Source organism: Rutidosis leptorrhynchoides, chromosome 3 (assembly GCF_046630445.1).
Source record: "Rutidosis leptorrhynchoides isolate AG116_Rl617_1_P2 chromosome 3, CSIRO_AGI_Rlap_v1, whole genome shotgun sequence".
Classification (NCBI taxonomy): domain Eukaryota; kingdom Viridiplantae; phylum Streptophyta; class Magnoliopsida; order Asterales; family Asteraceae; genus Rutidosis; species Rutidosis leptorrhynchoides.
Window position 1 is genome coordinate 186,906,861 of NC_092335.1, and position 72,089 is coordinate 186,978,949.

Here is a 72,089-nt window from a genome sequence, read left to right on the forward strand (position 1 = left end):
GATAGCTACGAACCCATTTCCAATCCATCCAGAATAGATGATGGCTAATTGGTTGATTCATTTCGGTTACACTGCTTTCGGAGCTCAGGTGGATATCCATATCGGAATAGCTGTCGGAATAACTATCGGAATAGCTATCGGAATTTGAGGGACTCGAACTGGTTGAGGAATCCATCTCGTACGATCAGGGAATTGATTTTCGATATGAAATAGATTATAGGATTTAGATTGATATTCCAAAATCCCATACGTTACGGAGGATTCTTCGAAACTGTCAGGCAAAGTTTACAGTAGTAGATACGCTATGATATGAATTTGTCTATGCACTATCAATGCAGTAAGTGCAGTAAGGCTTGTCTAGACTTAAGAATGATAAGCAAGTAATTTTTGACGCGAAATGATAATCAATACTTTTAACATGCAGACACGGTCGAAGTCCAGACTCACTAATGTATCTTAACAACTTTTTGTTAGAAACACTAATGCAAGACCTGGTTCGCTAAGACCACCGCTCTGATACCACATGAAGCGACCCGTCCTAATCCATAAGGACGAATACAATAACATATGATTTCATCGCGAGGTATTTGACCTTTATATGATACATTTTACAAACATTGCATTCGTTTTTAAAAGATAAACTTTCATCACATTGAAAGTTGACGGCATGCATACCATTTCATAATATATCAAACTATCAATGACTTCTTATCAATCTTGATGAACTTAATGACTCGAATGCAACATCTTTTGAAATATGCCATGAATGACTCTAAGTAATATCATTAGAATGAGCAAATGCACAGCGGAAGATTTCTTTCAAACCTGAGAATAAACATGCTTTCGAGTGTCAACCATGTAACATCCCGCGTTTTTCCGTTAAATTTATTTTTAACACCGTATTTTTTTAGATAATATCTTTCGTTATCTAAATTCGTATCTTTCATTAACTAACGTTCTTAATATTCCCATTGTTTAATTATAACATCGCTCGTTAATTTGCATTTTTAAAATATTCGTTCGGTTAATTCACGCACCCGCTTTTAAACTTGAGGGACCGAAGTTGCCAAGTGGACAAAGTGGTGACTAGGTCAACTAGTCAACCATTCATCCCCACCACTCATTCAACCTCCTCATCTCTTCTCTCTTTTCTCTCTTCCATTTTGAACTCAAACACCCATTTCACTAAATCATCATCCAAATCCGAATCAAGAAGCAAACATCAAAACAAATTACATTTTCGTGATCCTCTCTTCATCCTCTACATTTTGGTACCAATTTCATCAAGTTTGGGTAACTTTCTAAAAACACTAGTTTTCTCTAAATTTGTTTTATATACTTGAAATGGTGTTAATTAGTGTCTATGGCTCAAGTATAACATGAATATATGTTTTGTTTGCCCGATTTGTTGTTTTTGGAGTAACTAGCATGAACATGAAATGGGTATGTTTAATCTTTGATTTTGGATGAGTTAATGTTGTTTAATTGTTAAAGTTCATGTATTAAAAGTGTTACTCACATCATCAGCTTCAATTTGATGTGTAGGTTGATTTGGAAAACATCATTAACATGATTATTGATTTTGTGCTTCTTGGTTAGGGTTTGATGGCCTTTAAAATGAACTTTTGATGCTTTGAATTCCATTAAATGTTATTAGTAAGTGTTTAGTTGTAATGTATGTTTCATTACCTTCAAAACGGCATATCATATGTGTTAGTTGGATTCCTGAATCTTAAAATGCGTTTCATGAACTTGAAACTTTGATAACGAGCTTTAAATGATCATTCAACGGGAACTTGGTTATTGAAAATGATGTTTTTGTTTAATGAAATGTGATTAGTTGTATTCCTTGTTAAAATACCTTTCCAACGATATAAGATACTTGATTTGGATGTTTACGGTTCGTTAATTGTGTTAAATTGAAGTTTGGTTGAGACTTGAACATTTGAGACAGACCAGGCACCAGGCCACGCCAATTGGCGCGGCGCGACCCCTATTGCTGCAGCGCGGCATTTGCCCTGTCCGGGGACTGATCAACTTTTCAAATTAACGAAAAATGTTTGCTATGCTACGCACCTCTGATTCACATGTAACTTGTTCTAACTTGCTTATATACGATTAAAAACCTCAGAAAAATAGTTCGGAACCTGGCTCCAACGTGTTAACTTTTTCATTGACTTTGACTTGACCGAGTTTGACTTCTAGTCAAACTTAACCAAACACTTATGAAATTGTTCTAATCTTCTTTTATAGTTTATTCTTGCATGAAACTTTAACAACGTGACTCACATGCTATGTATTCGAGTCATAACGAGCCATAGGACTAATTGAACACATTTCGCCTGACCTTGTGTCGTAACCGGTTAATTGATACAATTTACTTGTTTAGGTCAAGGCTAAACAACTTTCATGTACACGTTTACTTTATGAAGTACCTTTATACTCGTGCACTCGAGGTGAGATCATAGTCCCATCTTTTCAACAACTTTTATACTTTTAAATTATGGGATGAGAAACATATACAGTATTATACTACATACTTTTATACTTTGAACACAAGTACGGAAACAAACATTCCACAGCGAGTTAGAACAAAAATCCTCAATTCGATTATCATTAGTTACACTTGCAGGGTGTAAGCGAGAACTTATATTGTGTGGCCATACGGGTTTGACAAACCCTCATTCGGACGGTTCGCTACCGTTATGCGGATGAAATATATTTTTGAGAAACAGTGCATGTTCTAACACTATTGTAATGGGGTTCTATGGAAGGAAACGTTAAGTCTTGATAACTGGGTGCTCGAGAACAATACTTTTGGAATGCAAACGATTTAGATAATCAACGTTATGGAAATACAAAATCTTGTGGTTCAAAAACAACGTTTACAAATACACCTATGATTTCACCAACGTTTTTCGTTGACAGTTTTCTATATGTTTCTCAGGTTCATACTTGGCTACTTGATACATGCTTCCGCACACTTTGATTACTTGCTTGGGGTCAAGCATACATGCATACGCTAGTGATAGCACCTTTGGATTCAAACAAATGTTTACATACTTACGCTATTTATAGCAACCGTGATTTTAAACTAATTATGTCGCAAGTTATTTCATTTATCTTTATAACTCTTGTAAACTTAAACTTGTTGTCGAACCGTTTGGTAAACTAAACTTTGTAAGTCTTGTAAGTTTCAAATGAACGCGATAAAATTTTGGTCAAACGCGTCTCATATAGGGACTATGACCACGTAACGGGACCTAAGTTAACGGCGCCGTCAATGACGATTTTGTCGGGTCGTTACAGATGTTATCAGAGCGTTGGTTGTAGGGATCTAGGATGTGCATTAGTGTGTCTGACAAAGTCGTTAGGACGCATTAGTTAATCTAGACTACAACTGGATAGTTAATCATTGCATTCTGACTTGCATTTTCTATAGATAGCACTTACTTGACTACTTGTGCATTTATACTTGAATCTTTCATAGGTGAACTTCTTAATGGTACCAAATTTTCATCATACGAACTCGTACTCTACCACTTTCTGGTAACACACGTAAATTCAAGATTCAAACGCGTAAGGACGACGAAGACTTCATTAGTCATACTTATTCGGGAAGTCTGTCTCCCATATTGTTATTCGCCAACCTTTTCAACTTACTATCGGTGTCACACTGGTGCACCTTACTATCTACCACTTCTTGTTACAACCATCACTATTCTAGGTGATTATCGTCATCACTATTTATCACTACGGTTGCGTACTATTCATTATCATGATTCGTTACACTTCTCGTACTGAAATATATTATTGTTTGACTTGAACCGCATTGACGTGAACAATCATTTATACACTTCCCTCGGGGAAAGCTTCTTTAGAGTTTCACTAATTCTTTTGATTCAATACGAGTCATGTTAGAGACGTCGTTACACTTTGTTCATTTTAAATTTTCACGATTACACGAACTTGAATCTATGGAGTGATGTGGGAATGGAGGTATGAGTTAGCGTAATATAACGATACTCGATCAACGTGGTTATATTACGGTAAGTCATACCAAAGTTCTAATGACTCGTGATGGTGATTGGACTCGATCAAGCTAATCACCACCATGTGCCATGTACATGACTTCATTTTTGTTGTTGGACATCCGAAAACTCCGAGAATACTGATAACAACCATACCCGGGACACATCGTCGATTATTGTCAAACCATATTTATGCTTCCAAATGAATGACAAATTCTTGTAACTTCAAACGTATGTTACACGTGGATACTATCTCGTCTTTGCGCAGTTTTATCGACGAACTACGATATGCTGGTTATGCTCACATCGAGGCGGAAACTTCTCTCGCATCACACTTGTACTTCAGTTTAAGGAAATCTTTATTCTAAATTCTTAATGGAGATAGAGACTTTTCACGTTATGAAAGGACCCGTCCTAATCCATCAGGACGAATACATTACAATTGGTTACGTCGCAAGGTACTTGACCTCTATATGATACATTTTACAAACATTGCATTCGTTTTTAAAAGACAAACTTTCATTACATCGAAAGTTGACGGCATGCATACCATTTCATAATATATCCAACTATAATTGACTTAATAATAATCTTGATGAACTCAATGACTCGAATGCAACGTCTTTTGAAATATGTCAAGAATGACTCCAAGTAATATCTCTAAAATGAGCAAATGTGATAATGCTAAAAACGAACACATATTTCATAGCATTATCCCTCAAGAAAGACAAGATTTTAGTTGCAATTATTCTATTTACAAGTGATATTCGTTTAAATAATAAAATGTGAAGACAAAAGGCAGATTCGACGATTTGAAGATGCAAACGACCAAAAAGCTCAAATGTACAAAGTACAATCCAAGTGGTTCAATATATTGATGAGAAACGTCTAAAAATTACAAACGTACAAGCTGCAAAACGCAAAGTACAAGATATTAAATTATACGAAAAGGCGTTCGAAAATCCGGAACCGAGACATGAACCAACTTTCAACGCTCGACGCAACGGAGCTGAAAGTACAAGTCAACTATGCACAAGAATATAATATAATATTTAAATAATTCATAATAAGAATAATAATAAATAATAAAAAGTTATTAATTGAGCATAGTTAAGGGGTCATAAGTGAAAATTTCAAATCAACATTTGCCTATAAAACGAGACTACGAAAATGAAGAAAGAGACACCTTTTTCCAATCTTCTTTCTCTATATATGTAATTTATATATATTTATAATTATAATTTTAATTTAAGTTTAATAATAATTGAGTTATTGTAAGAAATGTTTTACGGGTTTTAAAGTCGGAACTCTGTCCGTGTAACGCTACGCGATTATTCACCACTGTAAGCTATGTTCTTCCTTTTTAAATTAATGTCTCGTAACTAAGTTATTATTATGCTTATTTGAGCCGAAGTAATCATGATGTTGGACCAAATATTAAAGATTGGGTTATTGGATTTTGTACCATAATTAGGGTATGGACAAAAGACCGACACTTGTGGACATTGGACCATGGACCATTAATAGATGGGGGATATTGTCTAATCGAATGACAACTCTTTGGAGTCTGTCGAACCTATCTTCAAATTAGTTAATCTAATAATTATTAAATGATTATGCATGTCCTATTTAGTGACGTTTATACGATATCTTTTACAATCATTTAATTAATCAATTGGGTTGGGTAATTTATTATTCATTCTGGCCAAGTGGGTAAATTAATAATCATGGACTAATTAAAACAGGGGTGGATTACATACAAGGGTAATTTGTGTAATTGTTAACAAAGTATTAAGACCTTGGATTACACACAGTCGATAACCTGGTGTAATTATTAACAAAGTATTAAGACCTTGTTACAGTTCGAATCCCCAATCAGTTGGAATATTTGACTTCGGGTATAAGGTTAATTTGACGATCATTTTATAATTATGACCGATGAACTATTATGGGCAAAAACCAGATAGGTATCAAATAAATCCAGGACAAAGGACAATTAACCCAGCATAATAAATTAAAATCAAAACGTCAAACATCATGATTACGGAAGTTTAAATAAGCATAATTCTTTTATTGTATTTCTCATCGTACTTTCATTTACTCGCAATTTTATTTATTGTCATTTTAATATTCTTATTTATTTTACACACTTTAATTATCGTCATTTATCTGTACGCTTAAAATATAAAATCGGCAAACCGGTCATTAAACGGTAAATCCCCCCAAAGTTACCTATAATTACTATATCTAGTTTAACTACTTAATTAACTAATTTGACCTAGTAAGACACCCAATAATAGTGTCCACGGATCGACCTCCCGGACTTTACCTTAGCTATATTATTACACGATAGGTATACTAACCTTTTGTGTTTTAGTTTAATTTAGGTGATTTCCTGTAGTAAATAAATATAAAACTGATAGCCGTTTCATACACACCCTCTAGAACACATCAAGTTTTTTGACGCCGCTGCCGGGGACACTTTTTGTGTCTTCACGGGGTATTTAAGTTTTTTTTTTGTTTTTGATTGATTAAAGATATATTAATTTAAATATAATAATTTAATAAATATAATAATATTATAATATTGAAATAAAATATAATAATATAATAATAATTTTGAATCAAATTTGAATCGTAAAGTTTTAAAAAGTCGTATTTATTAAATACTTCAGGGGTATATTATGTAACTTATAATTAATAATTTCTATCATGTCGCTTTCATGTGAATAGTAAATTAATTAATTTCGTTTCATTTACTATTCATGAATAGTAAATGAGTTAAAAAAAGTTTTTTTTAAAAAATAATAAAAAAAATTATTAATTTCGTGAAAAAAAAGAAAAAAAATGTATTTTTTAAAAAAAAATTAAAATTCTTAAAAAAAGAAATATTAAAATCGTTAAAAAAATATATATATAAAAATAAAAAAAAATTTAAAAAAAAATTTAAAATATATATATATATATATATATATATATATATATATATATATATATATATATATATATATATATATATATATATATATATATATATATATATATTTAAGATTTTGTCTATAAAATTAAAAAAAATATATATTTATTTTAAGTTTTATTACCTTTAGATTTTTAGACTCTAGTTACAACTTTTAGTATTAAGTTTAGTTTTGCCATAGTTATTTTTATACTTTTAGATTTTTAGGCTTTGCCGTAAAATCTCTTAAGTGCTTTTTCTTTAGACTAAGATTTAGGTGGTTTAAAATTTTGCGACGCCGTGTTAAAATTTTAGTATCGTTTTAAGAAATTGCCATTTTTCGTTTAGAATCTCTTTTAAGTTTCGACGAGCTACTTTCTTATTATTATTTTTCGACCTTTTATTTTTTTCTCGACGTTTTTTGACGCGCTTCTTTTTCTTTCTCATTTCTACGCTCTAGTTTTTAGGACATAGAATGTTCTATTTCTTCTCTAAAATTTCAAACGAAAAATTATTTTAAGCGATTAAATTGATAGACATCCAAATTTTCTGGTTCGTAGTAATAGTTAGATTTGTTAGTGGCGAGTTGTGGGCTTCCGATTTAAAGGGTCCTGGCTACCTGCTGCATCTATTGGCTATTTGAAACGTGGGCAAAATCAGAAAAGTCTATTAATTTGATAACTTAAATAATTTTTATATTTATAACTAATAGGATATTCAGTGAATGCACCGAGCAAAACGTTCACCAACTTTCATACGTTCACCACCTGTAACTCGATCAAGACATCTAGCCAATATTGTCGCCGTTGATTTTTCTTTAGAATCGTCATCAAGTCGACCAAGTACTCCAATTCAAATTTTCGATAATCCATTTTTTGAACCCGACCTCACAATTGAGAATCCGGAGGATATTCAGGGACAATTCAGAGATCATGAACCATTAATCTTTCCTCCGGAACCACCAATCATTCAAACAGAGATTGTCGAGGAACCAACTATTAAATCAGAATCCTCTAGTGATTCAGATTCAACAAATTCAATCATGGAAAATCTGGAACCTCTAAGTATGGAAGACCGAATGAGAACTAAACGCACTGGCCAAGGTCATGCAATTACTCAACCTGACATTAATGCACTAGATTATGAAATCAAAGGACAAATCCTACACATGGTAACTAATCAATGCCAATTTAGTGGTGCGCCGAAGGAAGATCCAAACGAACATCTGCGTACCTTTAATAGGATCTGTACTCTATTCAAAATCAGAGAAGTTGAGGATGAACAGATCTATCTCATGTTGTTTCCCTGGACTTTAAAGGGAGAAGCCAAATATTGGTTAAAATCGTTACCTGAAGGGGCGATTGATACATGGGATGTCTTAGTTGGAAAATTTCTTAAACAATTCTTTCCGGCATCTAAAGTCGTGAGACTTCAAGGAGAAATTGTTACGTTCACATAAAAGCCAAATGAAACTTTGTATGAGGCGTGGACAAGATTTGGAAAGTTATTAAGAGGATGTCCGCAACATGGTTTAGACACTTGTCAAATAGTACAAATATTCTACCAAGGATACGACATTACTACACGAAAAGACATCGACATAGCAGCTGGTGGTTCCATTATGAAGAAAACCGCAACCGAAGCTCACAAAATCATTGATAACACAGCCTCCCACTCACATGAGTTGCAGAAAGAAAAAGATATCTTTCGTTCATCTAAAGCGGCTAGAGCCGATTCTAGCCATGACTATGATTCCGTATCCGCAAAAATAGATGCTTTCGAAAGACGAATGGAAAAGATGACTAAAGATATTCACGCAATACGAATCAGTTGTGAGCAATGCAGTGGACCACACTTAACGAAAGATTGTAATGTTGAGCAAACGATGGAACAATGAGAGAATGTTTCCTACATAAACCAAAGGCCGGGAAATAATTATCAAAATAATTATCAACCGCCAAGGCCAAACTTTAATCGAAATCAAAACATTCTTTACAATCCAGATGGACCCAATAATAACTCATACAACCAACAAGGTCTGAATAACCAACCAACTCAAAACAACACTTTCAATCAACAAAGACCTGGCTTGTATAAACCACCACAACAAACCGAAGAGAAAAAGTCAAATCTGGAAGAAGTGGTATTTAAGCTAGTTAAATCTCAAACACAATTTATTGAAACTCAAACCCAAACGAATGATAGGTTTGATCAGTCATTTAGAACTCAACAAGCTTCCATTTTGAATCTAGAAAAACAAGTAGGTACTCTTGTTAGATTGATGAGTGAAAGGGAACAAGGAAAGCTACCGAGTAATAATGAAATAAATCCTCGGAATGAAAATGTTAACATGGTATCAACAAATTCTGAAAAACCAACACCATAAGATGGGAAAGTTTTAGATGTGAGTAACAATGAAGAAGTTACAACACCACCACCAGCCGAGTATGTAAAGCCAGTGGTGGCACCATACAAAACACCCATCCCATTTCCAAGAAAAGGAGTTGAGTATGAGCAAGTGATAGGTAATAAAGTTTGTGATACCTTTGGAAAAAAAGAAGAAGAAGAAGAATAAGAAAGTGCAAGAAACAAAAACCGTAGAAGTAAACCCGGTGAAGATAGTTCCACCAAAACCTCCACCTAGGGTAGGTGATCCGGGTGAATTTATTGTTCCTTGTCTACTTAGTGACTGTGTCATGTATGATGCACTAGCAGATTTAGGTGCAAGTGTGAGTGTTATGCCTCTTTCATTATATAAGAGATTAGGAGTAGGTGAGTTAAGTCCAACGGATATGAGTGTTCGACTCCTTGATCAAACCATTAAGCACCCAGTTGGAATTGCTGACAACCTACCCGTTCAAGTAGGTAATTTAACCTTTCTAGTCGAATTCATTGTCATTGACATAGAAGAGGACCCAAACATTCCTCTAATTTTAGGTCGACCATTCTTAGCGTCCATCGGGGCGTTATTTGATGTAAGAAAGGGTAGAATGACACTTAGTAATGATGAGAAATCGATCACCTTTATGATTGGAAAGTCTAAATCTCCACCAACCAAAACCGTTGAACCAGTAAAAACGATTGGTAAGAACCATGTTGTTTTACCAACTCCAACGGTAGTGCTCAACAATAATAAAACACCTAAGTGTGGGGAAAATGAAGTAACACCTAATGATGACCTGATAACAAAGAACCCCGTTGTTGATACGAAATTAAATGATCCCGTTATTAATAGTTCAATGAAGAAACTTATTAAACGAATTCGCGATGCTAGAACCAAGGGGAACTTTAAGTTATGTAACCGGTTCGTATCCAATCTGTCGCCTAAAGAAAAGGTGAAATTAGTTGAATTTGTGGATATTACACAAGAATTCGACCAATGGCTTAAAGTAAAAGTCACAGATATGCAAGTTGATTATGGTCCAAGAAAATTGACGATGAAGTTAATCACAATTTTGACACCACAGCTACCTAAGTGTGGGGAGATTCAAAATGTTCTAAAAAGAAAATGCTGTCTAGAGTTAGTTGTTCTGTTCTCATGTAGTTTCGAGAATGGAATCCGATTGGTCTTTTCCACTAGCAGACACTAAAGAACTAGTTTTCTCCCCCCATTCTGAATTTTTTTTTTGTTTTGTAGGTTTTATATGAAATTAATATGCTTTTTAAATTTAAGTTTTGTGTGATTTTAAAAACAAAAATTTACTTTATTTAATTAAGTTTTAAAAAAATGATTTCTAAAATTCGTCGTGAGTTAAACACTAGGTCATTGAACCGAAATTGCTTTACCCGAGGGCGGGACGACAAATTTTGTTATCATTATTTTTAATTTTATTGATTTAAAGTATGCCAAAAAAAATTAGATTTTATAAATTTTTGAAAGTGGGGTAATATACCAAACTTCAAAAATATGTATATATGTTTGTAGTTTATCTTATGTACAAAACAGGGTAAAACAACGCACTTTCAAAGACTGTCATTAAGTTCAGCAAAAGCTACTAATTTTGACGACAAGACGCAAAATATCAAATGTGAAATAACAACAATATGTTTGCAAACTCGGTAATTTTAATCATTTTTCTACACTAATCACCCTCATGAATTTAAATTTTTACTGATTTCTTGCAAATGAGGGCATTGCAAGATCTCAAGTGTGGGGAAGGGTTATAAATTCTCTCGGGTTTACACTTGGTTTAATTGCCCAATTTTGTGAAAATTTGAAAATTTTTCAACTAAATGAATTCAAAATCATGTTTATACATATTTATGAATGATAAAACTAGGTGATACTACCGAAATTATTGTTACCTTGAAAAGGACATAAATTTAGAAATAACCCAAAACGCTTGAATTCATTTAAAATGGAATAGAGTGGAATAAAAAGGCAAAGAAAGAAATAAATAAAAGTTGAGTGTGGGAAGAATTCACCAAGTTCTTTAAAACATATATCATATATCTGTACAAGCTTATTGCAGATACTTTTGTTTTGGACTAAACTAATCAGTTTTACCCGATTTAGTGTAATATATTTGAAAGAAAGATGGATCTACACGATGAATTAATTCCATCATTAAAAGGAATTAAAGTCTTCCGAAAAAGACACGCGCTTCTTGATTTAGGTCAAGAAGTTGTCGTCCAGACCAGCTGTAGGTTGACCAAAAATCTAGAAAAGTCATCACCAAAATCAGCAGGAAATCCACGGACCTCAGCATCAAACAGGGTCGCCATGTGGTCAGACTTATCCTAACCATGAGAGGATCTGTCTCGTAAAATGGGGAGGGCGCCATACAAATTAGCTTGATAAGACTAATGAATCAGACCCCCAGAAAGGATAATCTCCTTAAAGATTAAAAATCAGCTTTTAAGCCTAATATTACTCAATCCTTGAGATTGAACTTAAAGATTGAGAATTCAAACTCATGGAATTCGATGATATCTAAACTCGAGCTTGAACGAGAAAATATTTTGATCAAAAATTAAAACCGATTTGTTTTCTAAAAACTCATTTTCAATGCGTTCATTACCATTGAACGTAAAATTCTAGGAATTCACCTGGAATTCATTAGGTCACCTAAACCAAATCGGGTGTCAACCATAAGAACGGTGGTTGCATAGCATGGTCGGAGACAGGACCTTGTGCCAGACCAGAAAAATTATAGGATGATCTTTACTATTGCTCCTACAAAGGATAGTAATAGCATCCGACACGTTTTAGACCATGAACAAATACATGTCATTAGACATTGCCTTAACAGTTTCTTGTTCATCGCTTTCCTTTACAACCGGACGGTAGTTTACCGAAAGGTAATATACGGGACATGTAAACTGGACGTGTTGCTTTCCTAATACAAGGTTAGCAAGTGGGTGACACAAAACCGTAAAGTTTTGAGCTAAAATTTTAAAATCTGAAACCCACAAAACCCACAATAACATTTTGCAACACCGGTGAAGGGTTATTCTAGAAAACTTATCTAGGAAAAAAACTAGATTGAATTTTCAAAAGGTCAAATGTTTTCATAAAGATCCAATTTTCTAACGGATCTAAATTTTTATAGTCATGTGAGACAGTAAACCACATCGTTACTATCATTGTTCATAACCGCCGTATTGAAATCACTGATGTACAAAGTGTGAAGAATAAAGAAGTGATTCAAGTATGTTTTTATTTCAAGACTATATTGCTTGAGAACAAGCAACGCTCAAGTGTGGGAATATTGATAATGCTAAAAACGAACACATATTTCATAGCATTATCCCTCAATAAAGACAAGATTTTAGTTGCAATTGTTCTATTTACAAGTGATATTCGTTTAAATAATAAAAGGTGAAGACAAAAGGCAGATTCGACGATTTGAAGATGCAAACGACCAAAAAGCTCAAATGTACAAAGTACAATCCAAGTGGTTCCATATATTGATGAGAAACGTCTAAAAATTACAAACGTACAAGCCGCAAAATGCAAAGTACAAGATATTAAATTATACAAAAAGGCGTTCGAAAATTCGGAACCGAGACATGAACCAACTTTCAACTCTCGACGCAACGGAGCTGAAAGTACAAGTCAACTATGCACAAGAATATAATATAATATTTAAATAATTCATAATAAGAATAATAATAATAAATAATAAAAAGTTGTTAATTGAGCATAGTTAAGGGGCCATAAGTGAAAATTTCAAATCAACATTTGCCTATAAAACGAGACTACGGAGAGTGAAGAAAGAGACACCTTTTTTCCAATCTTCTTTCTCTATATATGTAATTTATATATATTTATAATTACAATTTTAATTTAAGTTTAATAATAATTGAGTTATTGTAAGAAATGTTTTACGGGTTTTAAAGTCGAAACTCTGTCCATGTAACGCTACGCGATTATTCACCACTGTAAGCTATGTTCTTCCTTTTTAAATTAATGTCTCGTAACTAAGTTATTATTATGTTTATTTGAGCCGAAGTAATCATGATGTTGGACTAAATATTAAAGATTGGGTTATTGGATTTTGTACCATAATTAGGGTATGGACAAAAGACCGACACTTGTGGACATTGGACCATGGACCATTAATAGATGGAGGATATTGTCTAATCGAATGACAACTCTTTGGAGTCTGTCGAACCTATCTTCAAATTAGTTAATCTAATAATTATTAAATGATTATGCATGTCCTATTTAGTGACGTTTATACGACATCTTTTACAATCATTTAATTAATCAATTGGGTTGGTTAATTTATTATTCATTCTGGCCAAGTGGGTAAATTAATAATCATGGACTAATTAAAACAGGGGTGGATTACATACAAGGGTAATTGGTGTAATTGTTAACAAAGTATTAAGACCTTGGATTACACACAGTCGATAACCTGGTGTAATTATTAACAAAGTATTAAAACCTTGTTACAGTTCGAATCCCCAATTAGTTGGAATATTTGACTTCGGGTATAAGGTTAATTTGACGATCATTTTATAATTACGACCGATGAACTATTATGGGTAAAAACCAGATATGTATCAAATAAATCCAGGACAAAGGACAATTAACCCAGCATAATAAATTAAAATCAAAACGTCAAACATCATGATTACGGAAGTTTAAATAAGCATAATTCTTTTATTGTATTTCTCATCGACTTTCATTTACTCGCAATTTTATTTATTGTCATTTTAATATTGTTATTTATTTTACGCACTTTAATTATCGTCATTTATCTGTACGCTTAAAATATAAAATCGACAAACCGGTCATTAAACGGTAAATCCCCCCAAAGTTACCTATAATTACTATATCTAGTTTAACTACTTAATTAACTAATTTGACCTAGTAAGACACCCAATAATAGTGTCCACGGATCGACCTCCCGGACTTTACCTTAGCTATATTATTACACGATAGGTATACTTACCTTTTGTGTTTTAGTTTAATTTAGGTGATTTCCTGTAGTAAATAAATATAAAACTGATAGCCGTTTCATACACACCCTCTAGAACACATCAAAATGCACATCGGAAGATTTCTTTCATACCTGAGAATAAACATGCTTTCAAGTGTCAACCAAAAGGTTGGTGAGTTCATAAGTTTATCATAAACAATAAAATTCATCATTTTGATAGACCACAAGATTTAAATGCTGCATGGTACAAATGGGCCCGAATCCTATACCCACCTGTAATGTACATGCGATATCTTTTAAATACAGTACACCTTTCTCGTGTACGAAATCCTTTTTCATAAATCTTAGTAACCGTACACATATCTTGTGCACAAAAATAACATACACATAACCTGTGTATAAAATCATTCTCTCGATACATAACATTCACTTTTCATTGCTTTCATAGCTTGGCTTGGTAACCGACCTTAATGTATAATGCGTATAATAATATCCCCAAAACAGAACATCTCATCTGTATAATAATCATATAAATTTCGAAGTACTAAACACCACGCCCACTAGCCCCTCCGTCTAGTGAACATTCTGGGTGGGGATGTTAAACTCGGTAGCTACCTTTAGGATTCGCGTCAATTAGGTGTGCACTAATTCTCAAAGTTAGTGATGTTCCCTAATTCTTAGGTTACCAGGCAATAATAATTAGGGGAAAAATATTCATATCAATTGTGGCAATTATCACATCCACATAATTCAATGGTGGCAATTATCACGTCCACATAATTCATTCGAGGAATATTTTACTTGTGTCTATCTCGTCAAACATTTATAAAAGCATTTCATGTATTCGCAGTTCAAAATTGTATTTCAAAAGAATTTAATGAAGCAGTTGTAAAAGTAGCTCATGTATTCTCAGTCTCAAAAATGTAAAGAGTAAAAGGAAATCAAATGAACTCACTATATTGTATTTTATAGAAAAAATACATATGACGATATTGAACAATGCAGGGTTGGCCTTGAATTCACGAACCTATATCATTTGTATATATATTAAAACATATAATCGTAATCGAACAAATTTAATTATTATAATTAGTGATATAGTTTTTATATCAATAACTTATATTCATTTGTAATGTAAAAATATATAATTTGTTATATATATATATATATATATATATATATATATATATATATATATATATATATATATATATATATATATATATCATTTGTTTTGTTAAAACGGTATTTTAATATTACAAGATAATATTTGAAATGATAACATTAATGATAGTACTAATATTAATGATAATGATGATAATAATAGTTATGAATATGATAATGATACTAATTTTAATGTTAAATATAACAAGTTGCATTATGATATTAATAATAAAATTAATATTACTTAATGTTACTACTTAGTAATAACTAAAAATGTTAATGATAGTAGTCATTTTATTAGTATTAACATAATATTAACAATTACAACATTTAATCATAACTTTAATAATAATAATAATAATAAATAATAAATAATAAATAATAATGATAATAATAAATAATAAATAATAAATAATAATGATAATAATAAATAAAAAAATTTTAATAAAAACTACCTCCTAAGTCTTTCATAAAAAGAAATGACCCGAGCAGGGCTCGAACCTGTGACCTCACGCCTACCCGAAAACACCCTAGACCAATGCTCCATCGATGTTCTTTCTGATTTTTACCCCAAACAATTAAAGATAACCCATATCTATTATCTTCTTCTTCGTGAATTCCCTCAACCAAAGATCTTAACCCAATTAAACCGCCAGCAAAACAACTGATTTAGAACGTGTAAATGGAACATAAACAACTTGTTAGGATAGTTGTTTATTTACAGAAAATGAAAAAAAATTAAAAAAAAATAAATAAAAAAAACAGACCTGACGATACCTTCTTGAACTAAATTTCCAAATTCGAATTCTAGGACGTTTCAGATAATATTTATAACATCAAATAGGTTCTAAATCAAACGTATAAACTTTCTGGGTTCTTAGTTTAACTTGAAACATAAAACCCGATTCAAATTTCTCCAAAAACACAGCGTTTTGACTTTTTAAACCAAAGTTTGACTCAAAAATTAACACTTGATAGGAAGAATTGGGACTTCAACTTTTGCAGGTAGTTTCAGTAAAGGATTCCTAATCTAATTGCAATTTTACATTTTGAAATATGATTAGAAATCAAGTTTTGGCGAAAACGAATTTAAGAACAGGGTGAAGAGCTGTTTTCATTTATTTCTGTTTTTTTTTTAAAAAAAAACTCCATTAATTAACAGTTATAAGCGAATGATTTATATAGATGGTGAAAAGGACTTTGGGATATCTAAATTACAACGTGACCCTTTTTCCATTAAGTACGGGATGATGGTCGACAGGCTATCACATACACAGCAAAATAATTAATAAAAAAATAAAAGGATATCTCATTTGATTTGGTTTTGTAACCGAATTTGTTTGATACATGTGCTGAAAATTCAGATTTGGTACAAATTGAATCAACTTACTACATCTAGGAAAGCAATGTGAAACAGCTTACATATGAATTAATCTGATTTTATAGTTTTTATATATAATTAATATTAGTAATATATTAATAATAATAATAATTCTATTAATATTTAATATTAATAAATAATAATAATACAAGTAATATTAACAATTATACTAGTAATAATAATGATGATAAATAATAATGATTTGTGTTATTTATAATGATACTTATGATAATAATAATTTTAATGATAATGGTCATTATAAAGTAATAATAATAATATTAATCATAATTTTTACAACTAATTATATTAATAATGTTATTAATAATGATAACAATAATATTAGTAATAATAATAATGATATGGTAACAAATCAAATGTATCGAAATTCATATCTATATATTATATATGGTAATATTATTAATATTGATATTAATATTCATATTGATTAAAAGTAGTGATAATATTAATATAGCAATTATAATTTATCTTGTAAGTAAGTTTAATATGTTGGTATTATTAACTATGTAATATTTAACTATCTAATATATAATAGCACATTTTGATTATTTAATTTTTATATATTTTATATATATTACAATATATATATATATATATAATATATAATATTAATAATGTATAGAAATCATATATATTTATATATATATATTCATTTTAAATTTATACTTAATTAATTTGTATTCTCTTTTACATATTAACTTCTAATGCTTAAATTATATTTTATAATTTCAAATTAATATACACATACTTACATTTACATATATATATATTTATTTACAAATAATTGTTCTTGAATCGTCGGGAATAGTCAAAGGGTAATTGCATTAATGTAAACTGTTCCAAAATTTTGAGACTCAGCTTTACAGACTTTGCTTATCGTGTCGAAATCATATAAAGAGTAAGGTTTAAATTTGGTCGGAAATTTTCGGGTCGTCACAGTATCTACCCGTTAAAGAAATTTCGTCCCTAAATTTGATTGGAATTGTCATGGCTGACAATAAATATGGTTTCATGACGCATATATTCTGAAAATTAGAGTTTTATCATCATCGAGTAATATAGACAAAGCGATTTTGATTTTTGTGAAGGGTACGAGTGAAGCTAGCACAAAAGAGTGAAATAAGAAAGGTAAAGTTTCGTCATATCTTTTGACGTAGTCATAGTGGATTTCCGGAATTCAAGGAATTTAGAGAAAATCTTCGTAATAAGATTCGATTCTTCGATAATTAAAGAAATTAAAATTTTCTTTTCTTAAATGCAATAATATGTCTTGATTGTTCGGTCTAACTTTTCAAATTACCATAAGTCACGAGAAAAGATAGAACTATCAGGAAGATACGTTCTTGATATGTTTAGAGATTAGATAGAATGTAAGATTCGTGTAATATGGCACATGATGACGGTATAGTCTGTGAATCATCACGTTCCATTAGAAACTCAGCATGACTTACTGTAATATAATCACGTTGATCAAGTGTCATTATATTATACTAACTCATGCTTCAGTTCCCAACACTTCTTCAAAAACATTCATAATTTAAACTCGAAGGTTTACAGAATATAGAAACTATACAGTTTCCTTTATGATGTAATACTGATAACGCGAGAAAATAAATGATTTCGGATAAGAATATTTATGAAGATATCTTCAGAAATATTGAGGATATTAATATTGAAAGATACGATAATATCTTAAAATTTTAGAATCAAATTGTGATGAAGAAATTCATTCACGATGATTTAGAGCGATTACGGAGCAAGGTATTCGCTAAAGATTTCATCAGAAACAGAATCATCAGGATTCTTTATGTACAAGTTTAGTCTTTGTGATTTGTTCAGAGTTTCAGAATGAGATATCATAATTCTAAGAGATAAATGTTATATGTATATATAACTTTTGATATAGAACGCTGCGAGATTCAAAATACTGATTGCTGATTTCCCGATACTTGGTATGGCAATTCTTGTTACAAGATGTCGATGAGTTCATGATAAGACTTCAATAGATAAATATAGTGTTTTGTCGAAGAGATTTAAGCCAAGGAGCAACGAGGTTGCTGGTACGTCTGTTGGTAATATGATGGAATATAAAAAGTTCCCCGGTAACAATAAAAGAGCACACATATATATCAAGGTTATAATAAGGTTGTTTCGAACGAAAAATAGAAATGTTCTTGTTGGAGCTGTGACAAAATTGGCTAATTTGGAAAAAAAATTGCAAAGTTATTTTCGGTGTTAATAACGCTAAAGGAATTAGCACAGCTATGCGTTAAACATTTACTCAGTTTTCGAGAGTTTTCGGGTACATAACTATATGTATCGATCTTTTCTTCCGTAGATGAAGTGCGATTGGTTCATCCTCTCGATTGAGGTGTTTTCAAGAATTATGAAAGGTTTGAACGCAGATTGTAACCGTCAAAATACCAATGAGGTTTAAGATGAAATCAAGTGGAAAACTTGAAGAAATGTTTAGTTTCATATGTTATAATCAATATTTTAATTCATTTTAATTGTCCATTGTTATCAGTCCATAGTCGATAGTCCACAGTTAACAGTCCAATAATTCATATAAGTTTAATTTGTAATATTTGAATTAATTAATACGTATCGTGACCCATGTACATGTCTCAGACTCGATCACAACTCAAATTATATATATTATTTTAGAATCAACCTCAACCATGTATAGCTAACTCGGTCATTACTGCATATAGAGTGTCTATGGTTATTCCAAATAATATATATAGATGCGTCGATATGATATGTCAAAACCTTGTATACGTGTCCCGATATTTAAAGTGCGTAAAATAAATAACAGAAATTAAGTGACGATAAATAAAGTGCGTAAAGTAAATAACAGAAATTAAATGACGATAAATAAAATTGCGATAATTAAATTGCGATAAATAAACTGCGATAAATAAAATGTAATCAGTTAGCTATGAACAGTTAGCTAGGATTTTGTTAGCGTGGATTCTTAACAAAATTTTTCTCATAGTTAATTCGTTTGTTTCTAACAAATTTTATTTTGTCCAATGTTTTCTTCATTATGCCACTTGTTGGATTCTGATAGGTCAAAATCCAAATATGAAATTGAATGAAAATGGTTATTCTGCGGTGAACGGATACGTATATCTGTGGGTGCAAGTAGGATAGTAAATGACTTGTTGAATCAGATTTGAAGAATGTACAGTGTAACTTATTAATGTGAAACTAAATATTCCTCGGGTATTACCTACCCGTTAAAATATTTTCACCATTAATAGTTTGTACAAAAGAATTTTTAATTACAAACTTTATGAAAACATATATACATATATATTTTTTTCAGATGTAATCATGGATTTAATGAGTCAATATGATGTTAAACTCATTTTATTTATCGTTAGAACAAGAATATATAATCTCTAAAATATTAGAGATTACATAATCATCATGATGAAAGAAGATAATTGATGTAGAACGATACGTAGAACGATGATTATACTCGAGGTACAGAATGAGATGTTGAGGCATGGTTTGTTGATGGTACTGGTGCTGTCGGTACCGATGTTGGTGGTACTGTTGGTGCCGGTGATGTTGCTGAAGTTGGTAAATTTTGCACCATATTCTCCAAAGTGATAACTCGAGCGCGAAGTTCGTTGACTTCTTATATTATTCCGGAATGATTGTCGATCGGAACGAGCAGATGAATAAGGTTTAGAATCATAGGTAGAATATAATCGTGACGAGATACTCTGGATATGAGAGAGAAAATGGTGTCTCGAACAGGTTCGCCGGTAAGCACTTCAGGTTCATTGTAAAGAGGTGAATTCGGTTGGTGGAAGGGATCGCCTTCTTCGCGTCTTCATTGATTAAGTTGACTACGAACCCATCAGATGAATTGGGGATGGCTGATTGATTGATTCATTCTGGTGACACCTATTTCGGAGCTTAGGTGAATATCCATGTCAGAATAGCTGTCGGAATAACTATCGGAAAAGCTATCGAAATCTGAGGGACTCGAACTGGTTGAGGGATTCATCTCGTATGATCAGATGAAGGATTTTCGATAAGAAATAGATTATAGGATGTAGATTAGTAACCTGCAATACATAATTTACATATGCATATATAATACTAAAATCTCATAAGTTACGGAGGAATCTACAGAAGCTGTCAGGCAAAGGTAACAATAACAGATACGCTAAGATATGAATTTATCTATACACTGTCTATGCAATAGAGGCAGTAAGACGTGTCTAGACTTTAAGGATGATAAGCAAATAATTTTCGACACTAAATGATAAGCAAAAATTTAGACATGCAGACACGGTCGAAGTCCAGACCACTAATGAATCTAAACAACTATCAGTTAGACACACTAATGCAAGACCTGGTTCGCTAAGACCACCGCTCTGATACCAACTGAAAGGACCCGTCCTAATCCATCAGGACAAATACATTACAATTGGTTACATCGCGAGGTACTTGACCTCTATATGATACATTTTACAAACATTGCATTCGTTTTTAAAAGACAAACTTTCATTACATCGAAAGTTGAAGGCATGCATACCATTTCATAATATATCCAACTATAATTGACTTAATAATAATCTTGATGAACTCAATGACTCGAATGCAACGTCTTTTGAAATATGTCATGAATGACTCCAAGTAATATCTCTAAAATGAGCAAATGCACAGCGGAAGATTTCTTTCATACCTGAGAATAAACATGCTTTCAAGTGTCAACCAAAAGGTTGGTGAGTTCATAAGTTTATCATAAACAATAAAATTCATCATTTTGATAGACCACAAGATTTAAATGCTGCATGGTACAAATGGGCCCGAATCCTATACCCACCTGTAATGTACATGCGATATCTTTTAAATACAGTACACCTTTCTCGTGTACGAAATCCTTTTTCATAAATCTTAGTAACCGTACACATATCTTGTGCACAAAAATAACATACACATAACCTGTGTATAAAATCATTCTCTCGATACATAACATTCATTTTTCATTGCTTTCATAGCTTGGCTTGGTAACCGACCTTAACATATAATGCGCATAATAATATCCCCAAAACAGAACATCTCATCTGTATAATAATCATATAAACTTCGAAGTACTAAACACCACGCCCACTAGCCCTTCCATCTAGTGAACATTCTGGGTGAGGGTGTTAAACCCGGTAGCTACCCTTAGGATTCACGTCAATTAGGCGTGCACTAATTCTCAAAGTTAGTGATGTTCCCTAATTTTTAGGTTACCAAGCAATAATAATCAGGGGAAAAATATTCATATCAATTGTGGCAATTATCACGTCCACATAATTCAATGGTGGCAATTATCACGTCCACATAATTCATTTGAGGAATGTTTTGCTTGTGTCTATCTCGTCAAACATTTATAAAAGCATTTCATGTATTCGCAGTTCAAAAATGTATTTCAAAAGCATTTAATAAAGCAGTTGTAAAAGTAGCGCATGTATTCTCAGTCCCAAAAATGTAAAGAGTAAAAGGGAATCAAATGAACTCGCTATATTGTATTTGTAGTAAAAATACATATGACGATATTGAACAATGCAGGGTTGGCCTTGGATTCACGAACCTATATCATTTGTATATATATTAAAACGTATAATCGTAATCGAACAAATTTAATTATTATCATTAGTGATATAGTTTTTATATCAATAACTTATATTCATTTGTAATGTAAAAATATATAATTTGTTATGTTATATGTAATAATTATATATATATATATATATATATATATATATATATATATATATATATATATATATATTTGTTTTGTTAAAACAGTATTTTAATATTACAAGATAATATTTGAAATGATAACATTAATGATAGTACTAATATTAATGATAATGATGATAATAATAGTTATGAATATGATAATGATACTAATTTTAATGTTAAATATAACAAGTTGCATTATGATAGTAATAATAAAATTAATATTACTTAATGTTACTACTTAGTAATAACTAAAAATGTTAATGATAGTAGTCAGTTTATTAATATTAACATAATATTAACAATAACAACATTTAATCATAACTTTAATAATAATAAAAATAATAATAATAATAATAATAATAATAATAATAATAATAATAATAATAAATAATAATGATAATAATAATAAAAAATAAAAAATAAAAAGAAAACTACCTCCTAAGTCTTTCATAAAAAGAAATGACCCGAGCAGGGCTCAAACCCGCGACCTCACGCCTACCCAAAAACACCCTAGACCAATGCTCCATCGATGTTCTTTCTGATTTTTACCCCAAACAATTAAATATAACCCATATCTATTTCTCATCTTCTTCTTCGTGAATTCCCTCAACCAAAGATCTTTACCCAATTAAACCGCCAGCTAAACAACTGATTTAGAATGTGTAAATGGAACATAAACAACTTGTTGGGATAGTTGTTTAACTATAGAAAACGAAAAAAAATAAAAAAAATAAAAAACAGACCTGACGATACCTTCTTGAACTAAATTTCCAAATTCGAATTCTAGGACGTTTCAGATAATATTTATAACATCAAAAAGGTTCTAAATCAAATGTATAAACTTTCTGGGTTCTTAGTTTAACTTGAAACATAAAACTCGATTCAAATTTCTCTAAAAACACAGAGTTTTGACTTTTTAAACCAAAGTTTGACTCGAAAATTAACACTTGATAGGAAAAATTGGGACTTCAAATTTTGCAGGTAGTTTCAGTAAAGGATTCCTAATCTAACTGCAATTTTACATTTTTAAATATGATTAGAAATCAAGTTTTGGCGAAAACGAATTTAAGAACAGGGTGAAGAGCTGTTTTCATTTATTTCTGTTTTAAAAAAAAAAAACTCCATTAATTAACAGTTATAAGCGAGTAATTTATATAGATGGTGAAAAGGACTTTGGGATATCTGAATTACAACGTGACCCTTTTTCCATTAAGTACGGGATGATGGTCGACAGGCTATCACATACACAGCAAAATAAATAATAAAAAAATAAAAGGAAATCTCATTTGATTTGGTTTTGTAACCGAATTTGTTTGATACCTGTGCTGAAAATTCGGATTTGGTACAAATTGAATCAACCTACTACATCTAGGAAAGCGATGTGAAACAGCTTACATATGAATTAATCTGATTTTATAGTTTTTATATATAATTAATATTAGTAATATATTAATAATAATAATAATTCTATTAATATTTAATATTAATAAATAATAATAATAATAATAATACAAGTAATATTAACAATTATACTAGTAATAATAATGATGATAAATAATAATGATTTGTGTTATTTATAATGATACTTATGATAATAATAATAATTTTAATGATAATGGTCATTATAAAGTAACAATAATATTAATATTAATCATAATTTTTACTACTAATTATATTAATAATGTTATTAATAATGATAACAATAATATTAATAATAATAATAATAATATGTTAACAAATCAAATGTATCGAAATTCATATCTATATATTATATATGGTAATATTATTAATATTCATATTGATTAAAAGTAGTGATAATATTAATATAGCAATTATAATTTATCTTGTAAGTAAGTTTAATATGTTGGTATTATTAACTATGTAATATTCAACTATCTAATATATAATAGCACATTTTGATTATTTAATTTTTATATATTTTATATATATTACAATATACATATAATATTAATAATGTATAGAAATCATATATATTTATATATATAGATTCATTTTAAATTTATACTTAATTAATTTGTATTCTCTTTTACATATTAACTTCTAATGCTTAAATTATATTTTATAATTTTAAATTAATATACATATACTTACATTTACATATATATATTTATTTACAAACAATTGTTCGTGAATCGTCGGGAATAGTCAAAGGGTAATTGCATTAATGTAAACTGTTCCAAAATTTTGAGACTCAGCTTTACAGACTTTGCTTATCGTGTCGAAATCATATAAAGAGTAAGGTTTAAATTTGGTCGAAAATTTCCGGGTCGTCACACGTTATACTAGTATTCGCCACGAGGGTGAATAGTCCTAACGAACGTTTTCGGAAACCGATAAATCTTCTGCGGTGCGATTTTCTTGAGAAACTTGTTCTAACTAACGTTTTCAAGTCCTAACAAACCTGTTCAATATACCTTAAAGAAATGTACCTCGTTTCGGATCAAGATCCTCGTTTCACTTCTAGATTTCGGAGTGCCTTACAAAAAGCCTCGGGACCATGTTTAGACATGAGTGCCGCACATCAACCACAACCCGACGGACCGAGCAAACGTACGATTTAGACATTGGAAACCGTTATACAAATTTGTGTTATCAACTTCAAACTTACTTGAGAAAAGTATTTGCCTTTAGCCGAATTCTCTTACTACAAAATTTTCTTTCGTGTATTAACGCCGCACCTATTCGAAACTTTATATGACCACAATTATCGTTCTACAATTTGTTGGGCCGACGTAGGCAACAATCAAAACACCAGAATCGAACTCATTCATGAAATAACCATTAAGATCGTTCAAATCCAAGATAGGCCCAAGACGATCCGTAGCCGCCAAAAGAGCCATGCAATTGTTAGACGTAAACCTCTCGAATTTCAAGTGGGAAACTGCGTAACGTTAAAAGTCGCACATTGAGGAGGTGTAATCCATATTGGGAAACGTAGGAAGCTAAATCCGCGATATTTTAATCCTTTTGAAATCTTGGGACGTATTGGACCCGTTGCTTACCGTTTCGAATTCCTAACTTAAACAAATTACGTTCATCCTACATTCTGTGTATCAAACTTAAAGACGTGTCTTGCGAAGCAAGAACTTGTTATCCTCTTCGATGAACTTACTATCGATGATAAACTTCACTTCCTAGGAGAACCGGTTGAAACTATGAATCGTGTAACCAAACTCTGAAACAACGTAAGATCCCGACTGTCAAAGTTCGTTGAAATGCCCAAGGAAGTACCTTCACTTATTCGTAGAATTGGCAACACAAGATCTCGAGGAAGAAACAACGACTACTACTTCCAACTAAATTTCGGGACGAAATTTCTTTTAAGGTGTAGGTAAGGTAACATCCCGCATTTTTCCGTTAAATTTATTTTTAACACCGTCTTTTTTTTAGATAATATCTTTCGTTATCTAAATTCGTATCTTTCGTTAACTAACGTTCTTAATATTCCCGTTATTTAATTATAACATCGCTCATTAATTTGCGTTTTTAAAATATTCGTTCGGTTAATTCACGCACCCGCTTTTAAACTTGAGGGACCGAAGTTGTCAAGTGGAAAAAGTGGTGACTAGGTTAACTAGTCAACCATTCATCCTCACCACTCATTCAACCTCCTCATCTCTTCTCTCTTTTCTCTCTTCCATTTTGAACTCAAACACCCATTTCACTAAATCATCATCCAAATCCGAATCAAAAAGCAAACATCAAAACAAATTACATTTTCGTGATCCTCTCTTCATCCTCTACATTTTGGTACCAATTTCATCAAGTTTGGGTAACTTTCTAAAAACACTAGTTTTCTCTAAATTTGTTTTATATACTTAAAATGGTGTTAATTAGTGTCTATGGCTCAAGTATAACATGAATATATGTTTTGTTTGCTCGATTTGTTATTTTTGGAGTAACTAGCATGAACATGAAATGGGTGTGCTTAATCTTTGATTTTGGATGAGTTAATGTTGTTCCAATGTTACAGTTCATGTATTAAAAGTGTTACTAGTATCATTAGCTTCAATTTGATGTGTAGGTTGATTTGGAAAACATCACTAACATGATTATTGATTTTGTGATTCTTGGTTAGGGTTTGATGGCCTTTAAAATGAACTTTTGATGCTTTGAATGCCATGAAATGTTATTAGTAAGTGTTTAGTTGTAATGTATGTTTCATTACCTTCAAAACGGCATATCATATGTGTTAGTTGGATTCCCGAATCTTAAAATGTGTTTCATGAACTTGAAACTTTGATAACGAGCTTTAAATGATCATTCGACGGGAACTCGGTTATTGAAAATGATGTTTTTGTTTGATGAAATGTGGTTAGTTGTATTCCTTGTCAAAATACCTTTCTAACGATATAAGATACTTGATTTGGATGTTTACAATTCGTTAATTGTGTTAAATTGAAGTTTGGTTGAGACTTGAACATTTGAGACAGACCAGGCACCAGGCCACGCCAATTGGCGCGGCGCGAACCCTATTGCCGCAGTGTGACATTTTCCCTGTCTGGGGACTGATCAACTTTTCAAATTAACAAAAAATGTTTGCTATACTACGCACCTCCGATTCACATGTAACTTGTTCTAACATGCTTATATATGATTAAAAACCTCAGAAAAATAGTTCGGAACCCGACTCGAACGTGTTGACTTTTTCGTTGCCTTCAACTTGACCGAGTTTGACTTCTAGTCAAACTTAACAAAACACTTATGCAATCGTTCTAATCTTCTTTTATACTTGATTCTTGCATGAAACTTGACAACGTGACTCACATGCTATGTATTCGAGTCATAACGAGTCATAGGACTAATTGAACACATTTCGCCCGACCTTGTGTCGTAACCGGTTAATTGATGTAACTTACTTGTTTAGGTCAAGGCTAAACAACTTTCATGCACACGTTTACTTTGTGAAGTACTTTTATACTCGTGCACTCGAGGTGAGATCATAGTCCCATCTTTTCAACAACTTTTATACTTTTAAATTATGGGATGAGAAACATATACAGTTTTATACTACATACTTTTATACTTTGAACATAAGTACGGAAACAAACATTCCACAGCGAGTTAGAACAAAAATCCTCAATTCGATTATCATTAGTTACACTTGCAGGGTGTAAGCGAGAACTTATATTGTGTGGCCATACGGGTTTGACAAACCCTCATTCGGACGGTTCGCTACCGTTATGCGGATGAAATATATTTTTGAGAAACAGTGCATGTTCTAACACTATTGTGATGGGGTTCTATGGAAGGAAACGTTAAGTCTTGATAATTGGGTGCTCGCGAACAATACTTTTGGAATGCAAACGATTTAGATAATCAACGTTATGGAAATACAAAATCTTGTGGTTCAAAAACAACGTTTACAAATACACCTATGATTTCACCAACGTTTTTCGTTGACAGTTTTCTATATGTTTCTCAGGTTCATACTTGGCTACTTGATACATGCTTCCGCACACTTTGATTACTTGCTTGAGGTCAAGCATACATGCATACGCTAGTGATAGCACCTTTGGATTCAAACAAATGTTTACATACTTACGCTATTTATAGCAACCGTGATTTTAAACTAATTATGCCGCAAGTTATTTCATTTATACTTTATAACTCTTGTAAACTTAAACTTGTTGTCGAACCGTTTGGTAAACTAAACTTTGTAAGTCTTGTACATTTCAAATGAATGCGACATAATTTTGGTCAAACGCGTCTCATAGAGGGACAATGACCACGTAACGGGACCTAAGTTAACGGCGCCGTCAATGATGATTTTGTCGGGTCATTACAAACCAAAAGGTTGGTGAGTTCATTAGTTTATCATAAACATTCATTTCCATCATTTTAATATACCACAAGATTTCGGATATTTTATTGTACACGTAACCCGAGTACAAAAATAGTACGCATAACCTGCGAATTAAAAATATTCATATGGTGAACGCTTGATAACCGACTTAACTTTAATGCATAGAATATCCCCAAACAGAACCTCTCGTGTGTATAATAATAATAATCTCGAAGTACTAAAGCATCTGTACCCCGGATGGGACTTGTCGAGGTCCATAGATCTATCTTTAGGATTCACGTCAATTAGGGGCCATACCCGTTTCCTAATTATTAGGTTACCATGCTAAAAAAGGGTGATATTCAATATTCATAATCCAGCCATAGAATGTAGTTTTTGATCACTTGTGTCTATTTCGTAAAACATTAATAAAATCAGCGCATGTATTCTCAGTCCTAAAAATATATATAAAAAGGGAGTAATGAAACTCATGATACTGTATTTTGTAGTAAAAATACATATGACGACATTGAACAATGCATGGTTGGCCTCGGATTCACGAACCTGTATCATTTATATATATTAACACATATACTTGTAATCGAACAACTAAATTTACATATTATTAGTAATATAATTGTTAAATTATATATTTTATCAATAAGAAAATTAAATATTTCTATTTTATGTACTTTAACTAAATAATTAGTATTTATTATAAAACGTTAATATAGATATGTTATACGTTTTAACTATAGTGTTATGTAACTAAAAATCATTTGATAAAATAATATTATTAATAATAAATGAAAGTTTGTATTATTTTATAATAATATTAGTAATTATACTTAATAATGATAATAATAATAATAATTATGATTCTAAAAATAATAATACTTATAATGATAATAATATTAGTAGTAATATTGATAATAATAATGATGATAGTTTTAATGATGATAATAATTATAATAACAATAGTAATGATAATACTAATAATAATGTCAATATTGATAATAAAAATGATAATAATAATAATAAAATATATAAAAATTTTAATAATGATAGTAATAATAATAAAATAAAAAGGTTGTATTATTTTTACAATAAAAACACTAAATTTTTATAAAAATTCTTAATACTAATAATACTTAATAATGTTAATAATGGTAATAATAATATTAATGATAATAATAATAAAATGTATTTATATTTATAATAATAATTATAATCATAATAATAATAATAATAATAATAATAATAATAATAATAATAATAATAATAATAATAATAATAATAATAATAATAATAATTTTAGAATGCAACCTTTGAAGAAACAAGCTTCTAAAAAAATGCATCACTGCCCGAGCTCGAACCCGAGACCTCTCGCTAACCCAACAACTCTCATAACCACTCCTCCGATTCTGTTTATCTACTTATTATCATACCCATTATCTTAATCATTATCGTTTTACATGATCATCATCTATCACCATTCGTTTACCCCAAAATAACTCCTCATCTTTAATCATGATCATGACATGATCATAATCTTAATCATCTTCTTTTATTCCTATATCATAATCATAATGATCATAATCAACTATCATCATCAACATCTTCATAATAGTATCATCATCTACTCGTCATCGATTAACATATCACCAAATCATCATTGTCCTTATAATACCATCATTATATTGCATTTCAGTCCTCATCTAGCAGGCATCGTAAAAAAAATAACAAAAGGAAATGGCAGCAGCCTAGTAATCGAGCTAAGTGATTGTGAACATGGCTCAATCAATATAAACATATCAGCCCACATCTCACTTAATCAACCCAACAACACAAGGTTTTTATTGGCCCAATAAAACGAAAGCCTAGTAACCGGGTTTTAATATAATTTGCACGATGTGTAGGGCTCGTCTGATAAACACAGGGACAACAAACGTATAATTTTTTTTTATCTTTACAGCTCATCCTATCCATCAATTATTCATTATCATCATTGTCCATAATCATTGTCTTTAATTACTCTAATCCTCGTAACAGGAAGTATAAGAAGAATAAAACAAACAGCCACCTTAAACAAAAAAATATAGCAGCTGCAGTATTAAATAACAGCAATCGATTTGCATTAATATAGCAGTGGTTTGTGATGGTTTATGGTGTTGAAGTTGGTGGTGGAAGAGATGGTGGTTCGGTGGTGTTTGTTCTTGGACAAGGAACAAGATGAAAGTGGTTTGGTGATTTCTGGTCAATCAGAAATACAGAAAGCAATAACCAGCGTAGCAGCAATATTTGTGTTGGTGGTTTCAATGGTGACGAGGTGATGGTTCTTGTTGTTCTAGCCGTGATTAAACATGATATATATATATATATATATATATATATATATATATATATATATATATATATATATATATATATATATATATATATATATATATATATATATATATATATATATAGAGAGAGAGAGAGAGAGAGGGAGAACAAAGAAGAGAGAGAATTGAAGATGATTGTAGGTGATGATGGCGATTGTAAAAACACTGATAGCAACGACTATGTTGATTGCCGAGGATGGTGGTTATGGGTTATCAAGGTGGTGAACAAGGTGGGGGATGGCGATCATTTGTGGGTTTGTTCACGAAGAAAATAGGGTTTTGGTCCTGGTACGAAAACATAAAAGAATTTGTGGTGATACGATGAACGTGGTTTTAAAATATTATCAAAGTGATGCATGATGTTTGTTTCACGAATGAAAAATAGGAACATAAGAAAGTAGAAACAATACCCGAAGTGCAGGAGGTCAATGTGGTGGTGATTCTTGTTGATGGTGGCCAAGGTAGTGAGATGATTGGAGGGGTGGTTCACGGTTGTGATGTGGGTGTTCAAATGAATAATATAAACAGGAACTAATTGGTAATAGCTTTATGCTAATGCTGATGGTAGTTAAATGGTGATGGTGTGGTGGTTATGAACCTCAAAAGAAAGATGATCGGGTTTAAAGATAGGTGATTGGTTAAGAGAAGAGATGGAGAGTGTGTGTATATATAAAGTGTATCCATCTGTTATGTAATGTAAATATATAATTTTTAAAATAGATTGGAGGATCGATTTACAACTTTCCTGGCTCCCAAACTTCCTCTTTCCATTTTAACCTTTACTCAACATTATATCACAAGTGTAACAGAAAAAGAAAAAGAGATAAAAAGTTGATAGAGATAGGAACAGAATTTGCATAATTATTTTTCTATATAATTTATATTTATTTAATATTAATAAATAATAATACTGTTAATAATAATAATAATAGTGTTAATATTATTAATAAAATACTAATAATAATAATACTAATAATATTACTAATAGTATGAATAACAATACTAATAATCTTAATAATACTATTATTGATATTAATATTAATAATTGTAATGGATATGGTGATAATAATATTAGTGTTAATACAACACTTATATTTTTAACTTGTATTTAGACTTGTTTAATATTAATCGAAATAGTGGACGGGTGCTACAATCGTTTACTAGATGAATTCTAAGTCATAAATATATATATATATATATATATATATATATATATATATATATATATATATATATATATATATATATATAGATATATTTTAAAATAATAATTACCCTATTATTTTATTTTGCAAAATTAATTTCCAACAACTACCTCGTATAGTATTTCATATTATATTTCAAATTAAAAAAAATATGTATATATATATATATATATATGTATATATTTAAATATATATGTATCTATTTACAAATAGTTGTTCGTGAACCGTCGGGAATGGTCGAAGGTCATTTGAATATATGATACAGTTCCAAAAATTTAAGACTCAACTTTACAGACTTTGCTTATAGTGTCGAAATCATTTAAAGATTAAGTTTAAATTTGGTCGAAAATTTCCGGGTCGTCACATAGAACGCGTCCCGGTGTGGGTAAAAATCCATGATATCCCTTTGGCTAGCTTTACTGAGAATGGTCTAAGTGCAATCGCTTCAAAGATTAGTACTCCGCTTATGTTAGATTTCTATACTAGTACTATGTGTAAGGAGTCATGGGGTAGGCCTAATTATGCTAGGGCTATGATTGAGGTGATGGCTGCTAAAGAGCTAAAAGAAGAAATTAAGGTCGCAATCCCTAGTATTCAAGGTAGTCGAAAAACAGTAAGCATGGTGAAAGTGGAATATGAATGGCGCCCGCCAAGGTGTTCTACTTGTATTACATTTGGCCACAATGATTTCCAATGTCCTAAACAAGTTGCAAGTACTGTAGAGAATAAGAAAGAGGATGCAGATGGGTTTAAGGTGGTGGGTTCCAAAAGTAATATACCTAAGGTTGGCACATCTGGTGTCAATAAGGGATATGTTTTACCAAAAAAGCAAAGGTTCGAATATAGGCCAGTAGGTAAAACGATTGTTGAACCTAATGTTGGTAGTACAAGTGCATCGCAACCTAATAAGATCATGGACAGTAGTCCTTTTGATGCATTGAAAAGCCTAAATAATAATAATAATAATGATGGTTCCATATTTGAAAAGGGGGATAAGGTGTTAAGCAATGAAGAAAGTGATGTCGAGGTTAATACTGATGAAACAACTCAATTCATGGGGGCTACAACTGAGGGGGCAAGCACTCCCAGTAAGAAGGGTCCTCATGTATAGTTTCGCTTCCTGGAATATTTGGGGTCTGAATCGCCCCCCGAAACAAAAGGAGGTTCGTGATACTGTTAATGATAACGGTTTATGTTTTTGTGCTATTTTAGAATCTCATGTAGATGTTAGTAAGTTAAGTGACATATGCTCTAATGTCTTTCGTAATTGGACGTGGACATCTAATCAGTCGGTATGCCAAGGTGGGACAAGAATTATTGTAGGTTAGAACCCCTCATTAGTGAATGTGATGGTGTTGAATATGACTGCACAAGTCATGCATTGCTATGTTCATTTGGTTAATGATAACAAGCGGTTCTATATATCGGTTGTTTATGCTAATAATTACTATATCCACCGCCGGGATCTATGGAGAGATCTTTGTATGCATAATCTTTTTGTTGGGAATCATTCATGGGTTGCTATGGGCGACTTTAACACTGCTCTAGATCTTGATGATTCTACAGCGGGTGGATCTACGGTTACTTTAGCTATGCGTGAATTTCGTGATTGTGTTGAGCAAATAAATATGTCTGATGTTAATCACTCTGGATTTCGCTACACATGGAATCAACGGCCGAAGTCTTTCGATGGTATTATTAAGAAAATTGATAGAGTCATGGCTAATGATATTTTTATACAGGAATTTATGATAACGTTTGCTATCTTTAAGCCGTATGGTGTTTCATATCATTGTCCTGCGATCTTGCGTATTCCTATGAATCATGTCTCGAAGCCAAAGTCTTTTAAATTTGGTAACTTTATTGTGTACAAGGAGGGTTTTTATGACATTGTTTATAAGGTTTGGTATCGGGCTCTTGTTGGACATCGTATGTATCAGGTGGTCCGTAAATTAAGGGACTTAAAGAAGCCTTTACGAAAACTTATGAGAGTTCAAGGTAATCTTCATGAAAAAGTTACAAAATTAAAGGAGGAGCTGAATGAAGCACAATTGAATCTTGATAGGAATCCACATTCCACCCATGCAAGGGAAGCTCAAAGCAAACTTCTTAGTGCTTATACAGAAGCGGTATTGGATGAAGAGCGATATTTAAAGCAAAAGGCTAAGATAGAGTGTTTAAGGGTTGGAGACAATAATTCAAGTTATTTTCACAAAGTCATAAATAGCAGAATGCATCAGAATCGCATCTCGGCTATTTCTAATATGACGGTAGTATGGTGGAAGGCATTGATATTACTCATCTTTTTGTTAATCACTATACTAATTTCCTTGGTTCTAGTACATGTGTTTCTTATGTTTCTGATCCTCATGATTTGTTTACGAAGAAGTTATCAATTGAGCAGGCTTCGGATATGATTAGGAGTGTTTCAAGTGAAGAAGTGAAACATGCTATATTTGAGATGGGGAACAACAAGTCTCCGAGTCCGGATGGGTATACTGTTGAGTTTTTTAAATCAGCTTGGCACATTGTTGGTGAGGAGATTACGGAAGCTGTTAGGGAGTTCTTTGATAATGGCCAACTGTTAAAGGAAATTAATCACACTATCATTGCTCTCGTTCCAAAGGTTCAATCACCATCAAAGGTCACTGATTACCGTCCAATTGTGTGTTGCAACGTTATTTATAAATGTATTAGTAAGATTATTACTAATCGCATTAAAGGTTGTCTAGATGACATTGTTAGCCTTAATCAGTCAGCGTTCATTCCTGGGCGTTGCATATCGGATAATATACTCCTAACGCAAGAGCTTATGAAGAATTATCATTTACATAATGGTGGTCCCTGGTGTGCATTCAAAGTTGATATTCAAAAAGCCTATGATACTGTTAATTGGGATTTTTTGCAGTTTATCTTGATTCAGTTTGGTTTTCATAGTGTGATGGTGAAATGGATTATGAAATGTGTTAATACTGTCTCCTACTCAATTAACATTAATGGAGAGCTTCATGGGTTTTTTAATGGTAAAAAAGCCTTGAGACAAGGTGATCCCATATCCTCTTATATGTTTACACTTGTGATGGAAGTGTTGTATTTATTACTTGCTCGATATGCTAAAGAAGCTGAGGGATTTCGTTACCATCCTAAATGTGAGCTCCAGGAGATTATTAACATTTGTTTTACAGATGATTTGGTGATTTTTTCATATGCAAATGTTGATTCTGTATCTGTCATTGCCAAGGCCTTGAATGAGTTTAAAACCTGTTCTGGTTTAGTGCCAAGCCTGCCGAAAAGTACAGCGTATTTTGCCAATGTCACGCAGGCTATGAGAAGTAATTTGCTATAGTTACTCCCATTTAAAGAGGGTAGCCTCCATGAGAAGTATCTCGGGGTCCCTCTAATCTCTGCTGGCTTGCGATATCATGATTGTAAAGTGTTGGTGGACCGTGTCAAAAATGAAATAAGGAATTGGAAGAACAAATTCCTATCATTTGTCGGGCGAGTTCAACTTATAAATTCGGTCCTATCCTCGATGCAGATTTACTGGCAGTCGATATTTATTCTTCCTAGTGCTATCACGTTAGAGGTTGAAGCTTTCATGCGAGGGTTTCTCTGGTGTTAAGGTGAGTATAAAAGAGGTAAATCAAAAGTTAAATGGGAGTATGTTTGTCTTCCGAAGGAAGAAGTTGGGCTTTGTATTAAACATCTCAAAACTTGGAATGTTGCCCTCATCACCTCTCAAGTGTGGCTTCTTTTATCCCATAAAGAATCGTTGTGGGTGCAATGGATACATATCTATAGATTGACGGGTTGAAAATTTTAGGATGTCCAAGTACCAAGTAATGCAAGTTATAGTTGGCAGAAAATATTGAGAATTCGTGGCGACATTAAGAGGTGCTTCTTTCATGTGATACGTGATGGTAGGATTTCTTCATTTTGGTTTGAATTTTGGTGTAAGCAGGGACCTTTATCTCAGTTTATTTCGCACTGTATGATCTCGCAAGCTGGTTTCAATGCTGCTGACTCAGATCGGGATGTTATTCTTAATGATTGGTCGTGGCCTATAGCATGAAGTAACCAATTTCCTACATTGAATAATTCGTCTTACCTAACATTACAGATCAAAAAGATATTATAAAATGGAAAGGAAACGATGATGAACTTCATGATTATACGGCCAGTGTAGTTTGGGATTCGATTCACCATAGAGCTCTGAAAGTGACATGGTTTTCTGTGGTGTGGTATTCGAAATGTATTCCAAAACATGCTTTTGTGTTGTGGCTTCTTATGGGTAAAAACCTTAAACACAAGTAAGTTGCGGCACTGGGAAATTCGGTCAGATGCGATTATGGTTTACCCGCTTTGTGATCAAGTTCCGGATTCTCATGACCACTTATTTTTTACATGTATTTATTCTAAACAGGTGTGTGATATGGTGAAAACTCATATGGATTTTCCTAACTTCAGTGATGGATTGAAAGACTTTACTTTGATTTTGAGTCCATTTGCGGCTAGAAACGTGGCTCGTATTCTAGTGGTAAAATTATTATTTGCGGCCTCAGTTTACTTTGTTTGGAAAGAACGAAACAACATGTTGTTTAAGAAGAAGAAGAGGTCATACAAGCAGGTGTATGATATTGTTTACGCCACGGTCAGATTGAAACTCATGAGTTTAAGGTGGAGAAATTCTTCCCAGGTCCTCCATCTTAAGTCGAACTGGAAGATTTTCTGAGTTGTTTTTGTTTTGTTGGTTGTGAGCCTGAGTGCTCATGGTTGCTTTGTAATGCTTACATAGCTTGGTCGTTTGAGAGGTTGTAGGGCATGTCCTATAACCATTTTGTATACATCGTATTCTTTATTAATCAATATATTTATCGGGTGATCCCCATTACCAAAAAAAAAAAAATCAATCATCTTTGTTTCGTTCCACCAAGAAATTCGGCCGATGACCACCACAAAATCAACCCACCTATTGTTAAAACGATTAAAACAATGGGCTAAAAACTTAGCTACAATTATCAAGATGAACATGGGTTGTTTACGGAGGTTCAATTTGGTGATATGGATATTGTAACAACAACAACAATACCCAATCTCGCATATGCAAGGTATGGAGGAGGTGAGATGTATACAATCTTTCCTCTAACCTAGAATAGAAGAAAAGTCATTTCTCTATCCACGAGTCGAGAAAAAATTCCCTACCCACATGAAGAGAAAGCCATCCCTCTCCCTACCCCAGAGTAGAGAGATTGCTTCCGTGAGGACCTTCGGCCTATATATATATATATATATATATATATATATATATATATATATATATATATATATATATATATATATATATATAGTAAAATAAAAATAAAAAAATATATAAATAAATAAAAATAAAAATGCTACGCCATGGGAATGGTAGAAATCAAATTTCATTGGGTATTTAAACATACCTGAAAATTAATGTAGGCTAAGCGGCAGTCAAGATGCCACAAAATCGACGCTTGTTGTTGCCGGGAATAATAGAACCAAAAGACCGTGTAAACATAACTCGAGAGGCATGCCAGGTGGAAGTTGTTGCGCAAGCAAAGAGCCAACCACCTTAACAAACCAAACACCACTCATGCACTTTTACGGTAGATATCCCGAAGCCACACAACTAAAAGAAAACCAACTAAGCTCAAAAACAAAGAAGGTCGTCCTCCGTCATAATGGCCCCAAGATGTACCGAACGATGCGAGGTGCACTCCCACACACACGCCCCACCCACCCCCACACCTACACGTATCACCCACACGCACACACACAAAAAAAATACACCCAAAACATACACCACACAACATTCCCAAAACACCCACACACACATAAATACATATACATACCTATATACATACCTATATACATTCGTACATAAGCATATCTACATACATACATGAAACTTACCTACGTACGTACATACATATATCCATACATACATGCAACCACACATACATACCTACATAAGCATACAAACCTATTTACGTACATATTACATATATACTTAGATTCATACATCCATACATGCATACAAACGTGCCTACATAAGCATACTTACATGCAAAAGCATACCTCCTTAACTTACATCCATAAACATACGTTCATACATAAATACATGTAAAGACCCGTCCTAATCCATAAGAACGAATACAATAACATATGATTACATCGCGATGTACTTGACCTCTATATGATACATTTTACAAACATTGCATTCATTTTTAAAAGACAAACTTTCATTACATCAAAAGTTGACGGCATGCATACTATTTCCCAATATATTCAAATATAATTGACTTAATAATAATCTTGATGAACACAACAACTCGCATGCACCGTCTTTTGAAATATGTCATGAATGACTCCAAGTAATATCTCTAGAATGAGTAAATGCACAGCGGAAGATTTCTTTCATACCTGAGAATAAACATGCTTTAAAGTGTCAACCAAAAGGTTGGTGAGTTTATTAGTTTATTATAATCGATCATTTTCATCATTTTAATAGATCACAAGATTTTCATTTCTCATAAATACACATCTCGTATCAGGCATTTCACAAACTGCATAGAGATAAAAATCATTCATATGGTGAACACCTGGTAACCGACATTAACAAGATGCATATAGAATATCCCCATCATTCCAGGACACCCATCGGACATGATAAACTCGAAGTACTAAAGCATTCCAAATTTCAAAATAGGGGTTGTTAGTTCCCGTAGATCTACCTTTAGGATTCGAGTCAATTAGAGGTGCACTAATTCTCAAAATTAGTGATGTTCCCTAATTCTTAGGCTACCAAGCTAAAAAGGGCATATTCGGCTTCGATCCATTCAACCATATAATGTAGTTTCAATTACTTGTGTCTATTTCGTAAAACAGTTATAAAAATAGCGCATGTATTCTCAGTCTCAAAAATATATATTGCAAAAGCATTTAAAAATGGAGCAAATGAAACTCACCTAATGTATTTTGTAGTAAAAATATATATGACTATATTGAACAATGCAGGGTTGGCCTCGGATTCACGAACCTATATCATTTGTGTATATATATTAATACACATAATCGCAATCAAATAAGTTTATATATATCACCTAGTAATGATATCATTTTTTATATTAATAATGTATTTATATTTCATATATTCTTTTTATATAATAAAATATTTTGTTATGTTATATGTGTTAAATATATATATTTATGTATTTCATTTGTTTATCAAAATAGGAGTTCAAATTATACTAAGTTAATATTAGTAAAAACCATGATAGTAACATTAATAATATACTTATGTTAGTAATAACTCTATTAGTGATAATAACAATGATATTAATAATAATACTTGTAAAAGTATTAATTTTACTGTTAATGATAGTTATGATATTGATTTTCGTAATTACATAATAATAATATTCGTGATAATATAAGTAATAGTACTTATGTTAATATTAACAATTCTATTATTTGTAAAAAGATATTAATACTAATGTTTACAAAAATAATAATAATTTGTATTATTTTCATATTGAATATAATAATAAACCTTTTCATCGTGTGGTAATAATATTAAAGTTTTGAAATTGATGATAATATCATAACTAATACTCATAATAAAGTAAGTATTATAATTATTATTACCATAATTATAAGTATGGTAATAGTACTAATATTAATGATAATGATAATAGGTTGTATCGCTTTCCTAATAATGTTAATAATAATCATAATTATGATAATAATAATAATAATTATAATAATAATTATAATGATAATACTAATAATCATAATAATACTTACTTTAACATTAATAATGTTATTCATAATACTTAGCATTAATAATAATAATAACACTCCTACTTAATAATAATAACAACAACAATAATAATAATCATGATAATAATAATTAATAACTAATAGTAATAATAATAGTATTTGAAAACTACCTCAAGTGAAATGTATTTAAAAAAAAATATTGTGACAGCCCCTGGATTCAAACCCGTGACCTCTCGATAACCCAACAACACCCAAGACCAATCGACCGTATCTGTATATCTGTTTTCATTCCTATTTTAATTTATTTAACTGCAGTTTCTGTTTCATCCTCTTCTTCACATTATGAATCGACCAGAGTCCCATTATCACCATCAACAAAACTTTGAAATGGTTTTATGATTCGTAATTAAAATAGAAAACATCTTATTTATGTGATTTTAATTTAACAGAACCGAAAATGAATTTAAATAATAAATATAGCAGTCGCTGTTCGATGTAAAAAAAAATATGAACACAAACCGTGATTTTGGAATTAAAGCCATTTTAATCCACGACTGCTACACAAAAAAGTTTGTAAATTGTCTAAAGAAACTTCTGAATCCATTAATTTGATTTAAATCATAACAGGTAACTTGAATTCGTTCGAAGAACAAAGTTTGACTTTTTTTTAAAACGAAACTTTGACTCCACAATTAGAACTCGATATTACGAATTGAATTTTTAAACTTTGCAGATAAATTAGACTAAAGATTTCTAACATATCTGCATTTATACAATTTGAGTTTTGGTTCATAATCTCAGTTTTGGAAAATAAAAGTAATAGCAGAGCAGGGGACGGGTTCTTCCTTTATTTTGGTTTAATTTTGATAATTTGGAAACTGTAAAACGTAATTTGAAATGGGTAGTTGATAATGTAAGGTCGAATGAATTAGTTAATACTAGATTGGATCGTTCTATATACTAATGCGAGTGTCAATTAGTCAGATTACAAGGACGATGAAAAAAATAATAAAAAAGAAAATGGAATGCGATTGCTAACTGATTTTGGCTGGATTAGAGACTGATATCGACATGTAATAATCTCAAAGACAGAAACAAAAATTAGAAACAGGTTGTTAGTTGCTTTACGCTGAATCGATCACCTTTTTCTGATTTTTATATAAATTATATATTTAGTTTTTAATTAATTAATAAATATATATTAGAAATAATAATAATAATACTAATTAATAATAATTAAAATACGGATTTGTACTAATAGAATTATTAATAATGAAATGCAAATTTTATTAATGATATTACTAATAGATTGTATTATTTTCTAATAGTAATAACTATAATAATATTAATGATATTAATAATGCTAATATTTATAAAGACAATAATAATAATAAATATCTATTAATAATAACTAAAGTTGTAATCTTACTACTAATTATGATAACAATAACACTAATTATAATAGTAATAATATAACAAATCAGTTATATCAAATTTCATAATTAGATAATATGCATAATAATGATAATAACACTGATATTAATATTAAATACTTTTTCAAATAATAGTAATAATAATATTTTTAAAGATGACAAATTAAATGCGTTAAATTTCATATCTATATATTATCTATTATAATATAACCAATACTGAGATTAATTATTAATATTATTATTGGTATTAATAATAATAATGAAAGTAATAATAATATTACTATAACAATTATATTTTAACCTATAATTTCATTTTATAATAATATTACAACTTATTAATTATATCATATTTATTAATTGTATTTATATACTATAAAATAACATTAAATGAATATTTAGTATTTATATATATTATAGATGTTATAATATAATAATTATTATTTACAATCTTTCATCTATAAATTCATATAGATTCATAAATAATATCATATATTTATTTATATATATTCATCCTAATGATAACTTATTTATCTTGTTATTTTACATTTTTAATTCTAATTGATTAAAGTATACCTTATTAATATTATATATTTGCACTTATATATTTTATTTATATTTATATTTATATTTACATATTTATTTGCACACAACTGTTCGTGAATCGTCAGGAATTGGTCAAAGGTTAAATGAATCCATGAAAATAGTTCACAAGTTTTAAGACTCAACAATACAGACTTTGCTTATTGTGTCAAAATCATATAATGATCAACTTTAAATTTGGTCGAAAATTTTCGGGTCGTCACAGTACCTACCCGTTAAAGAAATTTCGTCTCGAAATTTGAGTGAGGTGGTCATGGCTGACAATAAAAATGTTTTTATGACGAGTATTAGTTGATAATTAGATTTTTATCATTATTGACTAATATAGATAAAATGATTTGATTATGTGAAGCGTACGAGTGAAGCTGTCACAAAAGATTGAGGTAGAGGTTCAACTTTTGATGTAATCGTGGTGGATTTCCGAAATTCAAGGAATTTAAAAGAAAACCTTGAAAATCTATAAGATCTGATTCTTCGGGATTTAAGAAAATTAGGATCCTATTTAATTAAATGCGATGATCTGTCTTGATTGCTTTGTCTGATATTTCATTATAAATTCACCCTCTTCGTTTCCTTTATATTTTGAAGTTTCATCCTTTTGTTTTTTTCTTCCCGACTTTAAGTTAAGCGAACAATGATCCAGAATTCGTAGGTATGAAGTTTCGAATGAATATGACAAATATTCTAAGAGAGAAATTGTAATAGCACGATCTTGATTGGTTAAATTATCAGAATTCAAGAGAAAAGATAGAACTATTAAGAAAATACGTTCTTGATGTGTTTATAGATTAGATAGAATATAAGAGTCGTGTAACATGGCACATGATGACGTTATAATCTGTGAATCATCACGTTCCATTAGAAACTCAGCATGACTTACTGTAATATAATCACTTTGATCAAGTGTCATTATATTATATTAACTCATGCTTCAGTTCCCAACACTACTTCAAAAACATTCATACTTTAAACTCGAAGATTTTAAAATTTAAAAACTAATACAGTTTCCTTTATGATGTGATACAGATAACGCGAGGAGATAAATGATTTCAGATAAGGGTAGTTATGAAAATATCTTCAGAAATATGGAGGATATTTATAATGAAAGATACGATGATATCTTAGAATATCTAAGATCAGAGGATGATGAAGAATATTGTCCACAAGAGTTTTAAAGTAAGGAGTAAGATATTCACTAAAGACTTCAGCAGACACTGAATCATTTAGATTCTTTGAAGGCAGATTTAGTCTTTGTGATTTGTCCACAGCTTCCTTCATACTTTGCTCAATCCGTTTTCCAGTACCAAATTTTTCGTTTGAGTTTTTCCAATCTTCTATTCTTTATTATCAAACTTCTGATCGTAATTGCTGTCTACAGTCTTTACCACTTCATCAGTCTTTTTCAAAACTTCATAGTATTATTTCATAGGCTGGGGTGTTTTTCAGAAACTTCACATTCGAAGTATGTAAGTTGAGGAGATAGACGTTATATGTATATATATATATATATATATATATATATATATATATATATATATATATATATATATATATATATATAACTGTTGAAGTAGAAACGCTGCGAGATTCAAAATACTGATTGCTGATTCCCAGTAATTAGTAAGGCAATTCTTGTTACAAGATGTGGATGAGTATATGATAGGGTTTCAATGAATATACTGGTTTTTTGAAGAGACTGAAGCCAGTGAGTAATAAAGTTGCTGGTAAGTTTACTGCTAATGTGGTGGGATATAAACGGTTCCCGGTAACGATGATGAAGGGACAAACGTATATATCAAAGTTATAATAAGACTTATTCGAATGAAAGGTCGATGTTGATTTGCTGGAGCTGTGACAAAATTGGCTAATTTGAAAAAGAATTGCAGTGTTATTTTCGGTAATAACAATGCCAAAGGAGCTAGCACATATACGTGTTAAACGTTTACTCAGTTTCCGAGAGTTTTTCAGGTTCATAACTATATGCATCAATCTTTTCTTCCGTAGATGAAGTGTGGTTGGTTCATCCTCTCGGTTGAGGTGTTTTCAAGAGTCATGAAAGGTTTGAACGCAGATTGTAATCGTAAAAATACAAATGAGGTTTAAGATGAAATCAAGTGACAAACTTGAAGAGTTGTTTAGTTTCATATGTTATAATCAGTATTTTAATTCATTTTAATTGTCCAATGTTAGTAGTCCACAGTTGATAGTCCACAGTTAACAGTCCAATAATTCATATATAGCTTAATATATAATATTTAAATTAATTAATACGTATCGTGACCCGTGTACATGTATCAGACTCGATCACAACTCAAAGTATATATATTATTGTAGAATCAACCTCAACCATGTATAGCTAACTCAAGCATTACTGCATATAGAGTGTCTATGGTTATTCCAAATAATATATATAGATGCGTCGATATGATATGTCAAAACCTTGTATACGTGTCCCGATATTTAAAATGCGTAAAATAAATAACAGAAATTAAATGACGATAAATAAAATTGTGAGAATTTAAATTGTGATAAATAAATTGCGATAATTAAATTGCGATAAATAAATTGCGATAAATAAAATGTAATACGGAATTAATCAGTTAGCTAGGAACATTTAGCGTGGATTCTTAACAAAATTTCTCATAGTTAATTCGTTTGTTTCTAACAAATTTTATTTTGTCCAATGTTTTCTTCATTATGCCACTTGTTGGATTCTGATAGATCAAAAATCCAAATATTAAATTGAATGAAAATGGTTATTCTGCGGTGAACGGATACGTATATCTGTGGATGTAAGTAGGATAGTAAATGACCGTTGAATCAGATTCGAATAATGCACAGTGTAACTTATTAATGTGAAATCTAAATATTTCTCGGGTATTACCTACCCCTTAAAATATTTTTATCATTAACAGTTTGTACAAAAGAATTTTTAATTACAATCTTTATGAAAACATATATACAAATATATTTTCTTCAGATATAATCATGAATTTAATGAGTCAATGTGATATTGAATTCATCTGATTTATGATTAGAATTATGATACATAATCTCTAAAACATTAGAGATTACATAATCGCCATGTAGAACGAAGATAAATGATGTAGATCGATTCGTAAAACGATGATTAGGTGTGTGATGTTGAAACTTGGGTTGTTGGTGGTACTGGTATTGATGTTGGTGGTACTGTTGATGCCGGTGATGTTGCTGAAGCTGGTACGTTTTGCACCATATTTTTCAAGACTACAACTAGGGCACGAAGCTCGTTGACTTCTTCCCATATTCTAGGAGGATTGTCGGTCAGAACGAGCGGATGAATAAGGTTTAGAATTGTGGATAGATTGTCTATGTTATTTCAAACGGATTGCGAGAGCAACAGACATACTTGCTTCAACAAGCATGAATTGAGAAATTGGTACATACGTCGTTGGGTAGAAGAATTTTATATTCTTTATGTTGAAAAAATGGTTTAGGTGAAGCTTTTGAAAGATGCTTTTTAAATAGTCTGACCACTTTCATATATTCAGAAATAAAAACGTTAGAACGTTTGGATATGAAATACTAAACCCTTATTGTCCCATGATGGACTGCCTTATTTTGATAATTTAGAGGCGTTTGATGCAAGTGATAACCAGTTTGTGGGCACTGTTCCATCTTTTAATTTTATGGTTTCGTTGCGGATTTTGAGGCTGAGATCCAATTCCGACAAGATCATTGAACTTCCTTGCAAAAGAGCTTCTGGTAAGGACCCTGATAGCTTGTTGCTACCGAGCCTTAAAATCCGCAACAAAACCATAAAATTAAAACCAGTAAATGAGACTGCAAATGATGTTTCAGATAGGTTCGTCGGTAAGTGCTTCAGGTTCCTCGCCCAGAGGGAAATGTGGTGGATGGAATGGATCACCTTCTTCTTGTTTCCAATGATTAAGTAGGTTACGAACCCATCAGATGAATTGGGGATGGCTGATTTGGTTGGTTCATTCTGGTGACGCTGCTTTCGGAGCTCGAGTGAAACTCCATATCGGAATCCGAGGGACTTGAACTAGTGGTGAGTTCCATTTCGTACGAGTGAATAAAGGATTTTTCGATATAAAATGATTTTTGAATATTGGATGATATTCTAACTACATAGAATATCTATATATATATAGTACTAAAGATTTTGTAGGCTACCAAGGAATTTACGGCATATGTCAGGCAAGTCTATAGTAACAGATGTAAGATGTGAATTTTGTCTATACACTATTCATGCAGTCAATACAGTAAAACGTGTCTAGACTAAGAATGATAAGCAGGTAATTTCCTAAGGATGATAAGCAGATGGTTTCTGACTAGAAATGATAAGCAAAACTTTTGACATGTAACTAAGGTCGAAGTCCAGAATCACTAATGCATCCTAACAACTATCAGTTAGACACACTAATGCAGACCTAGTTCACTAAGACCACCGCTCTGATACCACATGTAAAGACCCGTCCTAATCCATAAGAATGAATATAATAACATATGATAACATATGATTTACAAATATTGCATTCATTTTTAAAAGACAAACTTTCATTACATCGAAAGTTGACGGCATGCATACCATTTCCCAATATATCCAACTATAATTGACTTAATAATAATCTTGATGAACTCAACGACTCGAATGCAACGTCTTTTGAAATATGTCATGAATGACTCCAAGTAATATCTCTAGAATGAATAAATGCACAGTGGAAGATTTCTTTCATACCTGAGAATAAACATGCTTTAAAGTGTCAACCAAAAGGTTGGTGAGTTCATTAGTTTATTATAATCGATCATTTTCATCATTTTAATAGACCACAAGATTTTCATTTCTCATAAATACACATCTCGTATCAGGTATTTTGCAAACTGCATAGAGATAAAAATCATTCATATGGTGAACACCTGGTAACCGACATTAACAAGATGCATATAGAATATCTCCATCATTTCGGGACACCCATCGGACATGATAAACTCGAAGTACTAAAGCATTTCAATTTCTAGAATGGGGGTTGTTAGGTCCCGTAGATCTACCTTTAGGATTCGCGTCAATTAGGGGTGCACTAATCTCAAAATTAGTGATGTTCCCCAATTCTTAGGCTACCAAGCTAAAAGGGGCATATTCGGCTTCGATCCATTCAACCATATAATGTAGTTTCAATTACTTGTGTCTATTTCGTAAAATAGTTATAAAAATAGTGCATGTATTCTCAGTCCCAAAAATATATATTGCAAAAGCATTTAAAAAAGGAGCAAATGAAACTCACCTAATGTATTTTGTAGTAAAAATACATATGACTATATTGAACCATGCATGATTGGCCTCGGATTCACGAACCTATATCATTTGTGTATATATATTAATACACATAATCGCAATCAAATAAGTTTATATATATCACCTAGTAATGATATCATTTTTATATTAATAATGTATTTATATTTCATATATTCTTTTTATATAATAAAATATTTTGTTATGTTATATGTGTTAAATATATATATTTATGTATTTCATTTGTTTATCAAAATAGGAGTTCAAATTATACTAAGTTAATATTAGTAAAAACCTTGATAGTAACATTAATAATATACTTATGTTAGTAATAACTCTATTAGTGATAATAACAATGATATTAATAATAATACTTGTAAAAGTATTAATTTTACTGTTAATGATAGTTATGATATTGATTTTCATAATTACATAATAATAATATTCGTGATAATATAAGTAATAGTACTTATGTTAATATTAACAATTCTATTATTTGTAAAAAGATATTAATACTAATGTTTACGAAAATAATAATAATTTGTATTATTCTCATATTGAATATAATAATAAACCTTTTCATCGTGTGGTAATAATATTAAAGTTTTGAAATTGATGATAATATCATAACTAATACTCATAATAAAGTAAGTATTATAATTATTATTACCATAATTATAAGTATGGTAATAATACTAATATTAATGATAATGATAATATGTTGTATCGCTTTCCTAATAATGTTAATAATAATCATAATTATGATAATAATAATAATTATTATTATAATAATAATTATAATGATAATACTAATAATCATAATAATACTTACTTTAACATTAATAATGTTATTCATAATACTTAGCATTAATAATAATAATAACACTCCTACTTAATAATAATAACAACAACAACAATAATAATAATAATCATAATAATAATTAATAACTAATAACTAATAGTAATAATAATAGTATTTTAAAACTACCTCAAGTGAAATGTATTAAAAAAAAAATATTGTGACAGCCCCTGGATTCGAACCTGTGACCTCTCGATAACCCAACAATACCCAAGACCAATCGACCATATCTGTATATCTGTTTTCATTCCTATTTTAATTTATTTAACTCCAGTTTCTGTTTCATCCTCTTCTTGACATTATGAATCGACCAGAGTCCCATTATCACCATCAACAAAACTTTGAAATGGTTTTAAGATTCGTAATTAAAACAGAAAACATCTTATTTATGTGATTTTAATTTAACAGAACCGAAAATGAATTTAAATAATAAATATAGTAGTCGTTGTTCGATGTAAAAAAAATATGAACACAAACCGTGATTTTGGAATTAAAGCCGTTTTAATCCACGACTGCTACACAAAAAAGTTTGTAAATTGTCTAAAGAAACTTCTGAATCCATTATTTTTATTTGAATCATAACAGGTAACTTGAATTCGTTCGAAGAACAAAGTTTGACTTTTTTTTTAAAACGAAACTTTGACTCCACAATTAGAACTCGATATTACGAATTGAATTTTTAAACTTTGCAGATAGATTAGACTAAAGATTTCTAACATATCTGCATTCATACAATTTGGGTTTTGATTCATAATCTCGGTTTTGGAAAATAAAAGTAATAGCAGAGCAGGGGACGGGTTCTTCCTTTATTTTGGTTTAATTTTGATAATTTGGAAACTGTAAAACGTATTTTGAAATGGGTAGTTGATAATGTAAGGTCGAATGAATTAGTTAATATTGGATTGGATCGTTCTATATACTAATGCGAGTGTCAATTAGTCAGATTACAAGGACGATGAAAAAAATAATAAAAAAGAAAATGGAATGCGATTGCTAACTGATTTTGGCTGGATTAGAGACTGATATCGACATGTAATAATCTCAAAGACAGAAACAAAAATTAGCAACAGGTTGTTAGTTGCTTTACACTGAATCGATCACCTTTTTCTGATTTTTATATAAATTATATATTTAGTTTTTAATTAATTAATAAATATATATTAGAAATAATAATAATAATACTAATACTAATTAATAATAATTAAAATACTGATTTGTACTAATAGAATTATTAATAATGAAATGCAAATTTTATTAATGATATTACTAATGGATTGTATTATTTTCTAATAGTAATAACTATAATAATATTATAATATTTATAAAGACAATAATAATAATAAATATCTATTAATAATAACTAAAGTTGTAATCTTACTACTAATTATGATAACAATAACACTAATTATAATAGTAATAATATAACAAATCAGTTGTATCAAATTTCATAATTAGGTAATATACATAATAATGATAATAACACTGATATTAATATTAAATACTTTTTCAAATAATAGTAATAATAATATTTGTAAAGATGACAAATTAAATGCGTTAAATTTCATATCTATATATTATCTATTATAATATAACTAATATTGAGATTAATTATTAATATTATTATTGGTATTAATAATAATAATGAAAGTAATAATAATATTACTATAACAATTATATTTTAACCTATAATTTCATTTTATAATAATATTACAACTTATTAATTATATCATATTTATTAATTGTATTTATATACTATAAAATAACATTAAATGAATATTTAGTATTTATATATATTATAGATGTTATAATATAATAATTATTATTTACAATCTTTCATCTATATATTCATATAGATTCATAAATAATATCATATATTTATTTATATATATTCATCCTAATGATAACTTATTTATCTTGTTATTTTACATTTTCAATTCTAATTGATTAAAGTATACCTTATTAATATTATATATTTGCACTTATATATTTTATTTATATTTATATTTATATTTACATATTTAGTTGCGCACAACTGTTCGTGAATCGTCGGGAATTGGTCAAAGGTTAAATGAATCCATGAAAATAGTTCACAAGTTTTGAGACTCAACAGTACAGACTTTGCTTATTGTGTCGAAATCATATAATGATCAAGTTTAAATTTGGTCGAAAATTTCCGGGTCGTCACAATACAAACAAACAAACATGCATGCATACCTTATACCTACAAAAAATAAATAAAAAATAACCCTTACTCGTCTACTAATAATACTAATAGTACATAGAATGGATAGTAAAGATAAAAGTAATAATACTAATAATAGTAGTTATTAAAAGTTACTAGAAGAAGTAATAGTATTAATATTATTAAAACTAATAATAATATTATTAATAATAATACTAATCTAATAATAATAGTAAATAAAATAATAGTGGTAATAGTAATAGTGGTAATAGTAAGATGTGATAGTAAAAATAATAGTAATAGTAATAATAATATACAAAATAATAATAGTACTAGTAATAATCAATAATAATAATGGCAAAGAACTAGTAATAATAATACAATTACAAATTACTAATAATAGTAATAATAGTAATAATAATAATAACAATAATAATAATAATAATAATAATAATAGTGTAGTAACAATAACAGTAATACCAATAATAATACTAATAATAATAATAGAAAGCAACCCTACTCGACAATTCTTATTCTAGTCCTCCACGCATTCCTATCTGAAGTCATGTCCTCGGTCAACAAAAGCTCCCTCATGTCGAGCTTTAGTCTATCCATCCACCTACGAGTAGGTCTACCCCTTCTCCTTATGCCGTCAAACGTGAGTGCCTCGACTCTCCTAACCTTGGCACTATGTGGTTGCCTCATCACATGCCCATACCATCGAAGCCGTTCTTCTCTTAGCTTGTCGATGATGCTTCTGACTCCAAGGTTTTCCCTAAACACACCATTTGGAATCATATCTAACATGGTTTTACCACACGTCCACGTAAGCATTTTAATTTCTGCCACCTCCATCCTTCTCTCATGGGCTTTCGTCATTGGCCAACATTCTGATCCGTACAACATGGCAGGTCTAATTGCCACCTTGAAAAATTTCCCTTTTAATTTGAGTGGTATCTTCTTGTCGCACAAGACCCCTTTCGCTGCTCTCCACTTCAACTAACCTACCTTAATACGATGAGTCATGTCCTCGTCTATCATCCTCGATTTGTGTAGGACCGAGCCTAGATATCTGAACAACTCTTGAGGATGCAAGATCTGGTCCCCGATGTTGATATTCTCTCCAACATTTTGTTCATCCTCAGTCCTGACGAAGTCACACCTAAGATATTCCTTTTTTGTCTACTAATCCGTAGACCATTTTGTTCTAAGGCCTCTCTCCATTGTTCTAGTTTACTATTTAGCTCATTCTTGGATTCCGATACAAGCAAAATATCATCAGCAAAAATCAAACACCAAGGGATGCTCTCTTGTATTCCTCGAGACAGCTCGTTGATGATCAAGGCGAAAAGAAAAGGGCTAAGAGCAGATCCCTAGTGCAGGCCTACTTCTATCCGAAAAAATTCTGTGTTTCCGACAGGCGTCCTAACGCAAGACTTCGCCCCTTCGTACATATCAACAATTGCTCTAATATATCTGCTTGGGATACCTCTAGCATTAAGGGTCTTCCATATTAGCTTCCGCGGGACACAATCATATGCCTTTTCTAAGTCTAAGAAGGCCATCTCTAGACACTTTTGCTTTTCCCTATACTTCTCCGTAAGGCTCCTTATGATATGAATTGCCTCCATCGAAGAGTGTCCTGGCATGAAACCAAATTGGTTCTCCAAAACGGTGGTTTCGAGTCGAAGTCTCTTCTCAATTACTCTCTCCCAAAGCTTCATAGTATGACTAAGTAACTTTATACCTCTATAGTTACCGCAAATTTGGGCATCCCCTTTATTTTTCTAGATGGGGATAATCTCGCTGAGTCTCCATTTCGTAGGCATTAAAGACCCAAATCTTGTTAAAAAAACTACTGTTTATGATCGCCATTCAGCTCTCCATATTGTTGATACTCTTGTTCTCTAAAGTTATTGATTTTGTGTAATTTGATTATTGGGAAGACATTTTTGCTTCGACCGACGACCACCACAAATTCGGCCCAGTTTTTCACCAAATTGAACCGCCATAAACAATCCATGTCCACCAAACTGCCGCTTCTTCTTCTCAGTCTGACCTTCTTTCATTTGACTCTTTAATCCTTCATTAAAGTGGTAACAAATCCGAGTTCTTGCTATGGTAAGAGTTTTATTAATATTGTTGTTAGCCATAGGAATAGGGGTTTTAAATCTGGGGTTTATGAAGCAAAAGAAAACGAGAAAGTTAAGATATATGACTAAAATGCAAGGGTTTTATTAATAAGAAGGCATATGCTGCTTCTGCTTGATATTGGGGAAGATAAAGAATGAAAGGGAATGGGGAAGATTAAAAGATTTTTTTTGCGCCAGTGGTCTCTCGTTTGTAATGAAGAAAAGAGTAAAAAGACGGTTTTACCCTCACATGCAATGCACATGTCAAGGGTTAACGGCTAATTTAGACGGTAGGTAGACAGAGGGACGCGGATTGCCAAATTATGCAATTAAAAGGATTCAAAAATCCAATTAAAAATTTGAGGGACTCGGATTGCAATTTTGTATATAAGCGAAGGACCAACTGAGCAAAAAAGTCGTAAACTATTGAAAAACCAATCACATTAATAACAACGAGACTAAGTTAAAACGTGGTGAAACCTTAAATCAAATAAATTCGATCAAACAAACTAACCAAGTGGTGATACTATGAAATGTAGACATGCGTAAGATCAAAGCCAAAGTTTCGTCAATGTTTAGCATCTAGAACGCCATGTCCCAACATTTCCCCTCCCCTCCGGCGTTTCACTCGGAGTTTCTCTGACGACGTTGAACATTTCATTTTCTCTTCTATTATTTTTCTTTTTCTTTTTATTAGTTTATTTTTTTTGTCTCATTTTAACTCCTAATTATTATTCTGAACAATAACAAGCTTTCTTTAAAATTTTAAGTTCAATTGATTGAACACTGAAAAAAAAAAAAACTTCTCATCTCCTTGTGCTCTTATTCTTTATCATGTTAATGTGTTTTTCTCACTACCTTATGTACATGTCCTTTCCTTTCGTGAAATTGATTATAATAAATTTTGTTGTTCTTACCAAAGGATTTATATTGTAGCGGTATTCAATGCGCATTTCAACTAAATAGGTTGGGGGTTGAAGTCACGTCGTGGACATATTCGTGAATAAACACATATTAAGTGTGAGAGTTGTCGTTTTAAAAAAAAAAGTTGTTGTAATCATACTCCGTACTTCCTATTCGTATTAATAAAAAGTTGATTGAACTTCTCGTAGTGAAACTTCGATTAAAATAAATTTAGTAATTTTTAACAACTAAAAAATAAAATAAAATACATACAATTTACTTTAATTATGATTATAGATTATAGATTTCTGAACTAGTGATAGACCAAAAATCATATGGTCGAACAGAAAATCAAATTAGCAGTTAGAATTGAACCAAATCAACTAAACTAAACATATAAACGCGAAAATGGTTAACATTGTTGAATTAATCGATGCTCGTGGTCCATTTATGAAAATAAATCACTTTACATTTAAACAATAACGATAGTAACCGATTTAATCGATTCATTTTAACCGAATTGAATGATTAAAGATACTGATTAATCAAAGTTTTGATTGTGAATACGATTATCATCCTAAACGGCACTTAACCGACCCTAACCGCCACTTGCACACCTATAAAATCCAGTTAAATTTTGGTAAATATGTTAATCTGTAGGAAAACCCAAATCTTGTATTTTTTTTTTTTTTTTTTGTAAAACCCACTAAATTCACCCCGTAAGAGTCGGATATTTGTAAAATATATCAATCGAATACTCCATCTAACAAGAACGAGTATCATTCCAACAACAACAACAACAAAACCCAATACCACATAAGTGGTGTATGGGGGAGGTGAGATGTAGACAATCCTTCCTCTATCCGAGTATAAAGATAAGTCATTTTTCCACTCCACTCAGAGTGAAAACACCCTCAAAGGTAGAGAAAGTCATCCCTCTTTCTATTCGACGGATAGAGAGATTGCTTCCGAGTGAACCTCCGACCAATAAGTAGGAAAAAAAATTAAAAAATAAAATAAAATTGAGACGCCATGAAAATGGTAAAATCAAATTTCCATGAATTTTAAATCCTGCCGGAAATTTAATTTAGGCTCTAAGAGTCAGTCAAGTCGCCAATAAATCGACGCTTGTTGTCGACTCAAAAACTAGAGACGAGTATCATTCCACTTTATCAAATATTGGAAATCCTTATCAAGAGAGACTTGAATTTTCTCCATATTGATAAAACTTTCACATACTCTCTCCGTTCCAATATAATAGTCTCAAGACAAGATATACACAGTTTAAGAAAAAATGACAGTCACATATACTTTGTGTATTTTTTGAAGCCCTTTACATACTCTAACGAGATTGTGTGGAAATTAAATAAACCTTCATCATCATAATAGTCCGTTATTTTTTTTTTTAGATTTTTAGATTGTAACAAATTAATAGTTCATTTTCATAAATAGAATAGAATAATAAGGTAGATTTTCTTTATGTTGTTAATTTTGCATATAAAATAAAAAGATAGGTAAAATTTAAAGGGTAAATTTGTAAAGTAAAAGAAAAACACGTCTGACAGAAATTTTTTATTAAATTATGTGTTTTTTTTTATGGACCGTTAATATGAAATAGAATGAATATAATACTTTCTAAATTCATCCAAATTTGTTGATCAACAAAAGTTTTTATCACCAAACATCCCTTGATTCATCTTCTTTTCTAGCATAGATAACATCAACAACTCATAAACATCCACGTAACCATCCAACTGTATTCAAGTCTTTTCACACCACGTGGCACTTTCTTATTTGTAACGTTATTTCTTACCATGCACATCCGCTGTAGACGAACCGAGGCGTTAAAATCAAAGCCCCAAATTATTCTGTAGCTCACACATATATACACTGACAGGTCACAGGTGAACTGCGTATTTAATTTCATCTTCGATTTTTCAACAAATGGCTTCGATTTTTCAAGTAATCGGAGCTGCAACAGCTGCGGTATCATCGTCCACTTCTTTTGACACCAAAAAATTTCAGTTATGCTCTCGCAGATCCGTTTCAGGTTCGTAGAATTATACTTATATATGTGAATTTATGCGTCTATTAGATATGCAATTGCATTTTCTTCTGTTGCGTATGACTCTTTGAGATAATGATTAATCAGTGGTTCTTAGTTAGGGTTCTGATTTCAAAATCGGTGTCCGATTCTGTTAATTTTCATGTGATTTGGTGAATTGCGATTGATATTTGATGATTTGTATGTATAATGGTTGAATTGCAGAAAGGAAATCGAGTTTTGTTGTAGTGAAAGCTAGTGGATCGAATCGGATAGGTAGCAGAGCTGATCAATTGGTTACAAATGCTGTTGCAGTGAGTATATGTATATATATGTAGATATATTTTTAAGTTTATGCTTACAAATATCTGTGTTCGTCTATACGATAAACTATTGTGTTATGTACGTTGCAGACAAAGGCTGATACTCCTCCAGCAGCATCTAAACCTGGGTAAGCTTTAGTATTACCATCATGCTACAGTAGCTTCATGAACCATAAGGTACCAATTGTTTAGGTGACCTAGTCAAGAGGTAATATAGTCCTTCTTTTAATGACTATAAATAGTTATGTACCTTAAATCGAGAAAGTAAAAGTTTCTACCCGAAGTTAGGCATGAGTACAATATATTTTTGTGCTATTTTCCGTGCTTTCAGATTTGGTACCTAGAATTGAGGCTTTATTTGTATTCGATTTCTAAATGAAATGGAACTCTAGAGTACGTTTTGTTGCAAGGTAAAGTACTATAGTTTCATGGATATATCATATGTATATCGAATTTTTCACATTCCAAACAATACACATTATTTAGCTACAAAAAAGAGTTTGGGGCCGAGTGTTGGAGAGTGCAGACTGTTGGCAACTACTTATTCCAAATGTGATCAAGTGATTTATCAGGGACATAACCCCCAGGCTCTCATAGGATTAGTTGATGTGACATTCAAGTATCTTGTCTTGAAAATATGTCTTATGTTAGCAAGTCTCATCATCTGCAGCCCGCACATTGTGTGGCGCTTTGCCAATTGTTTACAGACACCCCTAACTTCAGATAACCCATGATTAACAAACAGCAGTGTCATCTTGCCATCGTATTCCATAGTTGTAGTTCGAAACCTGCTAGGTATATTGTAAACGTGTATTTACCAAAGGGCATTTGGCCCAGCGGTATTGTGGTGGCCCTCCAACCAAGAGGTTGAGGGTTCAATTCCCACCTGGGACATATTCGTGGTTGTATATATTCGTGTTAATGGTGTGTGTGAGTTTGTCTTTAAAAAAATAAAAAAATAAAAGAAAATAAAAAAAATTGTAAACGTGTATTTCCCCACGTGTCTGACTAGATTTTTGAAAATGTGGTGGGGACTAGAAATCGTAGCCATTGACAATGTCATGTACATTGTAAACGTGTATTTGAGCAAATTAGTTTTTATGTGCATGGTATTAAGATTATAGCCAAATGTATAAGATATCTTTTGTTGCTCTTCAGCAGTATTGGCTTTTAGGGTCATATACTGTTTATGTCATGATGCTAGATAAAGCCAAAGCAACTGTCTTTTCAACTCATGCACTATACTTCGTACCAAAAACAACTTACCACGATACTATTACCATAAACAAGTTTACTTTGTGTTTAACAGTAGTATTAATTAGAAATGATTCTCATTAATTGGACAAAACGGAAAACCTAAAACTTGCAGCAGTACATGCCAAACAGGGACAAACTATTGTCAGATTGGGATAGGTAATTTTTGCATGAAATTGTTCTTGTAAACTGCAGGTAAAATCAAGAATTTGTAATTAACAGGAAATTGATAGAAGGTCAAGTATGTGCTTTAATATGCTTGTATGATGTATGATATGCATTAGAAGTTCTATAATGAAAAGCTAGTTATATTTGAAGGGATTTGATCTATCTTGGAGCATAGTAACATTTCTTTTGAATCTTATGCTTGATATTTGGATTTTTCTGTTGTCATCATACATTCACCATAAACTACTCTCTGTGAATTTCTATACTGACACTTTGTTTCAAGCACAACATGCAGTTATATTGATTCTATTGCCATACATTTTAACCATAATATGGAAACAAACCACCTTCATCTTTTTCAAACCTAAGTACAGCAACACTTAAAACACAATTTTAAAAAATCCGGGCTCTAGCCTAAGATGTATACGTATATAGTCAAAGGTTGGATAACATCATAACAATTATAAATATCTTTTGCAGTCATGAGTTATTACTCTTTGAAGCTCTCCGAGAAGGTTTGGAAGAAGAAATGGAGAGAGATGCACGTGTATGTGTCATGGGAGAAGATGTAGGCCATTATGGTGGGTCCTACAAGGTCACCAAAGGACTAGCCGATAAATACGGCGATCTGAGGGTCCTCGACACCCCGATCGCCGAAAACTCGTTCACCGGAATGGGAATCGGTGCCGCTATGACCGGATTAAGACCAATCATCGAAGGAATGAACATGGGTTTCCTTCTTTTAGCTTTTAATCAAATCTCCAATAACTGTGGTATGCTTCATTATACATCTGGTGGTCAGTTCAAAATTCCAGTTGTTATTAGAGGACCAGGTGGGGTCGGACGCCAGCTAGGCGCCGAACATTCGCAACGTCTCGAGTCGTATTTCCAATCTATTCCTGGAATTCAAATGGTTGCGTGTTCAACTCCTTATAATGCTAAAGGACTAATGAAAGCAGCTATCCGAAGTGACAACCCGGTTATCCTTTTCGAACATGTTTTACTTTACAACCTTAAAGAACGAATTCCTGATGAAGAATATGTTTTAAATCTCGAAGAAGCTGAAATGGTCAGGCCGGGAGAACATGTCACGATTCTGACGTACTCTAGGATGAGATATCATGTAATGCAGGCGGCTAAAACTTTGGTCAACAAGGGTTATGACCCTGAAGTTATTGATATTAGATCGTTAAAGCCGTTTGATCTTTATACAATTGGGAACTCGATTAAGAAGACTCACCTTGTGCTTATTGTGGAGGAATGCATGAGAACTGGTGGAATTGGTGCAAGTTTGACTGCTGCGATTAATGAAAACTTTAATGACTATTTGGATGCACCGATTGTGTGTTTGTCTTCACAAGATGTGCCTACTCCATATGCAGGGACTCTAGAGGAATGGACCGTGGTCCAGCCTCCCCAGATTGTGGCTGCAGTCGAGCAGCTCTGCCGGTAGAAAAATGGCTAACCGCAGCAAATTGAAAGAGACGTGTCTCCAGGTTCATGTTGGTACCATTGCTTTGGTTTGCTTCTATGTATTAAGTACTGTAACTCACTTATTTTTATACTTTTGCTTTATTGGTCTCTTTTCATTCCTTGCATTTTTATGATGGCAAACATCCACATTTTCTATGTATTCCAGATATGTTTATCAGATCATTTCGTGGTTCTTAGTTTTGGCCGTGGGGATTATATAGTAGGAGCGTTTTGATAGAAACTGTATTGCCATTAGCTACCTATGCAAATATGCAACGGGTAATGGGTATGGGTATAATTATTAAAAGAGGGTGAAATTATACCGTACTAGTCAAATTTGTTACTTCCATTGATGAAGTGCAATGTTTTCTGGTATTTATGTTAATGGGATACTTAAATGTATGTAAATAAGCACCGGAAAGCTTGTAGTTGAAGTTGCACGCCCCAACCTACTCCAAATCTCGTCTCATATGGACTCGAACACTCGAATAACTAATACTACTACGTAGCACAATTATGTACAACAAAATTTATTAGGAGTGATATGGACAAGGCAATACTATCTGCTAATAATTAGGTCTAGCTCCGATATCTAAAAACATACGGAGTAGTTTCATAAACAACAACAAAACCCAATAACACATAAGTGGTGTATGGGGAGGTTAGATGTGGACAATCCTTCCCCTATCCGAGAATAAAGTCAAGTCATTTCTCCACCTAGATTGAAAACACTCTCAAAAGTAGAGAAAATCATCCCTCTCTCTATTCGACGGATAGAGAGATTGATTCCGAGTGGACCTCCGACCAATAAGTAGGAAAAAAAATTTAAAAAATAAAATAAAATAAAATAAATTATAAAATTGAGACGCCATGAAAATGGTAAAATCAAATTTTCATGAGTTTTAAATCCTGCATGAAATTTAATTTAGGCTATAAGAGTCAGTCAAGTCGTCAATAAATCGACGCTTGCTTTTCACTCAATAACTAGAGCCCATGGAGTAGTTTCATAAAGTGAATGTTAATTAATATGTCAAACATTGGTTGGGGGCTCAACAAAATATCCATTTTGGGCTTTATTTCATCTGTCAAATGCAATAGGTAAAGTATGGGTAAAAAGGTAAGTCGATTGTCTATTTTTCATAGTCGACACTTACGTTAGAACAAATTAAAATGAGAATGTGAATTTTTATTTATAGGAGTAATATATGTTTTAGCTTTCATTTCACAAGTCAGTAGTTTTTTTTTTTCGAACGGCGATATCTACAGTTAACCACCTTCGCGATCATATGTCACCCACATACACGTTACCAAGATTCGAACCTGGATCTTCTGTTTCACATTGAACTCGCCGGCCACTAGTCTTTGCGCAAAGTGGTTTATATAATACTTTTTATAGCTTATTTTTACAACCAGCTAGAATAAAACTATTTATCAAACAACATTAGAAGTCGAAATTTATAGAAAATAAGTTTAAGCCCATGAAGCACTTAAAATTTGGGTTGTCAAACACAAACGTAATATGAAATATAGACTACATTTATTCTCGGTTGAAAGATAATTAAAAGAAATAAAAGAATAATGATTATATTGGTGAGGATAACTATCGAATATAAATGAAAAACTATGAAAAGTAAAATTATACGGAGTATATGATTACCTAAAGGCACTTGGTCTAGTAGTATTATGGAGCCCCAGAATTTTCGCCTTTACAGGGAGAGAAAATCATCTCTCTCTACTCCAGGGTAGAGAGAGATTTATTTCGTAAGAACCTCCGACTAATAATAAAAGTAAGAAATAAAAATCGATACAGACCTAAGTATGCTATAACGGAGCTCAAGAAAAATGCATGAAAGGCTACACTAAACACACACACAATATATATATATATATATATATATATATATATATATATATATATATATATATATATATATATATATATATATATATATATATATATATATATATATATATATATATGGGCATGATCAATGGGGAAGTAACCAAGCGGAGGAAAGCAAAAAATTTTTTTTTTTTCGCTTTTTTGGATTTTTTTTTCCAGGCATCAAGATCACACGAAAATATAAACATTTAGAAAAGATACGTCGTGATGAATGTTATTATTTAGGCGAGAAAACGATCGACAAAAATAACATTCAAGATAATATTGTTCGTGAATAATGTTAACGTTTTTTTTTCATGTTTTGTGAAGTAAAATTTAGCCTGATTTAGAGTTTAGGGTTTAGGGTTTGGTGTTTTGGGTTTATTCCATAAACCCTAAACCCTAAACCCTAAACTCTAAACCGTTCGTGTTAAAAAACTCAATCTAAATCCTAAATCTAAACCCTAAATCTAAACCCTAAACCCTAAATTTCTAAACCCTAATATCTAAACCCTATAAACCCTAATATCTAAACCCTAATATCTAAAACCTCAACATATGCTCGAAAAACACGATAATTGTTGTACATTAGTTCTTCGAGCGTTTTTCCGCCAAAATAAAAACATTTATCACAAAGTGTCTTTATTAAATGTTCATATTTTCATTCAATCTATAATGTTGGTGAACAAAGTTTTTTCAAAAAACGAAAAAGAAAAAAAAAGATTTTGCTTCCCCCCGATTGGTTACTTCCCTCTTGATCCTGCCACTATATATATATATATATATATATATATATATATATATATATATATATATATATATATATATATATATATATATATATATATATATATATATATATAGTGGTTGGATGAAGGGGAAGTAACCAATTGGGGGGAAGCGGAGGGAAGCAATTTTTTTTTTTTTTTCGTTTTTTGAAAAAACTTTGTTCACGAACATTATAGATGTGATGACCCGTCCAAATCCACTTGGACGAATACATCATTCATTGATTTTATAGTGAGGTTTTGACCTCTATATGATACGTTTTGTAAACATTGCATTCTTTTGAAAAGGCACACCATAAATGAATATATAAATTAAAGGTTTTCGATGTCTAATGATTTCTACGTATAGACAATCACCGTATATAATAGTTTTTAACAATACATCCGTTGACAATACAGTCAAATAAGATACATGGTGATGATTTTGTGAATGCAAAGTTTTCTCGAATAAAGCATGTATGACTCCATGCACATAGCTTGTATAACGTATAAGCAAACAGCGGAAGACTTCTAGGAACCTGAGAATAAACATGCTTAAAAGTGTCAACACAAAGGTTGGTGAGTTCAGAGTTTTAATGTTGCACATAATCTGTATATAAAGGTGGATCACAAGATTTCAGTTGTTTCATCTGAAACGTTTAACAAAATATTCTACGAAATTGAGCACCCTGGTAACTAAACTTTAACGTTATTATAAATACCCCTGTTTAACATACATGCAACCAACATGTACAATACACGCAATCCAACATGTATTAAACTCAAATAGCATACGTCTGTTTTATAGTTCAGGCTAGGGTTTCTATACCTGGAACAGACGGGGATGTCAAGCCCTATGGATCCATGTACCACTATTCGCGCCCACCAGTTCTTATAACCGGCAGTTACTAGTTACCAAAGCTAAGGGATTTTCGGTTCAAACTCGGTGTAGAATTTAGTATGTACTTGTATCCATTGCGTTTAAAATAAAGTGCATGTATTCTCAGCCAAAAAATATAGATTGCAAAAGCAATTAAAAAGGGAGCAAATGAAACTCACCTTAGCAGCACATAAGGTCATTCATCGAAATGTGATCGAAACTCGGAATGCAAAGTAACCATAGATCTCAACCTAGAGAACATATGTTGGTCAATAAATGTCTAATAAGCTAGGTCGGGTCATAGTGTATCACAATCCTAATGCTCGAGACCGACATGCAAAAGTTAACAAAAGTCATCTCAAAAGTCAATCTGACCCAATATGATCTTTAAATCTATACATGTTTATTAACATAATATAAGTCTTGATAATTGAACGAATTTATAATTTATCAAACTCAAAATATTATTTATTTCAGGAGCTATATTATATTTGAATTATCATGGCAATCGAAAATATTTTATTATTTCACATAGTTTTCCAATACTTGTAAAATCAGATTATAGTATTTATAAAGCTTTAAAACATGATAAGACAATCAACTTTGACAATTGTTCAACAAGACGAGACGTGCCTTATATAGAAATTCATTTACTCGATTAGTAATATTTGAAAATCTAGTTTATCAATCTTATAAACAAGTTGTTTAAATATCAATTGTAGATTCAAAAGCAATTCCAATTAATGTTAATCATAATTCAGTTGACCATATCTTTCAATCCGTTCATCGAAATCATACGCTTTCTAAATGAAAAGTTATTAATTTTTTGCCAGCTTTCCAACGACATGCATATCATATACCTTATCTCAGTAGCATATGTATCAAATTCATAATTCATCAAAACTATCTAATGACGAAATTAAGCATACAAGCATACATAAACATATATACTCGAGCATTAGTCAGGGATACACTATTAATATATAAAAGATAAGATATGAATGCTCACGTATCAATATTGTGATTCAATATTGTAGGAAAGTACGTAGACGCAACGGAGATAATAAATGCTAGGTTGACCTCCCAAGCTATACCCCCGAACCATACCCATAACCTCCATGGCTATAACCCATAATTTCCTTAGCTCTATCCCGCTCGAAAAATCCATTTGAAATAACTCGCTCATAACCTCGTCGTACTATTTTATGTATAATATTAATAATAATACCACTACTACTACTACTACTACTACTACTACTACTAATAATAATAATAATAATAATAATAATAATAATAATAATAATAATAATAATAATAATAATAATAATAATAATAATAATAATAATTATTATTATTATTATTATATAATAAGTATATATGTATATATGTGAGAAGAGATCGAGAGAAATAGATAGATGAATGAAAACTGAACCAGAATTCGTGAAATTTAAAGGATGTAATCCCATCTACCACCTCATGCGATCGCATGAGATTTGTGAGGGGAACTCATGCGATCGCATGAGCCTCTCTTCCAGCTCACAATTGAGCAATCATGTTGCCGACACTATTCTTACGTATATATATATATTTATTATTTAATATATAATATATTTAATCTTTAGATTTAATTAAATATTATATTATATTCTCGTGCTTAATTGATTTGTAATTTTTACACCGATGTGTTGTACGTTGACCCTCGACTTAAGTACCGGTTCCGATTTTTCGAACGCATTTTCGTACGCTTAGAAAACTAGTACTTTACGTTTCGTGTAATGTACATTTATCAATAACAAGACTCAAATCAATGAAAAATTATCCCACTCAAAGTGTAACTTATTCATTTGAGTGTTTTGGTCATTTGCTTCTATAAATCGACGTCTCGTTATTTACCAATATATATATATTATAATAATACTATTTTAAATCCAAAACGTTTTACGACTAAGTTAATATTATATTTTATCACTTTGTAAAATAATGATATTATCATTTAAAAATATAAACTTGTATATTTTAGAAATATTTATTTGCTAATATAATATTTAGTTTTTCAAAAACTAATTATATTTCAAAGTTTAATATATTTAAAATCGTTTAAATGTTAGATATTATTATATCATCTTACGTTTTACGCTCTAGTACATAATTTGATATGATTCATTTATGCGCCAACGTTTAATTTAACTTCTCAAACGTTCTAATTAACATATCTTAAAATCAATCGAATCAATAAACAAGTGTTACTATCGATTACTTAACTTATCGATATTCATTTTCTAAGTTATCTATATTCCCCAATTTTACTTTTATATTAAATAATGTGAAAGTTAAATAGTTTATCTTATCAAAAGTCACGAGGCAATTATTGTAAGGCATGTATTGGAAATCAACAGGTATTTCCACCAATCTGTCTAGCTCTCGCTACTTGACACTTTGTCCTTACTCGAAGATCACTTTACCATTTATTCCGAATACCGTTAAAAAGAACGGATTTCTTAAATCATAGTGGACCTCATACAGAGACCCGTAATCGTAAACACAATGTATCTGATAATTCAATCATTTGCTATTATCTTTTAATTTCTGTCGATAACCATATATTGAAACTAATACGTTTATGTTTATTAAATATTTTAGTTAACGTTTTCAAGTCATTGATAATGCTAAAAACGAACATATATTTCATAGCATTATTCCTCAAGAAAGACAAGCTTTTAGTTGCAATTGTTCTATTTACAAGTGATATTCGTTTGTATAATAAAAGGTGAAGACAAAAGACAGATTCGACGAATTGAAGACGCAAACGACCAAAAAGCTCAAAAGTACAAAAGACAATCAAAAAGGTTCCAATTATTGATAAGAAACATCTCGAAATCACAAGAGTACAAGATTCAAAACGCAAAGTACAAGATATTAAATTGTACGCGAGGACGTTCGAAAATCCGGAACCGGGACCAGAGTCAACTCTTAACGCTCGACGCAACGGACTAAAAATTACAAGTTAACTATGTATATAAATATAATATAATATATAATTAATTATATTAATTATATATATATATTATATATATATATTAAAAACCGTCGGCAGAGAAAACTCCAAGGACTGAGCTGTAAAATTAACCTCCGCGACTCGCGGAGTTTGAAGGGGATTTTGCCGCGAGTCGCGGAGCCCCAAATTTCAACTCTGGCTATAAAGCAAACCGAATTCTGATCAAAATTTCATATTCTATTTTCTCTCTTCTCTCAATATATACGATATATATATATATAATTTATATTTTAATTTTAATTTTAATTATAATTCTAATAATAAGGGTATGTTAGCGAATGTTGTAAGGGTGTAAGTCGAAATTCTGTCCGTGTAACGCTACGCTATTTTTAATCATTGTAAGTTATGTTCAACCTTTTTATATTAATGTCTCGTAGCTAAGTTATTATTATGCTTATTTAAAACGAAGTAATCATGATGTTGGGCTAATTACTAAAATTGGGTAATTGGGCTTTGTACCATAATTGGGGTTTGGACAAAAGAACGACACTTGTGGAAATTAGACTATGGGCTATTAATGGGCTTTATATTTGTTTAACTAAATGAAAGTTTGTTAATATTGATATAAAGATTTACAATTGGGCGTCCCTATAAATTACCATATACACTCGATCGGACACGATGGGCGGGGTATTTATATGTACGAATAATCGTTCATTTAACCGAACACGGGAATGGATTAATAGCCACTAGAATAATTAAAACAGGGGTGAAATTACATTCAAGGGTAATTGGTGTAATTGTTAACAAAGTAGTAAAACCTTGGTTTACACGCAGTCGATAACCTGGTGTATTCATTAAACAAAGTATTAAAACCTTGTTACAATTCGAATCCCCAATTAGTTGGAATATTTAACTTCGGGTATAAGAATAATTTGATGAGGACACTCGCACTTTATATTTATGACTGATGGACTGTTATGGACAAAAACCAGACGGACATATTAAATAATCCAGGACAAAGGACAATTAACCCATGGGCATAAAACTAAAATCAACACGTCAAACATCATGATTACGGAAGTTTAAATAAGCATAATTCTTTTATTTCATATTTAATTTCCTTTATTGTTATTTAATCGCACTTTTAATTATCGTACTTTTTAATTATCGCAATTTTATTTTATCGCACTTTTATTATTCGCAATTTCATTATCGTTATTTACTTTACGCTTTAATTTAAGTCTTGTATTTATTTTATATTTTACATTAGGTTTTAACTGCGACTAAAGTCTTAAAATCGACAAACCGGTCATTAAACGGTAAAAACCCCCCTTTATAATAATAATATTACTTATATATATATTTGTATTTTTAATAAAAGTAAACTAATATAGCGTTGAGCTTTGTTTAAAGATTTCCCTGTGGAACGAACCGGACTTACTAAAAACTACACTACTGTACGATTAGGTACACTGCCTATAAGTGTTGTAGCAAGGTTTAAGTATATCCATTCTATAAATAAATAAATATCTTGTGTAAAATTGTATCGTATTTAATAGTTTTTCCTAGTAAAATATAAACTATTTTATATACACCTCGTACGACATCAAGTATTTTTGGCGCCGCTGCCGGGGATCATCTTAAAAGCCGGAAGCGCAACGCTAATATAAAAAAAAAAAAAAAAGATTTTTAGCTTACTTCTATTAAAAAATTCGTTTTTGTAAAAATACGTTTTAAAAATTCGAAAATATAAAAAGAAAAACAAAAATATAAGTATTTTTTTTTTAAGATTTTGTTAAATATTTAAGTTTTATAAGTTTCTTTATTTTTATTTTGGTTTATAAAAATATAAGTTTAATTTTAATATCTTTTATTTATATAAAAATTAAAAACAGAAAATAAAATAAATAAATAAATAAAGAAAAACGCGTTGAAGATAAAACCTGTCAGCTGAAATTCTGAACCCCGCGACTCGCGGGGTTTTCTTCATTAATCACCGCAACTCGCGGAGGGTATCTGACAGGCGACAGGAAGCCCTAATCGAGCATTAATTACGGGTTATTATTAATTATAATTATTATTTAAACATATTTATTATTATTATTATTATTAGTTTAATTTTTACTTTTACTTTTTATTTATATATTTTAGTTAAATTAGTTTAATTAATTTGTAAAATTAGTAGTTTTATTAAATAAATAATATAAAAATAATATTTTTATATAAACTGTAATTTTTATAACTTTTTGTATATTTTTATATTTTGTACCTTTTTAATCGTTGTAGCGTAATATTTGTATTTTTTAGCTCATATTTAATTTTAAACTTAGTTTTTGCCATAGTCATTTTTACTCCTATATTTTTAGACTTTGCCGTAGAATTCCTTAAGTGCTTTTTCTTTAGACTAAGATTTAGGTACTTTAGAATTTTGCGACGCCTTTTTAAGTTTTAGTTTTTTTTTTTAAGTTATTTCCATTTGGGATTTAGTTTTTCCTTGTAAGCTTTAATATTTTTAGACCTTTTACTATGTACCAATTATCATTCCAATTAGTAATTTCAATTTACGATTATAATTTTAAATTAGTTGTAGTAATAAGGTTAGGTTAGTCAAGCATTTTTAAGTTTTTATAAGTTTCTTTTATTTTATTTTTTTCCGTCACCTTTTATTTTTCAACCATTTTTTTTTCTTTTTCTACCTTTTGCGACGAACTCTTTTTCTTTCTTATTTCTCGCTATTCTAGTTTTAGGACTTAGAATTTTTTCTACTTCTTATCTAAATTTCTTAAAATTACGAAAATTTATTTTAAGTGGTTAAATTAATAGACATCAAAATTTTCTGGTTCGTAGTAATAGTTGGATTTGTACGTGGACCGGGTTATTGGAGCCAAACAGTCCTCAATTATATTGAGACCAAACGAATCCTGCCCCTCTGCTGCATCTTTTGGCTATTCGAAACGTGCGCAAAATCAGAAAAGTCTATTGATTGGATAACTTATTATAATTTTTCTTTCCTTTTTAAAACTAATAAGATATTCAGTGAATGCACCGAGCAAGACGTTCATCACCTTTTGTACGTTCACCACCTGTAACTAGATCAAGACATTTAGCAAATATAACCGCCGTTGATTTTTCTTTAGAATCGTCATCCAGTCGACCAAGTACTTCAGTTCAAATTTCCGATAATCCATTTTTTGAACCCGACCTCACAATTGAGAATCCGGAGAATATTCAGGAACGGTTCGTAGATCCTGAACCATTAAACTTTCCTCCGGAACCACCAATCATTCAAACAGAGATTGTTGAGGAACGAACCATTAAATCAGAATCATCTAGTGATACCGATTCAACAAATTCAATTATGGAGAATCTGGAACCTTTAAGTATGGAAGACCGAATGAGAGCTAAACGCACTGGCCAAGGTCACGCAATTACTCATCCAGACATTAATGCGCCAGATTATGAAATCAAAGGACAAATTCTACACATGGTGACTAATCAATGCCAATTTAGTGGTGCGCCGAAGGAAGATCCAAATGAACATCTACGTACCTTTAATAGGATCTGCACACTATTTAAAATCCGAGAAGTGGAGGATGAACAGATATATCTCATGTTATTTCCCTGGGCTTTAAAGGGAGAAGCCAAAGATTGGTTGGAATCGTTACCTGAAGGGGCGATCGATACATGGGATGTTTTAATTGACATATTTCTTAAACAATTCTTTCCTGCATCTAAAGCCGTAAGACTTCAAGCAGAAATTGTTACGTTCACACAGAAACCAAATGAAACTCTATATGAGGCGTGGACAAGATATGGAAAGTTATTAAGAGGATGTCCGCAACATGGTTTAGACACCTGTCAAATAGTACAAATATTCTACCAAGGATGCGACATCACTACAAGGAAAGATATAGATATAGCAGCTGGTGGTTCTATTATGAAGAAAACCGAAACTGATGCTTACAAAATTATTGATAACACTGCTTCCCACTCACATGAGTGGCACCAAGAAAAAGATATCATTAGATCATCTAAAGCAGCTAGAGCCGATTCTAGCCATGACTTAGATTCCATTTCCGCAAAGATAGATGCTGTGGAACGACGAATGGAAAAGATGACTAAAGATATTCACTCAATACGAATTAGTTGTGAGCAGTGTGGAGGACCACATTTGACAAAAGATTGTCTCAGTATTGAATTAACAATGGAACAAAGAGAGAATATTTCATACATAAACCAAAGGCCTGGAAATAATTATCAGAATAATTATCAACCGCCAAGACCGATTTACAATCAAAACCAGAATTATAACCGAAATATTCCATACAACAACCAACAAGGTCCTAGCAATCAACAAGTATCCAATAATACTTACAATCAGCAAAGACCGAATTTTCAAAACAAACCACCACAACAAACCGATGATAAAAAGCCGAATTTAGAAGATATGATGACAAAGCTAGTTGAAACTCAAACGCAGTTTTTCACATCTCAAAAACAAACTAATGAACAAAATGCTCAAGCATTTAGAAATCAACAAGCTTCTATTCAAAATCTGGAACAAGAAGTAAGTAACCTAGCAAGGTTAATAGGTGAAAGAAAACCGGGAAGTCTACCTAGCGATACAAATGCTAACCCCCGAAATGAAACAGCTAAAGCTATTACCACAAGAAGTGGTACAACACTTAAACCACCTGAAATACCTGTAACTTCTGATGAAACTATTCCTACTCCACAAGAACCACAACCTGATCAAGATAAGGAAAAAGAACCGGTAGTTGAAAAGATTAATGAAAATAACACAGTTAAGGATAAACCTTATGTTAAACCATACCAACCACCACTTCCTTATCCGAGTAAAATGAAGAAAGAGAAACTTGAAGCCGAGCAATCCAAATTTTTGGATATGTTTAAACAGATAAATGTAAATCATCCTTTCATTGATGTGATTTCAGGAATGCCTAGATATGCTAAATTCTTGAAAGATCTAATCTCAAATAGAAAGAAAATGGAAGAACTCTCGGCTGTTACTATGAATGCTAATTGTTCAGCAGTGCTGTTGAATAAGATACCAGAAAAATTATCTGATCCAGGAAGTTTCACAATTCCATGTTTTCTGGGTAGTCTTAGTTCAATAGAAGCATTGGCAGACTTAGGTGCTAGTATAAATCTAATGCCGTATTCACTATACGCTAAACTAGACCTTGGAGAATTGAAACCAACAAGAATAAGTATACAACTAGCCGACCGATCAGTAAAATATCCTAGAGGGATAATGGAGAACATGCTAGTTAAAGTTGGTACTTTAGTATTTCCAGTAGATTTTGTTGTTTTGGACATGGAAGAAGATTCTCAAGTTCCTCTCATATTAGGAAGACCATTCTTAAACACGGCTAAAGCAATGATAGACGTGTTCGGTAAGAAACTAACCCTAAGTATAGAGGATGAGAGTGTTACCTTTTCAGTTGATAGAGCAATGCAACAACCACAATCTGCAGATGATACATGTTATTATATTCAAACTATAGATGCACATGCAGAATTATTAGAAGAATTTCCAGAATTACAAGGGACAGGAGAATGTTCTTTAGGAGAAGGTAATGAACCAATTGATGAAGCTGAAATGTTAGCTACACTTATAGCTAATGGATATGAACCAACAACAGAAGAAATTCAAATGCTAAAAGAAGAAGACAGATATCGATATAAATCATCGATAGAAGAACCTCCGAAATTAGAGTTAAAGCCACTTCCAAACCATTTGGAATACGCTTATTTACATGGTGAATCTGAATTACCTGTAATAATATCGTCTTCTCTTACTGAAAATGAGAAATCACAACTCATTTCTGTGTTGAAAGCTCATAAACCAGCCATTGCATGGAAGATTCATGATATTAAAGGAATAAGTCCTTCGTATTGCACACATAAAATCCTTATGGAAGAAGGTCATAAAACGTATGTGCAACGCCAATGAAGACTAAATCCTAATATGCAAGATGTAGTTAAGAAAGAGATTATTAAACTGCTAGATGCAGGTTTGATATATCCAATTTCTAATAGTCCATGGGTAAGCCCAGTTCAATGCGTACCTAAGAAGGGTGGCATGACTGTCATTACAAATGAGAAAAATGAGCTTATTCCTACTAGGACTGTAACAGGATGGCGTGTATGTATTGATTATAGAAAATTAAATGACGCCACCAGAAAAGATCACTTTCCCTTACCTTTCATAGATCAAATGTTGGAAAGATTAGCCGGAAATAGTTACTATTGTTTTCTAGATGGATTTTCCGGATATTTTCAAATTCCAATAGCACCCGAGGACCAAGAGAAAACCACATTCACGTGCCCTTATGGTACTTTTGCTTACAAAAGAATGCCATTTGGACTTTGTAACGCCCCTGCAACCTTTCAAAGGTGTATGATGGCGATTTTTCACGACATGATAGAAGAATGCATGGAAGTATTCATGGATGACTTTTCAGTCTTCGGTGATACATTTAAATCATGTCTAGTTAATCTGGAACGAATGCTAATTAGATGCGAAAAATCAAATCTAGTACTTAATTGGGAGAAATGCCATTTCATGGTTAAAGAAGGCATCGTTCTTGGACATAAAATTTCAAAAGAAGGAATTGAAGTGGATAGAGCTAAAGTAGATGTAATTGCTAAACTTCCACATCCCACAAATGTTAGAGGAGTTAGGAGTTTTCTAGGGCATGCCGGTTTTTACCGACGTTTCATAAAAGATTTTTCTAAAATTGCCACTCCTATGAATAAACTCCTAGAAAAGGATGCGCCATTCATCTTTTCAGATGAGTGTATCAATTCTTTTAATATTCTTAAAGAGAAACTCACTAATGCACCGATCATGATAACACCAAATTGGAATCTACCATTTGAACTAATGTGCGATGCAAGTGATTTTGCAATGGGAGCCGTTTTAGGACAAAGGATTGAAAAACAATTTCAACCTATATATTATGCTAGTAAGAC

At 31.4% G+C, this 72,089-nt stretch overlaps 3 protein-coding genes across 3 annotated transcripts; 2 read left to right on the top strand and 1 right to left on the bottom strand.

Moving 5' to 3' along the window:
• Nucleotides 1-33,457: 33,457 nt before the first annotated feature.
• LOC139900691 (uncharacterized) lies at nt 33,458-36,828 on the top strand. Its single transcript, XM_071883451.1, has 5 exons — nt 33,458-34,298; nt 34,382-35,428; nt 35,531-35,682; nt 36,058-36,132; nt 36,520-36,828. Exons 1-5 carry the CDS (start codon nt 33,458-33,460, stop codon nt 36,826-36,828), a joined length of 2,424 nt encoding a protein of 807 aa, XP_071739552.1.
• Nucleotides 36,829-37,708: 880 nt separating this feature from the next.
• LOC139900692 (uncharacterized) lies at nt 37,709-51,990 on the bottom strand. Its single transcript, XM_071883452.1, has 2 exons — nt 51,719-51,990; nt 37,709-37,865 (listed from the first exon to the last, which is right to left on the bottom strand). The coding sequence occupies exons 1-2, from the start codon at nt 51,988-51,990 to the stop codon at nt 37,709-37,711; spliced, it is 429 nt and encodes a 142-aa protein (XP_071739553.1).
• A 3,182-nt stretch (nt 51,991-55,172) lies between these two features.
• LOC139897100 (pyruvate dehydrogenase E1 component subunit beta-3, chloroplastic-like) lies at nt 55,173-58,746 on the top strand. Its single transcript, XM_071879753.1, has 4 exons — nt 55,173-55,351; nt 55,571-55,659; nt 55,759-55,796; nt 57,571-58,746. The coding sequence occupies exons 1-4, from the start codon at nt 55,246-55,248 to the stop codon at nt 58,541-58,543; spliced, it is 1,206 nt and encodes a 401-aa protein (XP_071735854.1). The 5' UTR covers nt 55,173-55,245; the 3' UTR covers nt 58,544-58,746.
• Nucleotides 58,747-72,089: the final 13,343 nt, after the last annotated feature.

Excerpts from the sequence above, each read along its gene's own strand:
- LOC139900692 (XM_071883452.1), bottom strand. The coding sequence starts at position 51,990 with ATGAAGCTTTGGGAGAGAGTAATTGAGAAGAGACTTCGACTCGAAACC. Across the intron at positions 37,866-51,718 it reads ATTAGAGCAATTGTTGATAT|GTGTGGGGGTGGGTGGGGCG; the intron begins GTACGAAGGGGC and ends TGATACGTGTAG.
- LOC139900691 (XM_071883451.1), top strand. The coding sequence starts at position 33,458 with ATGACTGCACAAGTCATGCATTGCTATGTTCATTTGGTTAATGATAAC. Across the intron at positions 35,429-35,530 it reads TGTCACGCAGGCTATGAGAA|TGTTGGTGGACCGTGTCAAA; the intron begins GTAATTTGCTAT and ends ATGATTGTAAAG. Across the intron at positions 35,683-36,057 it reads CTAGTGCTATCACGTTAGAG|GGACCTTTATCTCAGTTTAT; the intron begins GTTGAAGCTTTC and ends TGGTGTAAGCAG.
- LOC139897100 (XM_071879753.1), top strand. The coding sequence starts at position 55,246 with ATGGCTTCGATTTTTCAAGTAATCGGAGCTGCAACAGCTGCGGTATCA. Across the intron at positions 55,352-55,570 it reads CTCTCGCAGATCCGTTTCAG|AAAGGAAATCGAGTTTTGTT; the intron begins GTTCGTAGAATT and ends GTTGAATTGCAG. Across the intron at positions 55,797-57,570 it reads CCAGCAGCATCTAAACCTGG|TCATGAGTTATTACTCTTTG; the intron begins GTAAGCTTTAGT and ends TATCTTTTGCAG.